The 72,089-nt window shown below is 38.9% G+C and overlaps 2 protein-coding genes across 2 annotated transcripts; both read right to left on the bottom strand.

The window, feature by feature from the left end:
* Positions 1–57,180: 57,180 nt before the first annotated feature.
* LOC142171792 (uncharacterized) lies at positions 57,181–58,485 on the bottom strand. The gene is made up of 2 exons (XM_075235496.1): positions 58,453–58,485; positions 57,181–58,368 (listed from the first exon to the last, which is right to left on the bottom strand). The coding sequence occupies exons 1-2, from the start codon at positions 58,483–58,485 to the stop codon at positions 57,181–57,183; spliced, it is 1,221 nt and encodes a 406-aa protein (XP_075091597.1).
* Positions 58,486–58,600: 115 nt separating this feature from the next.
* On the bottom strand, positions 58,601–59,296 carry LOC142171791 (uncharacterized). Its single transcript, XM_075235495.1, has one exon. The coding sequence runs from the start codon at positions 59,294–59,296 to the stop codon at positions 58,601–58,603; it is 696 nt and encodes a 231-aa protein (XP_075091596.1).
* Positions 59,297–72,089: the final 12,793 nt, after the last annotated feature.

Raw genomic sequence — 72,089 nt, 5'->3', positions numbered from 1 at the left:
TTAAAACTTGTATCTATCTTCTGAATCTCTCATTGCCCTCCACCATAGGGGTGGGTAGATATTCTTGCCTTAAGGCTCCTTATCAAGAATTTTTACACAACTTAGTACACACATGATCTGCTGAAGACCTCATATTTACTCATCATAAGCATCAGGAAAAATCGAGTTCCTCTGACTCAACTCTTCCACAACTATATCTCTTACCAACCGTCTTTTTGCATGTAGGCATCATCGTATTATGAATAAGATAGAGTTTAGGAAATTGAGTTCTTACAACTGAGCTCTACCTCACGATCTAGAGTAAGAAGGAAGAGTGACAGTCCTAAATGCCCTGTAGCCTCCTACTTATAAGTGTGGTGCAAGACACACCCATAAACAAGACTCTACTAGACACAACTTGTAGACTCCTTAAGACAGAACTGCTCTGATACCACTTTTGTCACGACCTAAACCGAAGGCCGCGACGGGCACCCGGTACCTTACTCAACCGAGTACCAACGTAACGTATTTTTCTTATTACATCTTCATGGGTAAGTGGGCCAGATAGGGCGTAATGAAATAATCAGAGTAAACATGAGGGAATACCCGACATAGAACAACCCAATCGGATATAGAAACTCATGCCTGTGACATACGCGCCTATAAGGCCAATGTGATCCATTATATACTTAAAATATAGGCCGACAAGGCCATACAAGTATCCGTATAAATGACATCTATCTACAAGCCTCTAAGAGTACATACTTATCATAATGGTTGGGACAGGGCCTCGCCATACCAAACAATATACGTCTAAATCATACTGACCAAACAAGTAACTCCGGAGCAAATGAAGCGCACCAACATCTTCCGTTGCGCTGATAGCCTACTTGGAGGACTCTCGACCTGTCTATCGGGACCTGCGGGCATGAAACGCAGTGTCCCCAAGCAAAAGGGACGTCAGTAAAAATAATATACCGAGCATGTAAGGAATGAAAATCAGTAAGTAATAGACATGAGAGAAACATGGAGTAAAAGACTTGACATGTAAGTCTGAATAACTCTGAAAATCACGAAATACTCATAGTGTCATGCATATGCGTATGAATTTCATGTCGTGCATAGGTACAAGTGTTCATAACATCATCAAGACTCTAAGGGCATCCCATCATATCATCTCGGCCACTGTGGGCAAATCATCAACGTATACCAGTTGATCAGGTGGTGGTGCGTATATAATGCCATAACTTTTTCCCATATCCCATATATATATAATATACAAATATATGCATATATAACACCATCTGGTCATGGGTCAATATACATGTATAAATGAATGTAATGCGTGAGAAGTACGTCAATAAAATCTTTCGGGATGCCATAAAACCATTATGCCTTTGAGTAATATCATGAAGTAAACTTATTCAACTTACGTATTTTTCTGAGACCCATGAACAAAAGATGTAATAATAAGACACATGCGAATTCAAGAACATAGGCACCTCTAATACTTCTATGAATAGAGTCATTTATGGAAGTTGTGCATTTGCTCGTTTCGTTTGTGTCGTATAGATCATGCCAAAAGAAAAGAAGGGAAAGCCTTAACATATGTGGACCGATTTTCTCTTGACAATTCCTCTAACACACGTCTTTTGCGAAGAACACATAATGGCGGATCGAAGTAGGGGAAAATTCGTATGATGTTCTTGAGAAAGATTATACCGGGCTCCCTTAGAATTGCAAAATCTCACGTTGCTAAGACGCTAAGAAATTTCGTTTGAATTTTGCTTCAAGAGAATCACGTAACAACCATATGAATCCATCTCCTTGAGTGATTTAGAAGGATTTTATTAAACTTTGGTGGATGTGGGGCCCACTAGGTGATGACCTAGTGACCAAACTCTCTTAAATGTGCCACCTTGCAACATTATTTATGAGTCACTAATAAAAATAGTGGGCTGCCACGTTAGCATCCCTAAGACTTATCCAAATATTGACCCCCTTTCTTTAATCAACTCATTAATCCCCCACTAGTCTAATAATTATCCACTTAATTCCTTAATTATATGGTAATCTCTCACTAAAATCAATAATTACCCAATTATCCACATAATTAAGAATTATCTCAAATTATTTATAATACTACTTACTTTTAACACACTTTATACACCTTACTATCATGGCCATGTGGTACCTTGTATGGTACTAGTCCATAAATACCAGGTATTATGGCTCGGACCGTATTTTATCCCAAATCAACAACCTTCAACGAAACTCATTTTCTTTGATTTGCTTACCCTCTCACCTTCACGAATTTACTCATCACTTGTTTGAAATAGCATAATGCTTATAATCTCAAAATAATCTCATTCCCGAACTTTCATCAATTTACTTATGGCGTACTTTTACGTACGAAAATATAGATTATAACAAGCAAATACTTAAATATGTTTCAGACAATTGAGTGAGGTGTGTGCGCAATTCCTATAGGCATGATTTCTATTAGCATGCAACACACTAAACGAAATGACATATAAGGCCTGTTGAATGCAATAGCAAATAGAGCACATGTACCCTGTAGGCGTATTTTTTACCCTTTCATGCAAGTATTAGAATACCCAAGTCCCCCTTTTATTAGTTTCCCCAATCATTTGTTATTACAAGTTATTACAGACCGACTAGAATAATACAAACCGAATATGAACAATTACATAAGGAGACAACTATAAGCCCAACGATAGGACCAATACAAAATAACCCAGCATGTTTCTGGGCCTTCGACAACTCCCTTTCATATGACCATTAGACTCAAATTGCCAGCTCATAAGACCAGTATAGTAAGTCTGAATTCAACAGCCAAACCCAACATCACATAGAACCAAACACCAAGCCCAAACGAATGACTCACACTCGAACATGATCACACAAGCAACAAACTCTATGTTGAATTAATTAAACATGACAAGAAGTCCATCTACTTAGTTCTTAAGACTCTAAAACTAATTGTCACTAAGACACATAGAAAAATTCATGTGACAAGCTGGCAGGACACACATAAGTCAAATTTATGTCTGCATTTTAAAGGTTTAGGGGGACATGATTGATCATCATAAGCTAGAAAACCACTCCAAATAGAGTTGCAGAGTAATGCATGATCCAAAATTAGCCTAAAGGACTTTAGATATAAGAGTTTTAACATGAAGATCTAGCATAATCAAAGACAGGAACAAGTGAAATAACAGTCTTCTCATGGAAGTTCTAGCATGAGAGCCTAGTGATGGTGGCATAACAAATAGGCTAGTGGGCATAGTCTACAATGGTTGACAAGCAATCACTTAATTGAACTTAACATGCTGAGCATAAGTCAAAAGTTCAGAAACATCAGCAGAACTCATAGTAGGTAAAATATGTCAATTCTAGATTAACATGATAGGTAGGCATGTGGACTTATACCAGTTAACCACATATAGAAGAAGAGGCTATATATTGGAGTCTTAGGCAATATTTGAAGAACACAGAATTAAACAAGTCAAAATAGCACACATTAAATAGCAAGAAAATGTGTCATGCTTGTTTAGAAGTTCAGGCAATACTGGAATTGAGAAATTACATGAGCATGGATCAAACCCAAGAAAGTTAACAAGTTATATATAATGACTCGATAAGAAGTAATACATTAGAACAAATTCTGGGCATGAATTAATCTGAAACAAGCAGAGAGATGAACTCATGACAAGCAACAAATATAAGCATACACAAATGCACTAGACTAAGCCGGCTTAAGACAGTCATAAGTCATGGACATACATCGAAACTTAGCTTTAGGCAGGTTCTGATGCTAGGAAACACAAGGCTAAAAGATAACTTCAAAACAAAGAAGACCAGAAATAGAGACAACATAATAGCATATTGGTTCATCAAAGCTTAAGTGACACGGATATACATAGCATGAACACAAGCACAAGAGAATGAAATTGCGAGAGTCAAAGGTACTTACCAGCTACTGATTAACAAGCAAGTAGACAAAAGAACAATTCAACAATATTTCAAATACCAGTAGCAAGACGAACAGTAGAACCCAAAATCTCAGTGCGTCAGAGTTTCCAAGGGATTCGGATGAACCCCGGACAGTGCTCGTACTGAGTGAGGTCGAATGATTGAATTCCGGTTGCCTTGGCTTTCAGTCGGCCAAGAGCTCAAGTTTCAGAATAGTATAGGATGAGTGAGAGCAAGGATACAATGATTAAGTCCTGTCTTAGGGAGTTACGGGAGGGGATTTTTATAGTAGCAAAATAAAACACACAAACAAGGAAACACAGTCGATTAAACACAAATAAGGAAATAAGAGCATGCAAATCAATTTTTAGGAGAAAAATCGGGCAAACCCTAGTTCACGACGGAGAACAAAAATAGTCAAAGATCTCAATAAATCGAACCCATTTAACCTGGTGGTGAATGTATCAAGTCAAGAACATGGAAATAATACAGAATCAGAGTCAAACGAACGCCTGTTGATGAGCTTCCATAAATAACTCAGTACCAAACTCATTATAATGTTTAAGAGATTGTAAGAATCTCTGTGTGTGCGAGAAAAGAGAGTAAACATGGAAGATTTCCATGTGATATCGGATTGGGACTGGAGTTTGAGTGAAGGCGGCTAGGGTTTTCTTAGAGAAAGGGGAGAGAATGAGAGGATTCAAGGGCGGTTTGTCTCAGAAGAATGTTGTTAGGGTTTGGGAAAGTGTAATTAAAAATCAGAGAATGGTTGTGGGCCATTGATCATTTGAGATCAACGGTCAGGATTAGAGGAGGAACGGGCCGGGTCGCTTAAACGGGTACCGATCGGGTTTGCTAAAGGGTCGTTTGGTATGGGCCTTGGGGAATTGGTCCAAGGGTTTTAGGGTATCTGGGCTGCCTATTTGGTCCGAAAATTAACTTATGAATTAGGTTGGATTTTTAAATATAGAAATTAAGGGAAATTAATTTAATAAAATAGTTAAATAAATATAAAAATATTATTTATAAAACTTAACATTTTAAAATAATAGATGAAGGTTATAAAAAAATAAAAAAAATATTTCGTCCCTGAATAAAATGAAAAATTGCAATTAATTGTAAAGTATAGGTTATTATTGCGAAGAATGCATAAATAGTTTTACAAATGCATATGTAATTATATAAAATGAAGTAAAATATTATAAGGCATAAACGTAGGTGTAAACAATAAATTTGGATGATTAAGTTATCACAAAATAATTTGAAGGAGTAATTAATAAATATTTTAAATGCAAGAAAATCAGTTTTAAAGCTTTGAAAATTATGAAAAATTATAGAAAATACTTATATGACCCTTGTAAATTAGGTAATGATGCAAAATGGTATTTTGAAAGTATATAAAATACATTATAAAATATGAGGGCAAAATTGGGTATCAACACTTACTTGTTTATTTTACTATAACTTGAACATCCCCTCCCTGTTTCCCTTTATTGGTATGACATGTATGATCTCTCTTCGTTTTCTTCATCTTGCCTAAGAGTGCTATATTATGACTCTCTCATCCCCATTTCCCTATTTTCACCTTCTTGCACATTTTCACGAGTTAAGCTGCCTTCTCATTTTATCTTTCTTTTCTTTTCTCTTTTGTTCCTACTCCTGTTCATCTTTATCATATTGTCTGTTGTTTTTATGAATTTTGATCACACAAATACTTGGCAATGTGTTACTATTTTTGCATAAAGCATACTCCACTCGTACTTATTATTAACATAGCGGCGCTTGATGAGTGTCCGCGCTTTCCTGAAACCACCATTTCAAATCGAAAAGGCTTATTTGCGGTAGACTAGTCGATCAGCGGTGCAGTCGACGGTCCCGTGCCTTTTCCTCTCGAGTTATCCACTTGAGAGTACCAGTCTAGACCTTTTTAGAAATTACACTTCGATTTTTAATGTACATGCATCATGCTAAACCTAGTACGGATTGAGACGTCATTGACGTATCAACCCACTTAAGATGAACCTTGTCAAAAGTCCAACGGGATTTCCATAATCCCAAAGGACACCTTCATATTATGTGCATTGCTTGGAGAAAACTTGCCAACATATCGATCATTATTGTGTAAATAGTCGAATCTGGAGGGGGAAAGGGCTAAACTTTATTTGTTTGCAGAGAATGAAGCACGAAATCCCCAGGTTTGGTATGGTCCAAAATATCCCGCCTTTGCTAATTGACTGGTGGAAAGACCTTGTACCCTGTGGCAGAAATCATATGAGAAGAGTATTGGGTGACCTGCCATCTTTGCTGAACATTCGACCAAACAAGGAACTAATCGAGGCTGCTACCATGTTTTGGGACGAGAAGAGAGCTATTTTTTGATTTGGAAATATAGAAATGACTCTTTTCCTGGAAGAAATAGGGGGTTTTGCCAAGTTACCATGGGATAGTCTAGGATTATTGGTGGCAGAGAATCGCGCTCCACACGGTTTTCTGAAAATATTGGGTTTTAAGAAGAATGATGAACTGGTCTGTCTGAAGAAATCATACATCCCTTTTGTATTTCTCTATGAGCGTTATGGGCATAGCAAATCATATATCTTTCATCATGAAGAGCTAGCCATTACCTCTTTGGGATAGGTGCATAGTCGGGTTTATGTTTTCATAGTCTTCTTCTTAGGTTTGTTGATCTTTCCGATGCAAGGGGCAAGAATTCGTACTCACTTAGCCATGGTCGCCAGGATATTAATGGAAGGTATCGAGGGACAGACGTATACTATCATCCCGATGATCTTAGCTGAGATGTACCATGCTCTGGATCGGTGCAAGCATGAGTCTGGACACTTTGAGGGTTGTAATCTCTTACTACAAGTATGGCTGCTGGAACACTATCGGATAAGTGAGTATCGCTAGGAGCTCCTGTGAAGGCCGCTGAATGACTACATAGACAATCATCACCCAAAGAAAATGACGTTCATTCTAGACAGGTTTGTAAAGCCCCGAAATGTTATAGGATGGGTTAGTTTCTTCAGCAATCTGACAGGTGAGCAAGTGCATTATATATTTGAATGGTTTCCTAGTAGTGAGTTCATTATCAAATCTAAAGGAAGTACTCACCTAGTACTGATACGAGGCATCTACCTTTATGCTCCTATAAGGGTAATGAGGCAAGCTGGAAGGAAACATGTCATACCTCTGGTTTCCAACATGGGAAGTATAAGGCAGACTTCAAATGGGATGTCATCCCATTCAAGTTCGAAGCACAACACATGTGGAACCAAAATATCATCGTGGAAGGAGAAACTATTGAACCAGACAGGTATCACGCCGGTCATATGTACTATTATCTGTCATGGTTAGAGGACGACATAGCTGGGGACATTAATCCAGGAGTCAATCTGAAGGATATGATCATAGATGAGGTGGCTGAAGCACAAGTGAAGTACAAGAGGCTACGCAAAAGGGTGTTCGACTCTGAAGCTAAGCATCTAGAACAACATAAAGTGAACATGGAGGCGATAAGAGAATAGAAGGAGATTGACAATAAGTCGACAAAGAGGTTAGAATACTTGGATGAAGGATTGATGGATCTAGAAGGGAAGATAAGAAAGAGACTTTTGGATTGTCAATTCATGCACGATGATGAAGGAGGGAAGCTGGCAAAGGCTTACTTACTACTGGACATGCATGATATGGGAAACATGATTGATGGAGTCAAAAGAGCCAAGCATGGAGAAGGTCCTTTAGGGACCACAAAGATAGGAGATAATATTCTTTACTTCTTTCTAGATTAGATTAGATTTCAATGTAATAAGGCTTAATGCAATTAGTGACTTTATAATTATTATTTCGATTTAGTGAAAGATTGTTTTGGCTTATTTTCGCACTAAGGAAATGAAGCAAATGCTGGCATGAATTTTCTCCAAGTTTATGTGTCGCTTAGGGTTACCTTAGGCGCAATGAGGTCCCCAAAATTAGGACGCGAATTATTGCATGACCTTATGTGATATATGTTTAAATACTGCAAACTCTCTTTCACTTCGTTTTACTGACTTGGTCACCTTTTGTTTTTCTTTTGATTATTCCCATTCCCAAAGGTTGGTTTGTGCATACTGGCATCATCAGTATACCACACTAGATCCAGAGGTCCTCCACCTCCTACTCTACCTAGCGATCCAAAAAAAAGGCAAAACAATTGGTATTCAAAAAGACAATGCTACTGTGGCCGAGAATGTTTAAACATTAGACGGGAGAAGTACGCCAGGACATAATGAGTTGGTCCTATGTTTGGAGTAGAAAATCCTGGAGTTGCAAGGTGAGCTTGAGCAGGTCCGAAATCTCGCAAACATTTCCCTTACTCTAAATGTTCCCAACATCAACCAACAAAACACAACCACAAAAAATACAAAACTAGAATCCACCACCCATAGCTCTGAATCCTCTCGCACCGCACCAATATCACAATCCCACACCTTAACCCACCACCAGTGCAAACCCCTCAACAACAACACCATCATCTAACTCAATATCCGCAAACCATCACTTATCACACTCCTCAAAATGCACCACAACCTACCCTTGATCCCCCTCAAACCTCAATCAATGATCACCTATATACCCAAGTTCTAGGAACCCATCAAGGCAACCCAATATACGTGGAAACCTTACCCTATACCCCACAACAAACCCTATACATACCTGTGCCGACCGAGAAGGACCTCCTCATTCAGAACATGGCAGAAGAACTCAAGACACTGACAGGGAGTGTCCAGAGTGTTGAAGGTAGGAAGGGTGTTGAAGGTTTAAACTACGAAGATTTGTGTATCCAGCTAGATCTAGAATCGTCGGAGGGTTACAAACCTCCAAAGTTTGAGATGTTTAATGGCATTGGTGATCCAAAGGTGCATCAGAGAACCTACTACGACAAGCTTGTAGGAGTGGGTAAGAATGAACAAATCCGCATGAAACTGTTCATGCGAAGTCTTACATGAGACGCATTATCTTGGTATATCAGTCAGAATCCGAAGAAGTGGGAAAATTGGGTGAGCATGGCATCGGATTTCATGGATAGATTAAGGTTCAATACAGAGAACGCACCAGCCATATTCTACATCCAAAACCTCAAGAAGATGGCGACAGAAACCTTCCACGAGTATGCTACTCATTGGAGATCAGAGGCAGCAAAAGTGAGGCCGTCACTTGAAGAGGAACAAATGAACAAGTTCTTTGTTAGAGCACGAGATCCGCAATATTATGAAGGTTGATGGTTATCGAGAATCACAAGTTCTCATACATCATCAAGTTAGGAGAAATGATAGAAGAAGGAATCAAGAGTGGGATGGTGACCAATTTTGAGGCACTGCAAGCCACAAACAAAGCCTTGCAATAAGGAGGTATCTCAAAGAAGAAAGAAGTGGGTGTCGTGATTAGTAGCTCAGGGCCCTAAGTCTCTCCCCTTACATACGAAACACCTCCACCCACATATCAACCCTCACCTCCAAATTACTAATACCCTGCCGCCACCTACCATGCCTATAAAACTCAACCTGCATATTACCATTCACCTCCACCTGCCCGCCAAAACTACCCAAAGCCACGCCCAAACTTTGACCGTAGAGCTCCCAGACAGTACATCCCAATCGATGAGCCCATAGCCCAACTGTATGAGATACTGAAGGCCACTGGTTACGTCACCCCTATTCCTACTATTGTTGTTGAGAACCCTTTCCAGTGGATTAACCCTAACAAAACTTGTGCCTATCACTCAGGCATGAAGGGTCATATCATTGAGGAGTGCCGCATGTTAAAGGACAAGATTCAGACACTGATCGATGCCAAGGTTATACAAGCAAAGGAAGCTGCACCAAATGTACGTAATAACCCTCTCCCGAATCTAGGGGCAAGGGAGTGGACGTGATAGAAACTGATGAGGAATGGGATCAGGAGGGATCCATTGGACTTATTCGAGAGGGGGATACTCCCAAGACATCTCTTGTCACCCTCTCACCGATTGTGGTACAAACCCAGGCACTGTTTGAGGTCAAGGTAGCTACACCCTTCACCGTGATGGTAGCTCCCACACCATGTTATAAGTCTGATGACGTCCCATGGGATTATGTTGCGGAGGCAAGAAGAAAGGGAAAGGCCAAGATGGAAGAGACAGGTGTTGCGCAAGGTATGACTAGAACTGGCAGAGTTTACACACCTGAGAATTTTGGAGGAAAAGTGATAACGACAAGGTCGGTAATCCAAACTAGAGTAAGAATTTGAAAAGTAAATGCGGAAGCAATAACAATAAGGAATTGAGCAACTAGAACTAAAGGGCAGAAAATAAAGGATATGGGAAAATTCAAGGAAAGAATTCCAAGAACTTCCAAGAACGCAAGTTCTATAGCCTTGACAAGATCAAAGCAGCAATGTCTTGATTTATTGAAGAAATCAAACGCCTTTACTTAAAAGCAAATCAAAACAATAGATTCGGATCTTGACCGCTTTACGAGTAACTTGAGACTACAATTAATAACTAGTATTAATCGCCTTCTAAGAATACCACAAAGGAATCAAAGATATCACAATAGAGAAGTAATCTTACTACCTTGAACTATGAACTAGTAAAGGTTGAAAGATAAATCTCAAAGCACAAGTAACAAAGGTTCAAAAGAACTCTCAAAGTATGATATACTTAATCAATAATGAAGTGTCTCAATGAGTGAGAAGAATTCCTTATTTATAGGAGTACTAAGGCATAAAAAGTCATTACAATTAGGTAGGGGGCTGCTAAGGGGTAACAAAGTCATTAAAATTAGGTAGGGTGGTTGCTAAGAAATAAGAAAAGTCAAAAAATTAGGTAGGGGGCGGCCAAATCCCTTTGGGGCAGATTTGGGCCTTAAAACTACTAGTTTGGGTCATTGGTTTGGACTCCAATTGGGCTCCATTTCAAACACCCCCATTTGGACCTCTTTTAAGCTCATTTTGGGCTCTTCTGGGTGCCCTTTTGCTAGATTTCAAGGGTCGAATTCGGGACTCAATCTTCCTCCTATTGGACTTCAATTTGGGCCACCAAATAATTGTAAAACTTGTATAATTTATCTCCTTTGGTCTTGAGCTCGTCCTCCACAATTAAAAGCTTCTTTATTTGCACTTGAAGTTTAATAGCCTTATTTTGCAACTCTTTAGCTTGACATATTGTTAAAGGCCATCTTTGAGATTCCAAAGCTTCATCCTTGTCCTTGAATAGAGTTGAGCTTCCTAGGATGTTATCATTCCCCTCTTTTTGAAAAAAATTCGTCCTCGAATTTCGACCTTGCAAGAAAAAAAAACACGCCCTTGTAAATGGCATCCACTAATCTGAAAAACTAGTAGGAATAAAATAAGATAGTGACCATGTGCCCATTTAACCCAATTATTCCTAATAGGTGTAAATAAAGCATATGGATATCATCATCCCAACAAAATTTATGCCTACCTAGATCAATACAATAAAAACCTCTTGTAGATGCGCCATGCAATGGAACTTGCAATTCGATCTTGTCGGTAAGGTAGTCCATAGGTATACATGACAAAAGAAATTATAAAAGATTAACCACACATCCATTTAATATAAGTATCTCTACCACATGTATCAAAGAAGATACTTTCATGATATAGCCAACTATCTATAATTACAAATCTCATGGATTCCTCTACATGAGAGAGTATTTGATCACAAGTGTTACAACAATCATGCATATCATCTTTACTAGTAACAAATAATTTTACAAGCTCATAATGAACATGACTTGAAGAATGACTCCCCATCACACAAAAAAAATCACATTCTAGCAATTTATCACATGAAAACACTCATTAGCCACTTGAATAAGAGAAGAAGAAATATTTAACTTATTCACAAGCCTCTTCTCATAAATTTCATGCCTCTTTCTACCATGTTGGAATACATAATCATCTATGTCATACACAATTTCAAAAGGAAGCAAATTAATCCTGCACTTTAACTTAGATATTACAGTTAATGACTTGATGTGCATCAAAATATCATCATCCACAAAAATTATAAAGTCACCAACATAAGAAATAAGAGTATAATTCATTAGCTCCAAAAATACCTTAGGTGTTCTAGAAAGACCAAGAATGCAAATAAACCAATTATACATACCATAATTGGACTTATTTACCAATGGAACATCATCACCTTGTATTCTTTTATGCAATGGCTCCAACTTAGCAATGCTTTTAGGAAACTCCATGTCATAACACTGTAAATAAGAATGAAAATAGTCAAAAGGTTCAATAACAAAGAATTTAACCAAGCTTTTATCTTCCACCATCCAACAAGAATAGATATCGCCAAATTCATGTTGGAATCCAATTGGATCTTTTTCCACCATCTCCTGCGCCTCACCACCCCTTTCAAAAGGTATTTCAACACGTGATTGCACAAAATCACAAGAACTAAAACAAGAAAGAGTTAATGGATTAGGAAGTAAAGAAACTTTTTTCTTGCTTACACTCTCTTTGGCTTTTATCACAAGACTAACGTTTTCCTCACCCTTAGCCTCTTTTCTCTCACTAAAGAGTTTTTCTTTGCTTTCACTCAATCCCTCTTGCTTTTCTCTCTCTACCTCACAGACTTTGTTCATCTCATTACCTTCTCTCTTTTCTTTTCTTTCAATATCACTCTTTACCTCACTTGACATCCCACTCTTTTCACTCAAGACAACCTCCCCTTTTTCCTCTCTTCGAATGTCAGCATGCACTCCCTTACTCCTCTCATTCTTTTCTCTCTCATATTTTTTCATATTCTCTTTAACAATCTTTTCATCTTCACAAATTTGTGAGGGAGTCAAAGGCCCAAGAATGAGTTTCTTCCCATTAATCTCAAAAGAGTATATATTTTTTTCAATACTATATGAAGCACTTCTATAGACATACCATGGCCATCCCAACAAGATATGAAAACTATTCATCGGAATGACATCACACCAAATCACATCCTCATACCTTCCAATAGAGAATGGCAAGAACACTCTTTTATCTACTTTTACCCCTTTTCAACATGTAGGGTTCAATATGTTCAACACAAGGCAAGTTCAATTTCTCAACCATATAAGTGCTAATTAAGTTATAGCCAAATGTTTTGTCAATTCTAAGGGCATAAATTGCAGACATCACTTTAGCTCTTGTTTGAAAAATAACTTTACCATTGTCTTCCTTCCATTCGGTATACTGTAAGTTCGACTTTTCAAGTTGTTGAGTCATAGCTTTCCTCCTTCCACTGTAACTACCTGTTTGAGACATCTTGACATAGATTAAGGAAAATATGTATCTCTTAAATTTGGCTTTTTCCCTATAATGCTCTCACCGCTCTTGCCTTTTTTCCCTCTCGAAATAACCTTTGAACAAAATACTTTGTAGATTTATAGTTAAACCCAACTCGTATGAAGTACTTAGTAGTAAAATTCAGATGTTTTGGGGAACAAATGAAAGAAGAACCAAATCCTAGAACTATTAGGCTCGGTTGAAACAAGACACGAACCAAAAGGAAATAATTATATATTTAGATTAGAAAGAGTAAAAAAAAATGAATTTTTGTCTTATCTTTAAAATCTGGGATCCCCTCTTCTTGTTTCCTTTGATAGTTTTTGGAAACAAATTAGATACAAAAGAAAGTTCCTAGAGAGCAAGCAATTTGTTTTTAAAAAAAATTGATTTTCGTTTTTTTTTTGTTTTTTTTTAACTTGTTTTTTTCCCGCTCTCAGTATTCAAGAAATCCCCAGAATTATCAAGAACGAAATCTTGATAGAACCGCTCTGATACCACTTGATAACGACAAGGTTGGAATCCAAACTAGAGTAAGAATTTGAAAAGTAAATGCGGAAGCAATAACAATAAGGAATTGAGCAATTAGAACTAAAGGGCAGAAAATAAAGGATATGGGAAAATTCAAGGAAAGAATTCCAAGAACTTCCAAGAACGCAAGTTCTATAGCCTTGCTAAGATCAAAGCAACAACGTCTTGATTTATTGAAGAAATCAAACGCCTTTACTTAAAAGCAAATCAAAATAATAGATTCGGATCTTGACCGCTTTACGAGTAACTTGAGATAACAATTAATAACTAGAATTAATCGCCTTCTAAGAATACCACCAAGGAATCAGAGATATCATAATAGAGAAGTAATCTTACTACCTTGAACTATGAACTAGTAAAGGTTGAAAGATTAATCTCAAAGCACAAGTAACAAAGGTTCAAAAGAACTCTCAAAGTATGATATACTTAATCAATAATGAAGTGTCTCAATGAATGAGAAGAACTCCTTATTTATAGGAGTACTAAGGCATAAAAAGTCATTACAATTAGGTAGGGGGATGCTAAGGGTTAACAAAGTCATCAAAATTAGGTAGGGTGGTTGCTAAGAAATAACAAAAGTCAAAAAATTAGGTAGGGGCGGCCAAATCCTTTTGGGGCAGATTTGGGCCTTAAAACTACTAGTTTGGGTCATTGGTTTGGACTCCAATTGGGCTCCATTTCAAACACCCCAATTTGGACCTCTTTTAAGCTCATTTTGGGCTCTTCTGGGTGCCCTTTTACTAGATTTCAAAGGCTGAGTTCGGGACTCAATCTTTCTCCTCTTGGACTTCAATTTGGGCCACCAAATAATTGTAAAACTTGTATAATTTATCTCCTTTGGTCTTGAGCTCGTCCTCTACAATTAAAAGCTTCTTTATTTGCACTTGAAGTCTAATGGCCTTATTTTGCAACTCTTTAGCTTGACATATTGTTAAAGGCCATCTTTGAGATTCCAAAGCTTCATCCTTGTCCTTGAATAGAGTTGAGCTTCCTAGGATGCTATCAAAAAGGCAAAGAATCTACATCTAAGCCACCTGTCATTGAAACAAGCACTGATGATATCTGGCGGAAGGTACAGGCGAGAAAATACTCTGTTGTAGATCACCTGAACAAGACTCCCCCCCAGATATCCATTTTGTCGCTATTGCAAAATTTAGATGCACACAAGAATGCCTTGATGAAAGTATTGAGCGAACCTTATGTACCCACCAATATCACTAGCATAGAGATGGCTAACATGGTCGGGCAGGTACTGGAGAGTGATAAAATTACTCTCCACGAAGATGAGTTACTACCAGAGGGATTGGGCCACAATAAGGCATTGCACATCACTGTTCAATTTAAAGACAAGTTCATTTCCAGGGTCTTGATAGATGGAGGTTCGAGCCTGAACATATGCTCGCTGACCACTCTGAAAAGATTAGGTAAAGGCCTGTATGATATACGGATGAGAAGCATGAATGTGAAAGCATTCGATGGATCTCAAAGAGCCACTATCGAAGAAATCAAACTTGATCTACAGATAGGCCCGACCTGGTTTTGATGTAGAATTCCAAGTGTTAGATATATCTACCACTTACAACCTATTTTTGGGATGACAATGGATACATGCAGCTGGGGTAGTGGCTCCTACTCTTCACTAGGTTGTGAAGTTCGAGTGGAATCATCAGAAGGTGATCATTCAAGGAGACGAAAGCAACCCTATCTACACCAACCAGACCGTTCCAGTCATCGAAAATAGGAGGAAATTAGGAGGAGAAACATACCACCACATTGAGTGGGTAAACGTAATTGAGAAGGATCGATGGTAGATCAATAAGATAGAAAGCATATTGTTATGGACGGGATATGAACCGGGCAAGGGTCTTGGCCGAAAGCTTCAGGGGATCACAGAACCCATACAACCACAGTATCATGGAACGACCTTTGGGCTCGGGTATGAATATACCGTGCAAGAATATCAGGATTGGACACCACCGCGCCGATTACTATCTGTTGGAACAACCCATACCACTGCTGCACCAGATATTCTGCCAGACTGACATGATGTGAGGATCCGGGGAAGACGAGATTTTGGCCGGTATGAGGAAGCTGTTTCTGGACGAGGAAGATATGGACTGCAGTGCAATTTTAGAGGAGGAGGAGGAGGAAGACCTTACTATTCAGACATTGGGAGAAGGAGTTGTTCTCAAGAACTGGACCGCTACACCATCCTGGGCTCGCCGAGTACCTGGTTAGCCTTGCAGAATTAGCATGACTTATTTTTACATTGTTTTTTTTAGCATTTAAGACATTTTCAGTATTTTATTTTGAAATAATTACTCGATCCATCGAGTCGTACCTGTTGACAGTTTTAAGCTTTATTAATGCATTATTGCTTTTCATATTTATTATTATCTTTCTACATTCTTTTCAGCATAATTATTACATATCATGATAAACCTATGACTGTGGCATGTAATGAGACAACGCAACATAAGGACAGTGATCAGAAGATTTGGAAGATGATATAATATCTGAGGAAATTATAAAAGAAGTAGAGAATTTTGAGAACAAACCAAAATCCAACATGGAGGAAACTGACGTAGTTAACTTGGGAGATTCTGAAACAGTCAAGGAAACTCGTATCTGCATTCATCTGTCATTATCACAAAAGGAAAAGTATATCAGGTTTCTAAAGGAATATGAGAATATTTTCGCATGGTCCTACGACGACATGACTGGGTTAAGCACATCTATAGTAGCTCACAAGCTACCCACCAACCCAATGTGTCCGCTGGTAAAGCAGAAGCTCAGAAAATTCAAGCCAGATACGAGTTTGAAGATAAAAGAGGAGGTTACCAAGAGAATCAAAGCCAGGTTCTTCGAGTTGTCGAATACCCGACCTGGTTAGACAACATTGTGCCAGTTCGAAAGAAAGATGGGAAAGTCAAAGTGTGTGTTGACTATCGAGACCTGAACAGAGCAAGTCCTAAGGATGATTTTCCGTTTCCCAACATACACATACTGATCGACAACTGCGCTAAGCATGAACTCCAATCCTTTGTTGATTGCTTCGCAGGATATCACCAGATTTGGATTGTTACACCCCATATATTTCGTACGTGAAAGTACGCCATAAATAAATTAATGAAATCTCGGAAATGAGATGTTACATCCCGCATTTTCGTACGTTGAAGTTTCATCGTAAGTTAATCAACGTAAGTTCGGGAATGAAATTTATTTTGGGATTATAAATACTACGCTATTTCAAACAAGTGATAAGTTAATTCGTGAAGGTGAGAGGGTAAGCAAATCGAAGAAAATGAATTTCGTCGAAGTTTATCATTTTGAGGTAAAATACAGTCCGAGCTAAAATACCCGATATTTATGGACTAGTACCATACAAGGTACCACATGGCCGTGATAGTAAGGTGTATAAAGTGTGTTAAAAGTGAGTAAAATTTTAATTAATTTGAGATAATTGATTAATTATTAATTTAAGTGGGTAAGTGTAAGAATTGTCTTGTCCACATGGGACCATGACAACTAAAGTAATCTATGACTAATATATATGCTACGTTGGTGTCACAATTTGGGGACAAGAAGTCTTGCTAAACATTAAAATATAAATGGACCTACCAACCAAGACTTTTAAAGAATGCATTTGAAACTCAAAGAATCATTTTTTTTAAAGACTTCTTTATCTTGGAATCTCTTTATCCTTACTTCATTAAGGAATTCACATGAGATTATCAAATATCTCATTATCTACAAAGTAACGTATGGATTTATCAAAGAAAGAATTCATGTGAATTCTTGAATTCATGTGAATTATTTACAAGGAGTAGATGGAAACGTGATTTCTTCAGCAAACATATACAAAAGTATGTCCAAGTCAAGCAACAAGTAGCCACGAAATTCATACAAGAGTAGATGATAGCAACGTGATTTGCTACAATAAAATTTCATACGACTTTTTCCCTACTCCGATCTTGTCGTCACGTGTTTTGTCACATTTAACATGTGTTAGAGGGATTGCTAAGAGAATCGACTCAGATATGTTATGGTTATCCTTTCTCTCTTTTTGGCATGATCAATGCGATACAAACGAAACAAGCAAATGCACAATTTCCATAACTAACTCTATTCATAGAAGTACTAGGGGTGTCTATATTCTTGATTCCCCATGTGAATTGTTATTATATCTTCTGTTCATGGGTCTCAAAAAAATACGTATTTGATAAAGTTTACCCAAAAGGCATATTGATTTTATGACATTCCAAGAAATCTTATTAACGTATTTCTTATGCATTTCATGCATTTATACATGTACATTGACCCATGATCAGATGGCGTTATATACGCGTATATTATATGTATATGGTATATGGGAAAAGGTTACGGCGTTATATATGCACCACCACCTGATTAGCCGGTATACGTTGATGATTTGCCCATAGTGGCCGAAATGGTATGATGGGATGCCCTCAGAGGCTTGATGATGTTCTGAACGCATATACCTATGCATGGTATGATATTTATACGCATATGCATGACATTATAAAAAATGAAATGATTTACATAGCACAGACATACATGTCGAGTCTTTTACTCCATGTTTCTCTCATGTCTATTATTTACTGATTTTCATTCCTTACATACTCGGTACATTATTTGTACTGACGTCCCTTTGCCGGGGGACGCTGCATTTCATGCCCGCAGGTCTCAATATACAGGTCGAGAGTCCTCCAAGTAGGCGATCAGCTCAACGGAAGATGTCAGTGCACTCTATTTGCTCCGGAGTTGCTTGTTTGTTCACTATGATTTAGATGTGTATTGTTTGGTATGGTGGGGCTTTGTCCCGACCTTTATAACAAATATGTACTCTTAGAGGCTTGTAGACATATGTCGTGTACGTGAAAGATTGTACGGCCTTGTCGACCTATGTTCAGTGTAATTTTGGTCTTATAGGCCATTATATCATATGTATAAGTTTGCATTCCCTCATGCTTTACTTCGGTTCATTTACCTATGATAGAATGATACGAAAGATACGTTATGTTGGTACTCGGTTGAGTAAGGTACCGGGTGCCCATCGCGGCCCATCAGTTTGGGTCATGACAAAAGTCGTATCAGAGTTTTTATGTCCTATGGAGTTTACAAGTCGTGTCTAGTAGAGTCTTATTTATGGGTGTGCTGTACACCACACCTATAAGCAGGAGGCTACAGGGCATTTAGGACTGTCACTTTTTCTTCTTACTCTAGATCGTGTGGTAGAGCTCAGTTGTAATAACTCAATTTTCTAAACTCTACCTTATTTATAATACGACGATGCCTACATCCAGAAAGATGATTGGTAAGAGATATAGCTATAGAAGTGTTGAGTTAGAGGAACTCGAGTTTGCATCATTCCTATGACGGGTAAATGTAAGGTCTTCAGCGGATCATGTGTGTACTAAGACGTGTAAGCTTCTTGATAAGGAGACATAAGGCAAGAATATCCACCCCTAGGGTGAAAGGCAACGAGAGATTCAGAAGATAGATACAAGTTTCAATAAGTAAAAAAAGCAAGGCGAAGAAGGGTATGAGGCGCCCAGTTAATGAAGGTTATTGGTATTTATAATTCAAGCAGAGAAATATAAGCCTTTTGAGTTACCTTCAACAATAACAGATGTATGTACAATTGGCCACACCAATCTCAGCTATGCCTTACGGAGGCTAACAAGTGTAGTTTAAGAAAAAGACGGGATATAAGGATCCGACTGGGGTTAGAGTAACCCAAAATGGTGGATGGATTATTTGCGTTAGTTGACATTTCCGAAGGGCATTGCAAATGTGCTAATAGATCTCCTTGTGAGACACCTAGATGCTGCATTCTAAAATAGTACGGTTATGAGTACTACAAAGATAAGCACTAGAATCCTGGAAAGGATAAATATTACCTTAGTGTGGCTCCCATCCCTAGTTGGGAAAGGATGTTAGGAAACCCAAAGAGCCAGTAGATGGAGCAAGGGGAGCTAAAAGCAAAAGAATGTCTTGTTCGAGTTTTCAGAATAAAGTGATAGACATAAATGTTAGCGGAAAATAAGAAGAGAGTTAATGAAGCATTATGAGTAAGATGTGATACATGGATGACAACGGTAGATCAAAACGATGACTGTATTACATAGTCTATAGTCAAGTGAAGGAAAGGACGAGAGGTGACAGGCTTTGAGACAACAAAAGAGTATAGGCCATAAAGTCATATCCTCATTTCGAGAAATAAGTCAGTGACTCTAACGCGACTGCCAGAGGGAAAGGTTAGACCCAGAGTAACAGAAATCAGTATGGACTAGTGAACAAGATAAACTAAATATGAATTATGGACTGATTCAGGGATTGCGTTCCGGCGATAATAGAATGGAAAACAAAAGAAGATTCATGAGAAATTCAGAGAATTGTCATTTAGGAAGACTCTTTCCTAAAACAAGCAATATGAGCAAAGTTAAGCTTAAGGGACTGTATGTGCCAGTTATGCTAAGTGTCACCCTCGAGAATAAGGAATTTTATTATCCTTGATACAGAAGGATTGCCGCAAGGCGAGTAAGGGTCATCGATGATATGCAAAGACACTAAAGATGAAGGGGTAAAATATCTATAGGCAGATCCTCGTGGCTCCAACTCCTAGTACTCCCCTAAAGGGGGGATATGGAGTGATGTGGCAATAAGTCAGAATTAAGTGGTTCTAGTAACTATGGATTAATAAAGGAAAAATGTGATAAGAATGAGAAAGGGATAAGATTGCACTTATTCAAATCCTACATATATGCTACGATTCTAGAACATTATGAAAACATGACGTCAAGGAGAGGAGGTAAGGGTTCCTGCCTGAGATGTTATTGATAGATAAGGAGCCAGTGCGGGACGTAAGTTAAGATAAAGGAAATGACCCACGAAAGATTACGCAGAATATTGATATGAGAATGAGCCAATGAGTAGTTAGTAGTTGATTCAGGAAGAGCCTAGTTATGGCTAGACAAGAGGATGTAGACAAATCAATAGATCATGCAGGATAAACATTGTGAACCCCAACACGGGAATTCAGTCTCGCAGACATGACATCGTGATCCTTGAGATATATTCATATAGGAGTTGGGGTAGTTAAAGGTAAATAAAAGAGAATGTCACTAGGAAGACAGTCAAAACTTCAGTTCATGAGTAACTCTACAAGTACAAGGGCCTGGAAATAAGTAACTACAGATAATTATAGGCAAGGAAGAACATCAAAAATTCCGTCAAATATACGATGTAATAAGCTCGCAACTTTACAAGAGTCAGAAGGTCTTCCCTAAGTACTACAACGAAAGACTAGCTGAGGAAATAAGGGAGAAGGCTTCAACCTAAGCAAAGTGACCAAAAGAGGAAATGGTCTTGTAACAACAGTATCACAACAACATTATATGCACTCCATAAGGAAGTGGCACCTAGCATGGCTAATGAGCGGGAAACGAAATCAAAAGTAGGATTCGAGATAATATGAGTTGCACGAAAACTCTGACATGTGTGGGAACTAAGATAAGTTAAGTATGCACGCAACAAGGGGGCAGGAAGACCAGGAAAAGTAATTGCTTGCATTTAAAGAAAGTTGAGAAGGAACGAAAGGAATTATTCGATCAATGATCTAGAGATAATTACATTATGAATGCACTTAAGATTTCGGAGTATTATCCATGCAGCATATATGTTTACAATCATACAGCCGTAGAAGACTCCGGTATAAGTTAAATAAAGGAATTGAGACCAGGTCAAAGATAAAGGATTGAATTGTTAAGAGATTGTATCATGGGTATTCCATAGCATCCATGAAAGGCCAAGGTAATACCATTAGCCGCAGATCAAAAAATAGCTTAAGCCATAAAGATTGATCAGAGGTACAAGAGAGATAGTACAATAGCCATATTCTATAACAACTCTACGATAAAGCTAGTTAGAAAAGTACCAGCCTTATAAGAAGTCAATATGAAGCTCTCACCAGATTGTGTATGCACCAGAGGTGCAAGTATTACAATAGAGCTTCAACTAGTGAATGTAAATCATACCTATGTGGAAGGAAAGTTATGAAAGAGATAGAAGATGTGATGTGAGATTTTAAGGTAAGGCAAAGGTGAACAACGTACGAGATACTCAAGTGCCGAAGGTTGTGAATAGTCCATACTGTAGATCAAATGCTAGAATTGCTGGGATTTAGTATCCAGGAATGGTAGTAGCGTCGCCAATGGCATATCTTCCAACATATGGTTTCTAGGTATCAAGAGGCCTAGTCAAGAGAGTAAAAAAAAGAGTTAGAGACGATGTGATGTCTCGCTTGATGTTCCAGAATAACATAAGGAAATCTATGAGCATACAAGTTGAGGAAAGGTTGCGAGCAATATAAATAGATATGTGTAAGTCGCAAGCTATAGTATGGTAAAGCGACAAGGTTTTAGGAAGACATGAGTAAGGATAAGGAAGGGCGAGTGAGAAGGTGACGAGAATGAATAAGTTCTCAAGATTAAGACCAGGAAAACAAGAGAGATGATGGTTTCTCTAAGTTATAGAAAGCTCAGTATAGCCTGAATGAACTCAAAGAAATCTAAGACTAGTAGCATTTAGAAGAGAGATGGAATGCTGCCCTGGTAGTAGAATGAGGGTGTGATTGTGATAGATAAAGGATGATGTTTGGGCCTTCGATTGAGTAATGATTTGAAGAGGATTTCATGAATTGTACGGGATTAAAATACCCATGTAGGTGAATCACATTGGGATGCTATAAAATACGGTTATTGAAGTACAATATCGCCGCTAAGTGGATTAGGAAAATCACTTCAAATACCCCTTGATGCAACATAAGCCCTAATGGAAAGGTATTACGTAAGAAGTTTCAAGTTATCAGTGGTATATTGTAGATCAATATTGAGGTGAATCAACAATGGATGGACAAAAGTCACAAAGTATGAGATGAGATTAGGCCGTCATTCTTAAGATGGATAGTAATGAGGAAGCATTAAAGGACTTAGATTTATATATATGGGAAAAGCAACGAGAGTAACTTGGAGTTTGGTAGCAGACCTCAGTAACGATAAATCGAAGTAAGAGTTATGGTATAGTATGACTTACCTAGATGCAGTAAAGTCATACGAATGGATATACGGGTCTATGAAATAAGATATAGTAATATTCGTAAGTTCAACAAAGTATCGAGCAAAGAACTTCAGTATACCTATAGATGCCCAGAGAGACATCTTATCAAGCTCTGTATATTCTTACAAAGTGAGGCCTAGAGATTGGCTAAAAACTGGAGGAAAAAGGAGAGAAGAGTTGCATAGGCGCACATACTAGGAAAAAGTCGTACAAGCTGCATGATAAAAGGTAGCAACAGTTACAAAGATTCTGACCACAAGTCATGGTGTGAGAAAGAGGCTTAAAGGAGGAATGCCCTGGCCTTAAGGATTCATTCACAGAACAGTCGCCTAGATGGCAAGAGGAGTACTAAAGTATTCGCAAGAGCTATGCGTTATGAGAATGATAAGTGCATCAGTCAACATTTGAGGATGAATGTTTCAAAGGGGGGAATGATGTTACACCCCATATTTTCGTACGTGAAAGTACGCCACAAATAAATTAATGAAATCTTGGAAATGAGATGTCACATCACGCATTTTTGCACGTTGAAGTTTCATCGTAAGTTAATCGACGTAAGTTCGGGAATGAGATTTATTTTGGGATTATAAGTACTATGCTATTTAAAACAAGTGATAAGTTAATTCGTGAAGGTGAGAGGGTAAGCGAATCGAAGAAAATGAATTTCGTCGAAGTTTGTCATTTTGAGGTAAAATACGGCCCGAGCTAAAATACCCAATATTTATGGACTAGTACCATACAAGGTACCACATGGCCGTGATAGTAAAGTGTATAAAGTGTGGTAAAAGTGAGTAGTATTTTAAGTAATTTGAGATAATTGGTTAATTATTAATTTAAGTGGGTAAGTGTAAGAATTGTCTTGTCCACGTGGGACCATGACAACTAAAGTAATATATGACTAATATGTATGCTACGTTGGTGTCACAATTTGGGGACAAGAAGTCTTGCTAAGAATTAAAATATAAATGGACCTACCAACCAAGACTTTTAAAGAATGCATTTGAAACTCAAAGAATCATTTTGGAAACTTAAGTCTTTGGACGTAAGCTTGCTAAGATAAGAACGGATGGAGCTCACCATTTTTTTTTTAAAGACTTCTTTTTCTTGGAATATCTTTACCCTTACTTCATTAAGGAATTCACATGAGATTATCAAAGATCTCATTATCTACAAAGTAACGTATGGATTTATCAAAGAAATAATTCATGTGAATTCTTGAATTCATGTGAATTCTTTACGAGTAGATGGAAACGTGATTTCTTCAGCAAACATATACAAAAGTATGTCCAACTAAAGCAACAAGAAGCCACGAAATTCATACAAGAGTAGACGATAGCAACGTGATTTGCTACAACAAAATTTCATACGAATTTTTCCCTACTTCGATCTTGCCGTCACGTATTTTGTCGCATTTAACGTGTGTTAGAGGGATTATCTAAGAGAATCGGCTCAGGTATGTTAAGGTTATCCTTTCTCTCTTTTTGGCATGATCAATACGATACAAACAAAATGAGCAAATGCACAATTTCCATAACTGACTCTATTCATAGAAGTACTAGGGGTGTCTATATTCTTGATTCCCCATGTGAATTATTATTATATCTTCGATTCATGGGTCTCAGAAAAATACGTATTTGATACAGTTTACCCGAAAGGCTTATTGATTTTATGACATTCCGAGAAATCTTATTAACTTATTTCTTGTGCATTTCATGCATTTATACATGTACATTGACCCATGACCAGATGGCATTATATACGCATATATTATATGTATATGGGATATGGGAAAAGGTTACGGCGTTATATACGCACCACCACCTGATCAGCTGGTATACATTGATGATTTGCCCACAGTGACCGAAATGATATGATGGGATGCCCTCAGAGGCTTGATGATGTTATGAACGCATATATCTATGCATGGTATGACATTTATACGCATATGCATGGCATTATAAAAAACGAAATGATTCACATAGCATAAATGTACATGTCGAGTCTTTTACTCCATGTTTCTCTCATGTCTATTATTTACTGATTTTTATTCCTTACATACTCGGTACATTATTTGTACTAACGTCCCTTTCCCGGGGGACGCTGTGTTTTATGCCCGCAAGTCTCGATAGACAGGTCGAGAGTCCTCCAAGTAGGCGATCAGCTCAGCAGAAGATGTCGGTGCACTCCATTTGCTCCGGAGTTGCTTGTTTGGTTAGTATGATTTAGATGTGTATTGTTTGGTATAGCGGGGCTTTGTCCCAACCTTTATGACAAATATATACTCTTAGAGGCTTTTAGACATATGTCGTGTACGTGAAAGATGGTACGGCCTTGTCAGCCTATATTCAGTGTAATTTTGGTCTTATAGGCCAGTATATCATATGTATAAGTTTGCATTCCCTCATGGTTTACTCCGGTTCATTTACCTATGATAGAATGATACGAAAGATACGTTACGTTGGTACTCGGTTGAGTAAGGTACCGAGTGCCCGTCGCGACCCATCAGTTTTGGTCGTGACATAGATGTATGAAGAGGACGTCAAAAAGACAATCTTTATCACACCTTGGGGGATATACTGTTATAAAATGATGACATTTGGTTTGAAGAATGATGGGGCCACCTACAGGAGGGCCATGATGACTCTTTTCCATAACATGATACACAAGGAAATAGAGGTGTACGTGGATGATGTTATCATCAAATCCAAAAGGAGTTCAAACCACAAAGCAGACCTGAAGAAGTTTTTCGACCGACTTCGAAAATACAATTTGAAGTTGAACCCCGCAAAATGTGCCTTCAGAGTCCCTGCTGGGAAGATGTCAGGTTTCATCGTCAGCCACCATGGTATTGAGCTAGACCCATAAAAAATCAAAGCTATTTAGAACTTGCCACCACCAAAGAACAAGAAGGACGTGATGAGTTTTCTAGGACACCTCGATTATATCAGCCATTTTATAGCGCAATCAACAGTGATATGTGAGCCAATCTTCAAGATGCTGAGGAAAGATGCTGCGACAAATTGGACCGAAGAATGCCAGAAAGCCTTCAACAAAATCAAGGAATATTTATCTAAACCGCCCTTGTTGGTCTCTCCCGAACCAAGAAGACCTCTATTGCTGTATCTGTACGTGATTGGACAGAGCCTTTGGCTGCATTCTGGGGCAACATGATGAAGCCGGGAGGAGAGAGCAGGCGATATACTATCCGAGTAAGAAGTTCACACCTTATGAGGCCAGGTATTCTTTGCTGGAGCACACCTACTGTGCTTTGACATGATAGCCCAGAAGTTGAGACATTATTTCTGTGCGTACACTACCTACCTCATATCAAGGATGGACCCACTGAAGTACATCTTTCATAAACCCATGCCTACAGGCAAGTTAGCAAAGTGAAAGATATTGCTAAGTGAGTTCGACATCATTTATGTGACTCAAAAGGCAGTCTAGGGGCAAGCATTGGTCGATCACTTGGCAGAGAACCCCGTAGACGGAGAATACGAACCATTGAAGATGTATTTTCCCGATGAGGAAGTGTCATTTGTAGGAGAATATATTGTCGAAACATATGATGGTTGGAGAATATTTTTTGATGGGGCAGCAAACTTCAAGGGAGTGGGCATCGGAGCTATTTTAGTATCAGAAATCGGTCAACATTATCCGGTATCCGCAAAACTCAGGTTCCCGTGCACCAATAATATGGCAGAATATGAGGCCTGTATCTTGGGACTCAGGTTGGCCATCGACATAAACGTTCAGGAGTTACTGGTAATCAGAGATTCTAGTCTATTGGTGCACCAGGTACTAGGAGAATGGGCTACCAAGAACACTAAAATATTGCCATACTTGCATTGTGTACAACAGTTGATCAAGAGGTTCACAAAGATAGAATTCAAACATGTTCCAAGGATTCAGAATGAGTTCGTAGATGCATTAGCCACCTTGTCTTCCGTGATACAACATCCAGACAAGAATTTTATCTATCCTATCCTAATAAACATTTGTAAGCAGCTAGCTTATTATGCTCATGTTGAAGAAGAATCTGATGGAAATCCATGGTTCCACGATATCAAAAAATACTTGGAGAAAGGAGAATACCCAGAGAATGCTACACACACTTAGAAGCGCACGCTTCGAAGATTGGCCAACCATTTCTTTCAGAGTGGAGGAATTTTGTATAAAAGGACTCCTGATTTGGGATTGTTGCGATGTGTCGATGCCAAGGAGGCATCTAGATTACTCGAAGAAATACATGCCGGAACTTGCGGACTTCACATGAACGGTTTCGTTTTGGCCAGGAAGATATTAAGAGCAGGGTATTTCTGGATGACCATGGAGACAGACCGCATCAAATATGTTCAAAAGTGTCACCAATGATAGATACATGTTGATATGATACGAGTGCTACCCAACGAACTTAATTTAACGATTTCACCCTGACCTTTCTCTGCTTGGGGCATGGATGTCATCGGACCAATTGAACCCGCTGCTTCAAACGAACACATGTTCATTTTGGTGTCTATAGACTACTTCACAAAATGTGTTGCAGCCGCTTCCTATAAGGCTGTGACTAAGAAGGTCGTAGTGGATTTTGTCCAGAAGCCGCAAACAAAAACATCAGGAAGATACTGAGGAAAATGGCGGACAACTACAAGCAATGGCACGAGAAGCTACCATTTTCTTTGCTCGGGAACCGCACTACAATTCGTACATCAACTGGGGAAACACCCTATCTATTGGTATACGGTACCAAAGCTGTTATTCCCATCAAAGTCGAGATACCCTCATTAAGAATCATACAAGGACGAGCTGAGCGACGCGGAATGGATACGGAGCCGGTATGAACAACTGGCTCTCATTGATGGTAAGAGAATGAACGCAGTGTTTCATGATTAACTCTACCAGAATAGAATGGCGAGGGCTTTCAACAAAAAGGTTATATTGAGGCAATTCACACTGGGGAAATTGGTGCTGAAACGGATCTTCCTGCATCAGGATGACCAAAGGGGAAATTCTCACCCAACTAGCAAGGCCCTTACATGGTTCACCGAGTACTGACAGGAGGAGCACTTATACTTGCAGAGATGGATAGAGAGATATGGCCAAAACCTATCAACTCAGACGTAGTCAAGAGATATTATGTTTAAGATTATGTTTGCACTTTCTATTTGATGTAACCTGAACTACGCTTCACCCGATTCCCGTTTAAGAGGGGATACCTAGGCAGCCCTGTGGGTTCGGTCACATCATAATTAAATCTTCCTTCCCTTTTATGGTCAGAAATTGGGGCAAGATTTCGAGTTTGTCAAATCTCATTATGTGAAATATCGCCAAGAAGAGTATTACCAGAAGTAGGCATATAGACTGGGACAGAATTTTGAGGATGGTCCTGAAAAATTTGAGTTGAGGAGGTTGCAATGTCTCAAAGCGCGTCACAATCTCCGATTCGGCATTTATTTGTTTTATGCATTATCACATATTTCGAACAACTGCATTTTTAAATAAATGATCTATCACAAATGTATGTTTTCGAAAACTTCATTTTCTATAATTGCCAGATGATACCCAGGGTGACTCGAACAAGGCAGCAAGACAAGGAGCAAAGGCGAGATTAAAAATCAAAGGCACGAAGCAACCTTTCCCCGACAACTCACGATTTTTCTTTGGATGCAGGCACAATGGATGTAACAAGCACGTTCGCAAATATATACATACAATAAGATCACTATCTTCACACGAACAGAAGTCGCCAAGCAAAAATGCATCAAGCTAAGAATCATTTTTCCTCTCACATTTAATCATTGCTCTTCCCGCATAGGGCTAAACACAACCCTCATCATTGCACAAGGCTAAGCATTGCCTTTCCTTGCATGAGACTAGGCATTGTCTCCAAGCGCGTCACAATCTCCGATTTGGAATTTATTTGTATTATGCATTATCACATATTTCGAAAACATGCATTTTAAATAAATGATCTGTCACAAATGCATGTTTTCGAAAACTTAATTTTCTATAATTGCCAGATGATACCCAGGGTGACTCGAACAAGGCAGCAAGACAAGGAGCAAAGGCGAGATGAAGAATTAAAGGCACGAAGAAACCTTTCCCTGACAACTCACGATTTTTCTTTGGATGCAGGCCCAACAACGAACGAACTAGACTGTATAGTCTTCATAAAAGTCGTAGACATGTGTCGTAGGGACTGAGAAAATCTTGAATCACCCCAATATCAGTTTCGTGCAAAAGGTTATGCTAAGAATACTAAAAGCAGTACAGGGAGAGTTTGTAAAACAGAAAATCGGGGCAGCACCTGCCATGTACTTTATGATCCCTTTTCCAGTAAATACAAGCAAAATTAGATTTTGGTGCCTGAATAAGAGTTACAGAGCTATAAAATATTTTTCCAGCAAAGCTTGAATCACTTAAAATAGAGCTCCATATAAGAAGATATGAAGAAAAAACTAATAGATATCTAGTATAAAAGCGGGTTTAGTAACTTACCACAAAAGAGAGGAGCAACTTGAGTTTCATCAAGAACTAGTTTGGCTGGTTGATTTAGTAAAAATTTCTGATGGTTATCATGTAGTATTTTATGTGATAAGAAGGAGAGAGGGTAAGGGTTTTCTTTGGCATGAAAGAATGAAATATGAGAGGAGGTCCTTAAGGATATCTCACATTGGATAAGGATGAACAAAAGGTGGCTGCCCAAACTTTTCTTCTTTGGATAAATACAAAAATGGTGGCAGTCCAAAACCTTAAATATCTAATGTATTTCATAACAATTCATCAAAATGATATTAAGTGTTATACATAGCAACACCATGGAACTTCTTTGTCAATATTAACACAACCTAAAGTATGCAATTTTCATATATTGTCAAATTCACGTTTAGGAAGTGCGAAGTAAAATCTATCCTCATTATAAAGATTCTCAATTGAGAATGCAAATATTAGTTAAAACTTTGGGGTGTTACACTCTTAATGCAAACCACCCACTATGATATTTCCTACCACAAGAGCCTATTTTCCTTAGCAGAATAACACAGAAATAGACACATAGAAACAGTCTCTATACTTCAGCATTAAATAAGTGAAGCACACATATGAATAGGTTTTGAAAATTAGACTTCTGGGTATATATGGCAAGACGAATACTTATGTTGTTATTGCTAAAAATGAGGCAACAGAAATCATACATCTCATAGACAAATAAGGCACATAGTTTGAAATTATAACAACTTTTGGGTACAGAGACTAATGTCTTAACATTGATCATAGATGAGTATGCACTTAGGTTAATGACATTACTTAAATCCCTTGACATCAATAATACAGATTCAGACAATGACACTGGCAGCTTATTGCATTCAACCAATAATAGTAGAAGGTTTCCCTTACACCAGATTCAACCTAGAATAACAAAGGAAAGAAAAGACCGAGTGTAAGTTTAAAGCAATGTTCAAAATGTGAAGTCATGAAGGATAAGCAAATGTTCATAACAAACTACCACACATACAGAGATTTCTATCAAGATTATGACTTCACATGACAAGATGAGTCTCAAACATTGAAGAATCAGGTTGTCAGTATCATTAAAGATTAAGGATAGGGGAGGCATCACACTTAACGGATTCAAATCAGCTACACAGGATTAGTTGAATAGTTAAACATGATGGTGTCATATTCATATTACATAAATAATCAACAGGGCACAACTATAGTCAGACTCGCAGGAGATAGACTGATCATGACAAATACTACTGATATTCAAAGGAGAATCCGTCCCAGTAGGACTGTTCACAAACTAACAGTTAGATATGGATGTAAAGCACTCATGAGTAGGATTCAGAGAATATTTAAGGACTAATAAATATTTATGAAAGCATTTTTGAACACTCAAGTTTCATAAGTCTTAACCTAGTAAGGCAGGGTTATTCTAGGTATTTCATATATACACTAGCTAAGGTTATCTGACAACATCCCAAATTTAGTATGAAAGAACCTAAAGGAACATGGCATGCTAAACATGAAGACTGCAATAACAGCCCCAAATATAGCATGATAGAACTCAAGAATATGGCATGATGAACAGAAAGGCCTAGGTTAGCAGAACTTAGAAGGATGATGCATGTTAAACATGATGACTATAGCAGAACCTAAATGCAGAACTCAAGAGAATGTAACATGATGAATCATGAGAACTTATAATAGAACATAAGGTGGAACAAAATTCAGAATATAGCATATGAGCATGAAGGTTACAATAGAGCAGTAAGTGGAATAAAACTCAAAATGAAACATGAAGATTATAAAAGTTGCAACATGGCATTAACAGAACTCAAAATGCAACATGATGAGCATGAAAGTATTAACAGGACATTAACAGAACTCAAAATGCAGCATAAAAATCATAACAGAACATTAGAGTAAGGTCTGAGGTCGTAGGCAGATGTGAGAAATCATCAGGTTAAACAACTTAAACACATAGGCTAATACAATACAGAAAATGAGGTCATTAAAGTCACACAACTACCTAATTAACATTAAATAAATATAATAGTTTATCATAGATCATTAATAAGTCATAGTGCACCAAAATAAGCAATTAAAGGCTGAATAAATATTATAGACTAAGCAGTTAACCAAGAAAAATAATACCGCGTTCATGATTTTAAATGAAGCAATTAAGAGAGAGAGAGAGAGAGAGAGAGAGAGAGAGAGAGGATGGAGGCATACTGACCTCCTCTTGGGCAGCAAACCAAACAAAAGGTTCTTATTTAGCCGTATAGGATCAAGAACTCACCCGACCAATGCAATACTCAGAATCAGAGAGAAACCAGAAACTAATTAGAACCCTAGCTCAATTTACTACCCAGAACTAAAAGCAAGATTTTTTCTAAGTAATTTCGTGATAGCTTCTTATGCCTATTAGCTATGTAGTTTGAAGGTATTAGGTTTTATTGTTGTGTTAGGTCTTATTGGTGAGAGAATTGAAAACCCCCATTTTATAGTGCCATTAATGGCTTAGGATTTCAGCAGATTTTGAATTCAGTAGTGGAAGATGATGACTACTAGATGATGCAAGCATAGGCGGGTGAAAAATCAAAGAGACGGAGGGGGAAATTGTTAGGGATTTACCTGAGAGAAGTGAAGCTAACCGTTGAGGTACGAGAGACCACTGGTTAGAATCCTAATACCCATAGGTCATTGCATTTGACCTCTGGGTGTCGAATATCAACATTGAAACCAGCTAGCATCTCAGTCCCTCTTTGATTTGAAAAGACGGAGGAGGAGATCTGGCGAGTTGAAATTTCACCTTTTTGGTCTGACTTCTTCAAATAGGACTATTGAGATTAAATGATGAAAATGAAAAGGGAGTGATGAGTTTCATAGTACATAGACATAACTGATGGCCATGTTGGCCATGGATTTGAAAACCACATATGATTTGAGTTTCATCTTTATGTTAGGGCTTTCGAATTTGGGGTTTTGAGTCCCAAAGGCGAAATGCACAAAGATTCAGCAAGAAACAGGGGTAATGAAGGCAGAAGGAATATTTTCTAGTCATGATTCATGACATTTGGGTGATTGACGGGTCTGAGAGTATGAGAGAGATGAGAGAAGAAAGGGAAATGGGGCGGCTGAGTGTTTGGAGTGAATGATTAGGGTGAGGGGTATTGGAGGGTTGTCTCTAGGTTTAAGAAAGAAATATGGGATCTGGGGCGTTGGATCTATTGATCAACAGCCCTGATAATTTGGGCATTAAAGAATTAAAATGTGAAAAAGTCATGGTCGTTTGATTGTTGGATTTGGACAACTAAGATCAAGTCTAGTGGAGTACTAAAAATATTAAAGAAAAAATGAGGATAAAATGCTAGCCGTTGATCTGATAGACCAATGGTCCAGATTCAGTGTGCTTTATTTGTGAGTGAGAGAGACGAGTGACGTGGCAGATTACGATTGGCTTAGGGAGAGAGACCCGGATTGCCAAGATGGAAAGAGATGGGGTGTTTGGACTGGGTACTTTCTGGATTGGGCTTGTCTTTTGGGTTGGAATTGATTTAGGAAATAGTCACTTGTATTATAATTAGGAATTGCAATTGTAGCCTTTTAGTCTTCTAACCTTTTTAAAATTAATTTAAATAATTGTTATAATTAAATAATAATTGTTATTATTTAATTATTTTAAATAAAATATAGTAAAATTATAATTACCAAACATACTACTAATTATTATAATTAATTATTTACAAAATATTTTGTCTTCTAAATTATAACACCAATTTCGAACATAATAATCTAATTAATCAGAATTTGAGAAATAATTCATGAAATTAATTATAAACCCTAGATGATGTATTTTAGAAATTTCCTCAATGATAAAAAGTAGTAATTATATTTATATTACATAATGTTAGTACTAGGTTATTAATTTCAAAGCTAATATTTAATCAATTTTGTAAAATGGGTATTTATTGATAGAAAACACTTTCAAATATTCATTGTAAATTATTAAATATAAATAAATTAATTTTAAAAGGGAGGGTCAAAATTAGCCGTCAACACTTGGACAAATTTTTAATATTTTGACTTTTTGTCTGGCTTCATACTGACAACAGATGTCGAAAATTCTCATGTGCGGAAATTTTTGCCAACCGCATGCCTGCCCCAGTCGAAACTGGTAGTTGAATAATATTTAAAAATAATACAAAAAAGAAAATCTAGATCTTCCGACTATAATAGTCGTATATGCGGACTTGCAACGATTTTCTTGTAGTGATAGACCAGACAATCTTGATTAAAAAGATAAAACTATTGCAATTACGAACATAAACAAAATAGAGACTTTAGTTATCATTTGAATTTCGAGGGGAGCCAAATCACATTTTTTTTAAAAATTTATTTCAAAGTAGTATCCTAACCAAAAAGAAAATTACTAATTAATAATGGGAAAGAGAAGAAATCATTTTATGGAGAGAGCTTTATTCTCAACCACCATCTCACCAACCTTAATGATTTGAACTGTATCCGCTAAATTACAAAGGCAAAACTATGTGACTTTTTATCTATATATCACAAACAACTTAGAAAACAAAATGAAATAGAAGTAGGAATCAAAATTGTGGTCCTTGGCTTCCTTTAGGGCTTGTCTACATTTCATTGTTTGTCAATCAAAGACAGAACTATCCAAAGCTAAAGACAAAAGGATGCTCTCAACTGATTCCATCAACCTACTAATATAGCTATTGTATTAGACCTCTCTATAATAACATTCCTATATAATAGTTATTTACTATAAAAGTCAATTTTTTCTCAGAATCGATAACAACAACAATCATATTTATAGCAGAACGCTCTTTGTAAAATTACTCTATAACAGCCATATAGAATCTTTAAGATTACTACTAATAATTCTAAAAATATACACATAATCTTTTCCATTAAACAAAGTTTTTGTCTTGCATAATATATAAGATTTGAAGATTTGCACATGTTATCTTTTTCACTGGACAAATTTCAAAAAATATTTAGATAGAAAATTTAACTGTTAAGTTTTGAGATTGTCTTCGAGGGAAAGCTATTGGATATATTTTTGTTGAAAATTTTGACACGAACCTTCGCCAATTCAAGCATTATATTAGTAAGAGAATGAAATCAATGAAACAAACTACAATTACAAAGTTCTTCCATCAATCTTGAAAGAATTTATTTTTCTAGGTAACTTTGAAATGTCTGCCTTAGAATTTAAATATGTATAGGTTTAGTTATGAATTTATTAATAATGTATTAGCTTTATTCAATATTTAACTAGTGAAATATGCATATTTTTTTTAGATTTTAAATTTGAATAGTTTTCTTATCTTTTATATGTAACATTAGAAAAGAAAAAATAATTGATTTTTAGATAATTTTATCTATAACGGTCAAAAAATATTTAAATGTCAAAGACACATACTATAGTTATTTATGTCATTCAAAGAGAAGAAGAATCGAGGATACTTAATTTAGAATTTTCCAAACTTTAATTTCAGTAATCGTAGTTCCCTTCAAGAAATCCATCCCTTCCATTCACCTCTTAAAAAATACTCCCTCCGTTTCAATTTATGTGAACCTATTTCCTTTTTAGTTCGGACCAAAAAGAATGACCTCTTTCCTTATTTGGAAACAATTTATTTTTATGCAATGATTTATAGCCACACAAAATATATATGCATCATTCTACACCACAAGTTCAAAAGTCTTCTCTCTTTTCTTAAAATTCGTGCTCAGTTAAATGGGTTCACATAAATTGAAACGGGGGGAGTAGAAAAGAAATAGAGACAGAGGGAGAATGAGGAGAAAGTAAATTGTGTTATGAAAATAATTATATTGTGAATGTTCATTTATTACTCCGCTATAGATAATTTTCCTGAAGAAGATTATCCATTTAGTACTCTGTTGAAGTTTATCTACAAGCAGCTGATGCAGGCAGGTTGCAAGTAGCTCATGCAGACAGCTTACAAGTAGCTAAAGAAAAGCCTTGCAGCTGCTTCCTGAAAAGCTTCGCAGCTGCTTCCTGAAAATCCTCGCAGCTGCTTCCTTTCTTCTATAAATAGAGGAGTTTTCAGTTCATTATGTACATGAATTTGAAGTTGAATAATATATCAGTTTCTCTCTATACTTGTCTTCAGTTTATCTACTTTATAGTATTTATTTTATAACACGTTATCAGCACGAGACTCTACCATTTTGAGCACTTTCTTCGAATTTAATTTCTATTTCAGTGTTCGTCTCCGATGTAAGGCGACACTCTTATGTCCGTGGTTAGATCTTGTTCATAACGAGCATCATAAGACAGATTATATCCTTGAGGTGGTGAGTTTTTCTTCTTGGCAGTAGTGATATAGATATCACTTACATCTGCTAAACCTCGCCCTCGAAAGGTAAACTTAATTTGAGAGTCAATCTGAAAATTGAGAATTTGAAAGTTCTACAACTTTGATGTTATTCAAAAATTTAGTTCAGGAACTCCCCATCTTTAAAATAAAAAAAAAAGTTTATGCAACACGATTTTAAAACAATACCTCGATGCACAAAGCCCCTATACTTTAGGCAGGAATGCAGTTAGGCACTAATTGCAATATGTTTATATAATTATTTTACATATAAGTAATTCTAGATCAATTTCTCAAAAAGTATTAATTAGTAACCTAATAAAAATTTAACTTGTTATAATTTGTAAGCTAAACCTCAATGATAGTGTAAATCCTTTATACTATTCGAGTATATAATTGTTAGAAGTCCCACTTCAGTTATGGATGTAGTAATTGGTCTTTTTATATAATTTTCGCTAATTCTCACCTTTTAAATTAATTTTTTGGATTGAGTTAGCTAGGTTCGATGTTCATTTCTTTATCATAGTATACAGTCAAACCCATCTAAATTCTTATTATACCCAATATTAAACCCACATGTGATATTGTCCACGCTCCAGATGCTCAGTCTCTAAACTGTGCGAAGAGGTAGCAGAAGTCCCATAAACTATGAATAGAATAATTAGTTTCTTTATATGGTCTTGAACAATCCTATCTTTTGGGATTAAGTCAAGTCTGACGTCCACTCCTTTATAATTAACTTTTTTTCCTTTTCTAAAATTTAACTCGTTATCGAAAACAACAACTACTCCCTCTGTTCATTTTTACTTTTTCAGTATACTAAAAATACACGTTCATCTTTACTTGTTCATTTTAGCAAATCAAGAGAAAGACAAAAAAAAATTCTTGTTTTGCCCTTATCATTAATTACTCATTTCCAAAATTAATTCCCAAGACTCTTTGAAATGCTGTCATTATGAGGGGTTATAAGGTAAAATATATACTACAATTATCATTTTTTAAGAGGTGTAAAAGTTCAAAGTGGACAAATAAAAATGAACAGAGAGAGTACATAGGAGGAAAAGTAGGGGTGTATAAAGAAAATCGATAAACCGCATCAAACCAATAATCCGAGTCAAACTGAAAAACAAAATCCAATGTGGTTTGGTTTGATTTTGGTTTGGTATTGGAAAATAAAACCCGACCATAATTGGTTTGGTTTGGTTTTAACTAAAAAAAGTCAAACCGAAATCAAACCAACCCCGATAGTACATTTATATAATTTTTAAAAATATTTTATACATATAAATATTTATTGTAATGTAATTTATAAATATTTTTTAATCTTTTTCACAGTTTTTTCTTTTAATGTATTATTTCAAGTTTAGACTTAACATTCTTGAATGATAAATAAATTTTAAAACTCATAAATGTAGTAACTCAAACAAAGTTCAAATCAATACTAATGCTAACAAAAGAAATCCAATTCAATACTAGGAATGACGATAGTGTTGGATAATTATTTTAGTTTTACATTGGTTTATAATAAAAATGCATAACTTAGTTTATCTTTTTCTTTAGTACTTAGTTATGTAATTAATATTAGTACTTATTACCTATGCTTATTTTAGAATGACCTATATAGTATTTTTAGATTATGTTAATTTTCATTATCGCTTATTAATTAGCAATATTTGTTTTAGATAACGACTAGATCGGGAATCCAAACTAGAGTAAGAATTTGAAAAGTAAATACGGAAGCAATAACAATAAGGAATTGAACAACTAGAACTAAAGGGCAGAAAATAAAGGATATGAGAAACTTCAAGGAAAGAATTCCAAGAACTTCCAAGAACGCAAGTTATATAGCCTTGACAAGATCAAAGCAACAACGTCTTGATTTATTGAAGAAATCAAACGCCTTTAATTAAAATCAAATCAAAATAATAGATTCGGATCTTGACCGCTTTACGAGTAACTTGAGACAACAATTAATAACTAGTATTAATCGCCTTCTAAGAATACCACAAAGGAATCAAAGATATCACAATAGATAAGTAATCTTACTACCTTGAACTATGAACTAGTACAGGTTGAAAGATAAATCTTAAAGCACAAGTAACAAAGGTTCAAAAGAACTCTCAAAGTATGATATACTTAATCAATAATGAAGTCCTCAATGAATGAGAAGAACTCCTTATTTATAGGAGTACTAAGGCATAAAATGTCATTACAATTAGGTAGGGTGGTTGCTAAGGAGTAACAAAAGTCATCAAATTAGGTAGGGGCTGCTAAGGGGTAACAAAGTCATCAAAATTAGGTAGGGTGGTTGCTAAGAAATAAGAAAAGTCACAAAATTAGGTAGGGGCGGCCAAATTCCTTTGGGGTAGATTTGGACCTTAAAACTACTAGTTTGGGCCATTCGTTTGGACTGGCTATTTGTTTGGACTCCAATTGGGCTCCATTTCAAACACCCTCATTTGGACCTCTTTTAAGCTCATCTTGGGCTCTTCTGGGTGCCCTTTTGCTAGATTTCAAGGGCCGAGTTCGGGATCCAATCTTCCTCCTCTTGGACTTCAATTTGGGCCACTAAATAATTGTAAAACTTGTATAATTTATCTCCTTTGGTCTTGAGCTCGTCCTCCACAATTAAAAGTTTCTTTATTTGCACTTGAAGTCTAATGACCTTGTTTTGCAACTCTTTAGCTTGACATCTTGTTAAAGGCCATCTTTGAGATTCCAAAGCTTCATCCTTGTCCTTGAATAGAGTTGAGCTTCCTAGGATGCTATCATTCCCCTCTTCTTGAAGAAAATTCGTCCTCGAATTTCGACCTTGCAAGAAAAAGAAAACACACGTACTAGTAAATGGCATCCACTAATCTGAAAAAATAGTAGGAATAAAACAAGATAGTGACCATGTGTCCATTTAACCCAATTAATCCTAATAGGTATAAATACTCCCTTATAAAGCATATGGACATCATCATCCCAACAAAATTTATGCATACCTAGATCAATACAATAAAAACCTCTTTTAGATGCGCCATGCAATGGAACTTGCAATTCGATCTTGTCGGTAAGGTAGTCCATAGGTATACATGATAAAGAAATTATAAAAGATTGACCACACATCCATTTAATATAAGTTTCTCTACCACATGTATCAAAGAAGATACTTTCATGATATAGCCAATTATCTACAATTACAAATCTCATGGATTCCTCTACATGAAAGAATATTTGATCACAAGTGTTACAATAATCATGCATATCATCTTTATTAGTAACAAATACTTTTACAAGCTCACAATGAACATGACTTGAAGAATGACTCCCCATCACACAACAAAAATCACATTCTAACAATTTATCACATGAAAACTCATTAGCCACTTGAATAAGAGAAGAAAAAATATTTAACTCATTCACAAGCCTCTTCTCATAAATTTCATGCCTCTTTCCACCAAGTTGGAATACATAGTCATCTATGTCATACACAATTTCAAAAGGAAGCAAATTACTCTTGCACATTAACTTAGATATTACAGTTAATGACTTGATGTGCATCAAAATATCATCATCCATAAAAATTATAAAGTCACCAACATAAGAAATAAGAGTATAATTCATTACCTCCAAAAATACCTTAGGTGTTCTAGAAAGGCCAAGAATGCAAATAAACCAACAAGAATGCAAATAAACCAATTATACATACCATACTTGGGCTTATTTACCAATAAAACATCATCACCTTGTATTCTTTTATGCAATGGCTCCAACTTAGCAATGCTTTTAGGCAACTCCATGTCATAACCTTTTAAATAAGAATCAAAATAGTCAAAAGGTTCAATAACAAATAATTTAACCAAGCTTTTATCTTCCACCATCCAACAAGAATAGATATCGCCAAATTTATATTGGAATCCAATTGGATCTTTTACCACCATTTCCTGCGCCTCACCACCCCTTTCAAAAGGTATTTCAACATGTGGTTGCACAAAATCACAAGAACTAAAACAAGAAAGAGTTAATGGGTTAGGAAGTAAAGAAACTTTTTTCTTGCTTACACTCTCTTTGGCTTTTATCACAAAACTAACATTTTCCTCACCCTTAGCCTCTTTTCTCTCACTAAAGAGTTTTTCTTTGCTTTCACTCAATCCCTCTTATTTTTTTCTCTACCTCACAAACTTTGTTTATCTCATTACCTTTTTTTTTTTTTTTAATATCACTCTTTACCTCACTTGACATCCCACTCTTTTCACTCAAGACAACCTCTCCTTTTTCCTCTCTTGGAATGTCAACATGTACCCCCTTACTCCTCTCATTTTTTTCTTTCTCATATTTTTCCATATTCTCTTTAACAATCTTTTCATCTTCACAAATTTGTGAGGGAGTCAAAGGCCCAAGAATGAGTTTCTTCCCATTAATCTCAAAAGAGTATCTATTTTTTTTTAATACTGTATGAAGCACTTCTATAGACATACCATGGCCTGCCCAACAAGATATGAAAACTATTCATCGGAATGACATCACACCAAATCACATCCTCATACCTTCCAATAGAGAATGACAAGAACACTCTTTTATCTACCTTTACTCCTTTCAATATGTTCAACACAAGGCAAGTTCAATTTCTCAACCATATAAGTGCTAATTATATTATAACCAAATGTTTTATCAATTCTAAGGGCATAAATTGCAGACATCACATTAGCTCTTATTTGAAAAATAACTTTACCATTGTCTTCCTTCCATTCGGTATACTGTAAGTTCGACTTTTTAAGTTGTTGAGTGAAGCTTTCCTCCTTCCACTGTAACTACTTGTTTGAGACATCTTGACATAGATTAAAGGAAATATGTATCTCTCAAATTTGGCTTTTCCCCTATAATTGTTCTCACACACACTTTGCCTTTTTTTCTCTCTCGAAATAACCTTTGAACAAAATACTTTGTAGATTTATAGTTAAACCCAACTCATATAAAGTTCTTAGTAGTAAAATATAGATTTTTGGGGAACAAATGAAAGAAGAACCAAATCTTAGAACTATTAGGCTCGGTTGAAACAAGACATGAACAAAAAGGAAATGATTATATATTTAGATTAGAAAGACTAAGAAGAATTGAATTTTTGTCTTATCTTTGAAATCTGGGATTCCCTCTTCTTGCTTCCTTTGATAGTTTTCGGAAACAAATTAAATACAAAAGAAAGTTCCTGGAGAGCAAGAAATTAATTTTTTAAACTGATTTTCATTTTTTTTTAACTTGTTTCTTTTTTTGCTATTAGTATTCAAGAAATCTCTAGAATTATTAAAAGCGAAACCTTGATAGAACCGCTCTGATACCACTTGATAACGACTAGATCGGGAATCCAAACTAGAGTAAGAATTTAAAAAGTAAATGCGGAAGCAATAACAATAAGGAATTGAACAACTAAAACTAAAGGGCAGAAAATAAAGGATATGGAAAAATTCAAGGAAAGAATTCCAAGAACGCAAGTTATATAGCCTTGACAAGATCAAAGCAACAACGTCTTGATTTATTGAAGAAATCAAACGCCTTTACTTAAAAGCAAATCAAAATAATAGATTCGGATCTTGACCGCTTTACGAGTAACTTGAGACAACAATTAATAACTAGTATTAATCGCCTTCTAAGAATACCACAAAGGAATCAAAGATATCACAATAGAGAAGTAATCTTACTACCTTAAACTATGAACTAGTAAAGGTTGAAAGATAAATCTCAAAGCACAAGTAACAAAGGTTCAAAAGAACTCTCACAGTATGATATACTTAATCAATAATGAAATCCTCAATGAATGAAAAGAACTCCTTATTTATAGGAGTACTAAGGCATAAAAAGTCATTACAATTAGGTAGGGTGGTTGCTAAGGAGTAACTAAAGTCATCAAATTAGGTAGGGGCTGCTAAGGGGTAACAAAGTCATCAAAATTAGGTAGGGTGGTTGCTAAGAAATAAGAAAAGTCACAAAATTAGGTAGGGGCGGCCAAATCCCTTTGGGGTACATTTGGGCCTTAAAACTACTAGTTTAGGCCATTAGTTTAGTCCAAGAGGAGGAAGATTGGGTCCCGAACTCGGCCCTTGAAATCTAGCAAAAGGGCACCTAGAAGAGCCCAAAATGAGCTTAAAAGATGTTCAAATGGGGTGTTTGAAATGGAGCCCAATTGGAGTCCAAACCAATGGCGTGGCCTTAAAACTACTAGTTTGGGCCATTAGTTTGGACTCCAATTGGGCTCCATTTCAAACACCCCCATTTGGACCTCTTTTAAACTCATTTTGGGCTCTTCTAGGTGCCCTTTTGCTAGATTTTAAGGGCCGAGTTCGGGACCCAATCTTCCTCCTCTTGGACTTCAATTTGGGCCACCAAATAATTGTAAAACTTGTATAATTTATCTCCTTTGGTCTTAAGCTCATCCTCCACAATTAAAAGTTTTTTTATTTGCACTTGAAGTCTAATGACCTTATTTTGCAACTCTTTAGCTTGACATCTTGTTAAAGGCCATCTTTGAGATTCCAAAACTTCATCCTTGTCCTTGAATAGAGTTGAGCTTCCTAGGATGCTATCAGTTTTATGTAATTTTATTATTTTATCTTTGTTATTGAATATTTTAGTATAATTCTATGACTTATCTCATATTATTGTGTTAGTTTCTTGAAAAATACATTATATAGTTGTATTTTACTAGGACTTAAGAAATATTTGGAGCACAAGTTACATATTTTATGCTATGAAGTTTTACCGAAAAAAAATCTGAAAACCCGAAAAACCCGAGAAAATCCGAGATTGAAAAACCCGACTTTGTTGGTTTGGTTTGGTTTATAAATTTAAAAATCCGACACCATTGATTTGGTTTGATAATTGAAAATTCCGAACCAACCCGCCCTATGTACACTCCAAAGGGAAAGTATGATCTTGAAGCTTTGAGTTTCTCTAGGAAAGGGATATGACCTGGTAAAAACTTACTCGGTAATTATACTAAATCTTACTAATACGCAATAATTAAGTAATAAATTGAGGTGAAAGTGTGTTTTAATTAATTATTATTTAATGATAATTATACATACGTGTTATATATTTATTGAATCAGTGTAAACACTAAGTACGAATAAGTATTTCCCGACATGACCATGTGCCATTGCCAAGCATGCGCCATTTATATTCTGTCTTTCTTACCACCCCTACTTAATATTTAATTAATTAAAACTACCCCTCCCCTCAGAGGCGGATGTAGCGTACTAGCTACGGGTTCAATTGAACCTATAATTTTCGACGCTGAATAAAAATTTATATGTAAAAATTCATTAAAATTATAAAAATAGTAGATATGAACCTATAACTTTAAAAATATAATGAATTCAATAATAAAAATCTTAAAATTGAACCGATAGAATTTAAATCTTGGATCCGGCTCTGCTCACCTCTTAATTAATTGATTAAATGTGGATACATTATTTCTGTTTTGACTAAAGGATCTCTTTTATTTGCTATGTTTATCCTAAGGGTTTAAATGTTTCTTAGCTAGTTCCATAAAAATAATTCATTGGTACTGACTAGTTACTTAATATCATGCAACAAATAGTATCGACAACCAAGCCACCATTAGGAAATAGACTTTTTGCATCCATCGCCGAAAGATAATTTTATTGGGACCAATCTTCAGTATATCAATTCATCCTCTTTTTGGTAAACTTTTAAGAGGTTGGAAGCATTCCTTATTAGCTATATATATTTAGTATAGTGCTAGAGAATATACTTCTTCTTGTTTTGACACTACCATTTTCCAGCTTGTTTGCTCTTAAAATTGGATAACAATTAAACTTATAATGTGATTCTAAGGACACATAATTTCACGTAATACCAATTAATAAATATAAAGATTAATAACAGAAATAAACTATAAAGTAAAGCAAACCAGTGTTAGAATGGAACTCAGCCCTCAAGTTTGGATACCCTCGAACTGGTTGATGTAAGAACAATCAAAATATAACAAGCTGATGAACAATACTATAAACGAGAAAGAGAATTATATTTCTTTGATATCTCTCGACAATGTGTCCTACAAATGATTAGAACCCCCCTTTAAATAGTAGAGGAATTCTACTTATGGTATAATTCTAATTACAGAAGGAAATCCCATGATTAGCTAATTAACCGTTCCTGATTTGATCTGTTCCGAGATTTATGCCATGATCCTCGACCAGTCACGGATATCTCGCCTTTCTGTTATTGTGCTATCTTCGATCTTGCTCGATGTCTGTCTCATTTGGCTTCGATCGCTACTAGCCTCGATCTCGACAGGTACCTCGATTCTGAACTCGGCACCTTATCCTCATTATTTAGTTTGTTCCGTTACGGGGCCATCCTTCGATACAACCTCCCGGTCTCGGTCAAGTAGTAAAATCGGGTGGGCCCGATTTTAACCGTATACAGATAGTCCCCTCATTTTTTAGAGTGAAATGACAAGAAACGAATTGAGCCTTTGATTTTCTACCTCGACCTGTCGTGACGTCATTCTCGTGACATAAGCGACGGGAGTGACCGAAATGTCCCGTCGGTATAGTTTTCCAAGTCATTAATGAGTGTCAGTTGGTGGTCGGTCACTAGTACCTTTAAATCGTCGATGTGAATCCAATAAATAGACCCTTCCTCATTGATTCAAACTTTACTTTCACTTCCTTCTAATCTCCAAAGCTTTTACATCTCTTTAGTTCTTCCCTTTCACAAATCTTCAAGTGTTGCTGTTAATCCTTTCTCAGACGACAAGTCCTATTATCTTCCTCTCCTTTAAACTTACACAAAAATGGCAAAAACATCGAAAACGGTCCACAAAAAGAAGTTGCTTCATCTTCTCAACCGGCCGGCGGAACCCCGTCTTGAGGAATGCATTCCTAGGGGGTACGCGTTAAACTCCGATTTCAAGATCGATAAAGCCTCGTCGATTCATGGTCGATGCGAGCCAATGTCGAGGTATATATGCTCGATAATTGAGGGATTCCTTAAGCAGGTAAAGAAAGAATGCAATTGGGAGGGCAAAGAGATGGTGATCCCGACCCCCGAAGAAGACACCACCACCCATGTGGAAGGTTTTCTGAGTATTTACACTTACCCTTTCACACTGGGCCCCCTCGACCCCGTCATTGTTGATTTTTGCCGTCAATATCAAATAACCCTAGGCCAAATCCATCCTTCCTTTTGGCGAATTGTTATTCTGTTCCGATTCTTCGTGAGCAAAATCAAGGGGCTCCTTTTCACCCTCAATCACCTTATCAGATTGTATAGCCCCTGCCTCTATCGAGGCGAGTTAATAAAACTCCAACGTCGGGCTACCAAAGTGTTGTTCTGGAGCATAGATGAGGACAATGATTGAGGCTGGATGGGCCGGTTCATTCGAGTGAGGACTTCCGACCTAATCCCAGTCGAGAAGATGCCATTTCCTGAAAAATGGAACATGAATCGTAAGTACCGTCTCACTGTTAGCTTCCATGTATTATTTGTTCCTTTGTCTTTTCTCATCGATGTCTTTTTCCATGATGTAGCGGTCACTTGGATTCCCCATGCGATTCCCGACCTCAAGAGTTGGGTTCGGAACCTGGCCTCGACCTCTACATACGCCGAGCGCTCATGACGCGATTTATCAAAGGGCCGATGGGAGGCCAAGAATCATGGTAAGCCCACTTTTTGTGTATTTGATGATTTGATTAAGATGCTCTTCTTCTACTTATTCAATTTTCTTTTGTACAGGCCTGGGCAAGGATGCAGTCATGAGGCCTCCGTCTGGTGAGGAGGGGACTTCGACCCCGGTTCTAAAGCCGGCGAAGGATAAGAAGAGGAAAAGGACCTCAACCTCCGAGGATCCAAAGCCTAAGAAGAATCCGATTCGTAAGCCAAAGAAAGACATTGTTGCCCTGCCTGCGGAAGTGATTCAATGGCTAAGGGAGGAAGAAGAAAAAGATGAAGACGATTGGTCGGAACTGGGGGCCCGAGTGAAGAAAACCATCGAGTCCCCAAAGGCCGTTGAGTCGGTGGTTGTTAAGGAGATTCCGCCTCGAGCCGAGGGGGTCTTGGAAAAGGACTCGGGCAAAGTCCCCGAGTCGTCGAAGATCAAAGATGCCTCCCGCTGAGTTGAGCGAAAGGCGGGTATGTCTGAAGGGGGGGTGGCTCCGAGGCCCTTCGCAGCGAGGAGAACACCCCAAGTGGCTCACTTGGGGCAATAGATATTGGAGACTCGCCGATTCTCCATGCGTTTTCCGATGAGGCAATTCGGGAGGCCCAAGTTACGAGGACTCCCGAAGTAGACGGGGCCCATGGAGGGGAGGACCCCTTCCGTGGTTACTTTATTGGGGTCGAGGATGCTACCGACCTGAGTGAAGCATCGAGTCTCTTCGATGAGGCTCACCAAGCCTTGAATGGGGTGAGTCTCAACTCCCTTTGTCGATATCATACTTAGTTTATTTCTTCTCTTCCTGTCTAATTTCCTTTCTTTTTTCCATATAGGCTTTGGCGCTCCATCAGCAGGCATTTTCAAAGTCCCGAGCAGAGTTGAGCCGATGTGAGGCCGACCTCCGAGGGCTCACGGAGGAGAGAAATGCCCTTAAACTTCTCAATGGGCAAAAAGAAGAGGAGATCAAGGACCTCCGAGCCGAGTTGGCCAAGGCTCACCAAGATCAAACTGACCTGATCGAGCAGGTAATGAAAATCTTAAAAGTTCATGGGCTCGATTCGGGTAGGGTGGATAACATTTCAATCTCACAGTTGCATCAGAAGGTTGAGAGGATCGAGCAGTTCCGCGAGGAGGTCAACATGATGAAGGCGAAGACCTTGAGGTGGAAAGAAAGTATGGACCGCTTTGCTGTTGAAAAAAAAGGCTACTAGAGCCCAATTGTCATCGGTCGAAAGTCAGCTTTGAGGCATGAAGGAGAAGAGCTCAGCTCAGGTAAAGAAAATAGAGGAGCTCGAGGCTCGGTTGGCTTCCGAACTTGCAAAGGCCAAATTTCTTTTGATTTTTTGTGCGGAACCCTTATCGGCCCTTGTAAATATTTTCGTATAGATAAAAGATCTTTTTTTTATCTCTTTGACTTGTCTTTATTCTATTTCCTGCCTCGTGAAAATTTTATTTCATTCATGCCTTCATGCCTTATGGAGATTTTGCTCACAAGTTTGGGACTTTAGGCAACTAGACCGAAGTCGGACCAGTGTAGTCTTTAAAATCGAGTGAGTACTTGCTTGAACTCGAAGTAGAGTTACCATTAGGTTTTAGTTGAGTAAGGACAATTTCTCAAACTCGAAAAATAAAATTGCCCTTAGGCTCTTGAATTAGGCTGATATGGTCTCAAAAGAATGGCTTTTCCCCTTTTTCGGCTTAAAAATTAATCATAAAAATTTGTCATGCATTAGCACGAGATAAATTTGTACCCATTAGGTTTTTCCAGGATTGGTGTTATCGAAATCCTTTGCTTTGTTATGCCTTAGCACAAAATTGTTCGGGAGTTCGAACAATTCGCTACCCCTTAGGGTTTTTCGAGGGTCGATATTATCAAGACCCTTAGTAATTCAGCCGAGGATTGCCTTTTTTAACCGGCTTATGAGAATATTTGAAGGCCTATTTTATAACGGAATTCAGACGTCTTCGAACCGTGTTATTTTGGCTGTAGCCTTAGTTTGGGATTTGCCCCTTAAGCTTGTTTCCCAGCTATACTTCGAACTCGTTCAAAGTGTCAGTCCCCGAGTGGGGTGGCTGTGGCCTATAAAATCGAGGATTGCCTTTTTAGGGTCTTACAATTTCGAGGTTTAGTAATTCGATCATGTCAATTTTTTGGACGGCAGTCCCCGAGTATAGGGTAAATTGTTTGAACTTCAGTTGTGATCGGCCCTTAAGCCAGTTTTCACAATAGATCATTAGTATAAAATTGTAAAGTATAAATTTCTCTAAGGCATGGAACATCTGGTAAGGAAAAATACTTCTTTTAATAGATTATACATGCATATATGTTTTGCCATTAGGGCTCAAGTAATCTACATGGACACGATACATTTGACCGTTTGGTCCTTTTCCTATCGAGACCCTATCGACACAAAGTATTTTTCTTGTAACTATCCGAGGGTGATGCCCCCCAGTATTCGAGGTTGATTGTAAAGGAGCCTCGGATACTGTTGAATTTAGCACGAACAATGGTTGCTTCGTTAAAAACCTCGCCGGAAAAACCCATATGGGACAAAAACCGGTCTAAGGGAAAATGAGTGCAACGCTTGCTTTCAGACCTAAGGACTTTGTGTTTGAAGAATCCTTTGGTGTCTTCGATTAAACACATGCAAATGGTTAGTATAAAATATAAACGAAAATGGAGAAGGTCGTACCTTAGTAGTGATATCGTTTGAGGAATGATATGTTCCAATTGTTTGATAATTGTTCGTCGTTCATCGTGCCAAGTTTGTAGGATCCCTTTACGATGATATCAAGGACCTGATACGGTCCCTCTTAGTTCGGGCCAAGTTTTCCTTCATTTGGGTCTTGAGTATTGAGGGTGACCTTCCTCAGAATCAAGTTCCCGATTTGAAAGTGTCGAAGATTGGCTCTTCGATTGTAGTACCTTTCGATCCGCTGTTTATGCGCTGCCATTCGAATGAGGGCGGCTTCCCATTTTTCATCTAGCAATTCGAGGCTTGTATTCATAGCCTCGTGATTTGACTCTTCCGTTTTTCATCTATCGAAACCTGATGCTAGTTGCTAGATTCCCCGACTTCAACCGGAATCAGAGCTTCGATGCCATATACTAAAGATAACGGTGTTACCCCCGTACTGGATTTTGACGTTGCTTGATACGCCCAAAGGACTTCAGGCAATATTTCTCTCCATTTTCCCTTAGCGTCATTCAATATTTTCTTTAGATTTTGAATGATGGTCTTGTTTGTCGATTCGGCCTATCCGTTCCCACTAGGATGATATGTCGTCGACATGATCCTTTTTATTTTGTGATCTTCGAGAAACGTTGTCACTTTGGTATCGACGAATTGCTTTCCATTGTCGCATACGATCTCAGCAAGCATCCCAAATCGGCATATAATGTGGTCCCAAATGAAGTCTATGACATCTTTCTCTCTAATTTTCTCGAAAGCCTGTGCTTCAACCCACTTAGAGAAATAGTCAGTCATAAACAAAATAAATTTAGCTTTACCTGGGGCTGATGGTAGAGGGCCAACGATATCCATTCCCCATTTCATGAATGGTCATGGGAATAAGACTGAGTGGAGTTGCTCTCTGGGTTGGTGAATCATCGGCGCATACCTTTGACATTTGTCGCACTTTCGAACAAACTCTTTTGTATCCTTTTCTATATCGGCCCAATAGTATCCTGCTCTGATGACTTTGTGAACCAATGATTCGGCACCGGAATGATTTTCTGCATGTGCCCTCGTGGATTTTTTGTAGGACGTAGTCGATATCTCCTGGTCCCAAACATATTGCTAGTGATCCATCGAACATCCTTCTATATAGTGTTCCATCTTCGGCCATTGTGAATCGTGCGGCTTTTGTACGTAGAGTCCTTGATTCCTTAGAGTCCGATGAAATCTTCACATTCTTTAGGTACTCGATATATTTGTTCCTCCAATCCCAGGTTAGACTTGTGGAGTTGATTTCAGCGTGGCCTTCTTCGATTACTGACCTTGAAAGTTGCACGACAGTCCCCGACCTAATCTCGTTGTCTTCAACTGATGACCCCAAATTTGCAAGGGCATCGCCCTCGCTGTTTTGTTCTCGAGGCACATGCTGTAGGATCCATTCTTTAAACCGATGTAGACTCACCTATATTTTATCCAAGTACCTATGAATTTGATCTTCTCGAACCTTGAAGGTTCTGTTGACTTGGTTTACCACAAATAGGGAGTCACATTTGGCCTCGATGACCTCTGATCCCAAACCTTTAGTTAGCTCGAGACCTGCAATCATGGCCTCAGACTTAGCCTCATTGTTAGTTAACTTGGAAGTTTTGATAGCTTTTCTAATTGTATTACCCGTGGGCGGCTTCAAAACGATGCCTAGCTCGGACCCTTTCACGTTCGAAGCATCATCTGTGAAGAGGGTCCACACCCCCGATGATGTACCCGACTTTAATAATAGTTCCTTTTCGACCTCGGGTACGAGGGCTGACGTAAAGTCGGCCTCAAAGTCTGCTAAAATTTTAGACTTGATAGTCGTTCGGGGTCGATACTCGATATCGTACCCACTGATCTCGACGGTCCATTTGGCCAATTGGCCCGAAAGTTCGGGCTTATGCAAAATATTGCGAAGGGGATAAGTAGTCACCACACAGATCGGGTGACATTGAAAATATGGTTTTAATTTCCTAGAGGCGCTTATTAGGGTAAGCGCTTATTTTTCTAAGTGTGGGTACTGGGTCTCGTCCTCACCTAAAGTTTGACTAACATAGTAAACAAGAAATTGCGTACCTTGCTCTTCTCGAACTAGGACCCCACTTACCGCGATTTCCGAGACTGCTAAGTACAAGTAGAGTTGCTCGTCCATTTTCAGAGTATGAAGCAGTGGCGGGCTCGAGAGGTACCGCTTTAATTCTTCCAATGCTTGTTGGCATTCCGGGGTCCATGCAAAATGGTTCTTCTTTTTGAGCAGTGAGAAGAACCTGTGACTTCTATCTAAAGACCTCGAGATGAATCGGGCTAAGGCGGTTATACGCCCTGTTAATCTTTGTACGACCTTAACATTGTCCACGAATGTGATGTCTTCGATTGCCTTGATCTTATCGGGGTTGATTTCGATCCCCCAATTTGATACCATAAAGCCGAGGAACTTGCCCGAGCCGACCCCGAATGCACATTTCTCCGGGTTGAGTTTCATGTAGTATTTCCTTAGTATATCGAAGGTCTCCTACAAATGTGTCAAATGGTCCTCTGGTCGTAGGGACTTAACTAACATATCGTCAATATAAATCTCCATTGATTTACCTATTTGTTCTTCGAACATTCGATTTACTAAGCATTGATAAGTGGCACCGGCATTTTTTAGTCCAAATGGCATTATATTATAACAATAGGTGCCGCACTTAGTGATGAACGATATCTTTTCCTGATCCTACGGGTTCATTTGTATTTGATTGTACCCGGAGTAGGCATCGAGAAAACTAAGGATCTCGTGGCCGGCCGTGGTATCGATCATGCGATCAATATTTGGCATAGGAAAAGAGTCTTTAGGACATGCTTTGTTTAAATCTTTATAGTCTACGCACATTCTAAGTTTATTTTCCTTTTTAGGGACTACGATGTCACGACCCAAAACTAACCCCTGTCGTGATGGCGCCTATCGTGGAACTAGGCAAGCCGACTCATTTCCAAAACAAACCAATATTTTCATTTTAAAGATAATTTCAAGGTTATTTAACATAAAACCTCCATTTAAAGAGTTCAAATCAAAGAAAAACAGAAGTGCGGAAAAGAAAAGCCCGACATCGAAGTGTCAATAGTCATGAGCATATACTACAATTTGTCTAACAATATCAAGGCTAACTCAACCCGGAGAATAGATAAATACAACTAGAGGAAGATCAGAGGGAAAAGAGCAGGGGCTGCGATCGCCAAATAGCTACCTTGCTATCTCCAAGAAAATCTGCAACCATAACACTCAATAACCGCTACTATGTCCAGCTACATCTGAATCTGCACACAAGGTGCAGGGAGTAACGTGAGTACGCCAACTCAGTAAGTAACAATAATAAATAAAGACTGAGCAGTAGTGACGAGCAATAAAGCATATAACGTTCGTATCAGGAAATCTCAGTAAAATACCACATGCTTTTTAAAAATCAAGATTTGAATCAAATTAGATAGTTTAAACCCAGTTCCAGTAAAAATCATTTAAAGACATTTTTCCAACAGTTTTTCAAACAAAGGCTCAATGCAAAGGTGAGCAAAAATGATGAAATCATAAACAGCCCCTCAGGCAAAACATCACTCATATATTGCCCCTCGGGCAAACCTCACAATCACTCTTACCACTCGGGCATACCTCACAATCACTCATGCCTCCCAGTCACTCAGCACTCGGCACTCGCACTCAGTAGGTACCTGCGCTCACTGGGGATGTGTACAGACTCCGGAGGGGCTCCTTCAGCCCAAGCGCTATAATTTGCACGGACAACTCACGTGCGATAATAATAAAGTATGTTGCAGGCGGGCAGCCCCGATCCATACTCATCCTCACCAATCAGGCCCTCAGCCTCACTTAGTCATAAATATGCTGCAGGCGGGCAGCCCCGATCCACACTCATCCTCACAAATCAAGCCCTTGGCCTCACTCAGTCATAAGTATCTCAAGCCTCTCGGGCATTTCAGTAAAGCAGGGCATTCGGCCCAAAATATTTATATGCATCAAAATAGAGTCATAAAACTGAGTTATGCGGTAAACAAGTATAAACATGACTGAGTATAGATTTTCAATCGAAAACAATGAGAGGATGGTAAGAAACAGTCCCTAAGGGTCCAAACAGCATTGGCGCAAGGCCCAAACATGGCATCCAGCCCAATTTACAAAAATGCTTTCTAAAACATATAAGTATCATATGGTTTCAACAAAGTATGCAACTTTACAGTTGCTATGAGACGGACCAAGTCACAAATCTCCAACAGTGCACGCCCACACGCCCGTCACCTAGCATGTGCGTCATTAAAAATAGTAAAATGATACAAAATTCGGAGTTTCATACCCTCAGGACTAGATTTACAATCGTTACTTTCCTCAAACCGGTCAAATCTCTACCCCGCAATGATCTTGCCTCTGGACTCGGCCTCCAAATGCTCCGAATCTATTCACAATCAGTACAATACCATCAATACGCGCTAATGGAATAAATTCCACAAGCAAAACTACAAAATTAGACCAAAACCCAAAATTGGCTCAAACCCGCCCCCCGGGCCCACGTCTCGAAATCCAAAATTTTTTACAAAACTAGAAAGCTCATTCACTCATGAGTCTAACCATACCAAATTCATCAAAATCCGACATCGTTTGGTCCTTCAAATCCTTAAATTACTCTCCAAAACTTCTAAGCCCTAACCCCTCATTTTCACAAATTGCCATGATTAAAACAACGGGAAATCACCATATATACAAGTATTAGGGCTCAAGTAACTTACCTCAACGAAATCCCCTTGATTACCTCTTCAAACCTCTCCCAAAACCTCCAAAAACCGAGTTGAAATTTTGAAGAATGACCAAAATTTGCGAAGGGTTCTATTTATGGTTTCTGCCTAGGTTTTTTCGCACCTTTAACCATTTTCTCGCACTCGCGCGACCGCACCTACGGTCCAAGAAGCCGCATCTGCGCAACTCACTTAATCACCCAGATTCCGCACCTGCGGACCCCTTCCTCGCACCTGTGGACTCGCATCTGCGGTCCCAGGTGCGCATCTACGAAACCAGTCCAAACTTCTCATCTCCATATCTGCGCTCAAAGCCTCGCACCTGCGGGCTCGCAGATGCGGTCAATTCTTCACACCTGCGTTCCCAGCCTTGACCCAGCGTCTCCCGCACCTGCACACTCCCCACGCACACCAGCGGCCTCGCACCTGCGACCCTTTCTTCCGCATGTGCGGAAATAGCTGAAGCAGCAGCTCCAGCTGCAATTTCCAACTTCAACAAATCCGTTAACCACCCGGAATCACCCCGAGGCCCTCGGGACCTCAACCAAAAGTACCAACAAGTCATATATCAACATACAAACTTAGTCGAACCTTCGAATCACTCAAAACAACATCAAATCATCAAATTACCGTCAGATTCAAGCCTAAGAACTTCAAAATTTCCAAATTCGGCAACCGATGCCAAAACCAACCAAACCACGTTTGAATGACCTCAAATTTTGCACACCTCCAACTTCCGAAATTCCATTCTGACCCCGATATCAAATTTTCCACTGCCGACTGAAATCGTCAAATTTCCAATTTCGCCAATTCAAGCCTAATTCTACCACGGACCTCCAAATCACATTCTGGACGCACTCCTAAGTCCAAAATAACCTAACAGAGCTAACAGAACCATCAAAATTCAAATCCGAGATCGTTTACATATAAGTCAACATCTAGTTGACTTTTCCAACTTAAGTTTCTACTTTAGAGACTAAGTGTCTCAATTCACTTTGAGTTCCTTTCAGACCCGAACCAACTAACCCGATATAACATAATATAGCTGAATAACACCAAAAAAAAGTAGAAATGGGGAAAACGGGGCGATAACTCTGGAAACGACCGGTCGGGTCGTTACATCCTCCCCCTCTTAAACATTCGTTCATCCTCGAACGGGTCTAGAAACATACTTGGAGTATCGAATAGGCGTGGATATCTGCTCCGCATCTCCTGCATGGTCTCCCAAGTGGCCTCCTCCACAGGCTGACCTCTCCATTGCACCTTCACTGAAGTTATATCCTTTGACTTCAACCTTCGAACCTGCCGATCCAAAGTAGCCACCGGCTTCACATCATAAGTCATATCACCCTCCAACTGAACCGTGCTGAAATCCAAAACATGGGACGGATCTCCATTATACTTCCAGAGCATGGAAACATGAAACACTGGATGCACACTAGACAAGCTGGTTGGCAAGGCAAGCTTATAAGCCATATCCCCTATTCTCTGAAGCACCTCAAAAGGCTCAATGAACCGGGGGCTCAACTTGCCCCTCTTCCCAAACCTCATAACACCCTTCATGGGTGATACCTTCAGCAAGACCTTCTCCCCAAGCATAAAAGACACATCACGAACCTTCCTATCCGTGTGGCTCTTCTGCCTAGACTGTGCCGTGCGAAGCCGCTCCTGAATCAATTTCACCTTATCTAATGCGTCTTAAACCAAGTCTGTACCTAAGACCTAGCCTCACCCGGCTCAAACCATCCAATCAAAGATCTACATCTCCTCCCATACAAAGCCTTGTACGGAGCCATCTGAATGCTCGACTGATAACTATTGTTATATGCAAACTCCGCGAGTGGCAGAAACTGGTCCTATGAACCCCCAAAGTCAATGACACAAGCACACAACATATCCTCCAATATCTGAATAGTACGCTCGGACTGCCCGTCCGTCTGAGGGTGAAAAGTTGTGCTTAACTCAACCTGAGTACCCAACTCTCGCTGCACGGCCCTCCAAAACTGCGATGTGAACTGAGTACCCCTATCTGAAATGATGGAAACTGGGACGCCATGCAGGCGAACGATCTCTCGAATGTAAATTTTAGCCAACCGCTCTGAAGAGTAAGTAGTACCAACTGGAATGAAGTGCGCGAACTTGGTTAGCCGATCCACAATAACCCAAATAGCGTCAAACTTCCTCGAAGTCCGTGGAAGCCCAACTAAAAAGTCCATAGTTATCCGCTCCCACTTCCACTCTGGGATCTCTAATCTCTGAAGCAAGCCGCCCGGTCTCTGATGCTCATACTTAACTTGCTGACAGTTGAGACACCGAGCCACAAACCCAACTATATCCTTCTTCATCTGCCTCCACCAATAGTGCTGCCTCAAATCCTGGTACATTTTTGCGGCACCCGGATGGATGGAATACCGCGAGCTGTGGGCCTCCTCAAGAATCAACTCTCGAAGCCCATCTACATTAGGCACCTATATTTGGCCCTGCATTCTCAGCACGCCGTCATCACCAATAGTCACATCCCTAGCATCACCTCTCTGAACCATGTCCTGAAGAACGAGCAAGTGGGGGTCATCATACTAACGCTCCCTGATACGGTCATAAAGAGAAGACCTGGAGACCACACAAGCCAATACCCGGCTACGCTCCGAAATATCTAATCTGACAAGCTGGCCTGCTACGGTCTGAACATCCAATGCCAAAGGTCTCTCTGTTGCTGGAAGATATGCTAAACTTCCCAAACTCTCTGCCCGGCGACTCAAAGCATCGGCCACCACATTGGCCTTCCCCGGATGGTACAAAATAGTGATATCATAGTCCTTAAGAAGCTCCAACCATCTCCGTTGACACAAATTAAGATCCTTCTGCTTTAACAGATACTACAGACTCCGGTGATCAGTATAGATCTCACAATGAACCCCATACAAATAATGACGCCAAATCTTCAAGGCGTGAACAATGGTTGCTAACTCAAGATCATGGACAAGATAGTTCTTCTCATGGGTCTTCAACTGGCGCGAGGCATAGGCAATCGCCCTACCCTCCTGCATCAAAACACAACCAATGCCTATCTTCGAGGCATCACAATACACAGTGTAAGAACCTGAAGCTGATGGCAGAACTAAAACTGGAGATGTGGTCAAAGCAGTCTTGAGCTTCTGAAAGCTCTCCTTACATTCATCCGACCACCTGAATGGAGCACCCTTTTGGGTCAATTTGGTCAAGGGCGATGCAATAGATGAAAATCCCTCTACAAAGCGACGATAATAACCCGCCAAACCAAGAAAGATCCTAATCTCTGTGGTTGAGGACGGTCTAGGCCAACTCTGCACCGCCTTTATCTTCTTCAGATCCACCTGAATACCCTCGCTGGACACCACGTGCCCCAAGAATGCTACTGAACTGAGCCAAAACTCACATTTGAAGAACTTTGCATAAAGCTTCTCCTCCCTCAATCTCTGTAATGCAATCTTCAAATGCTGAGCGTGCTCCTCCTGGCTACGAGAGTACACCAGGATGTCATCAATGAATACCACAACGAATTAGTCCAAATAGGGCTGAAATACACTGTTCATCAAATGCATGAATGCTGTTGCAGCATTGGTCAGCCCAAAGGACATCACCAAGAACTCATAATGGCCATATCGGGTTCTGAAAGCTGTTTTGAGAATATTTGAATCCCGAATCTTCAGCTGGTGATAACCGGACCTCAAATCAATCTTGGAGAACACCCTCGCTCCCTGAAGATGGTCGAATAAATCATCAATGCGAGGCAAAGGATACTTATTCTTGACTGTGACCTTGTTCAACTGCCTGTAATCAATACACATTCTCATGGAACCATCCTTCTTCTTCACAAATAGAACCGGTGCACCCCAAGGTGACACACTAGGCCGAATGAACCCCTTATCAAGGAGTTCCTGAAGTTGTTCTTTCAATTCCTTCAACTCCGTCGGTTCCATACGATACGGTGGAATAAAAATGGGCTGAGTGTCTGGTACCAAATTAATACCAAAGTCAATATCCCTATCGGCAGAGGCGGATCCAGAAATTTAATTTTATGGGTTCAAGATTTAGACTCTAGGATATACCTCAAGGTACTATACAATAATAACCGAATGAAATACGAACAATGATATTTAATATATATGTAACAAGTACCGAACCATCTAACGTAATATATGTTCAATAAATATCACCATTACAATTGTACCCGACGGGTTGTCATGTTTTGAAAACGACCAATAATCGCATCATTAGGTACACTTTCAAATACTTCATCTTCTATATAACAAACTAAATAGTCATTCAAAAATTCATCACCAATTCTGCTACGCAAGTCATTTTTGATGTACTTCATTGAAGAAAAAGCTCTTTCTACTATTGCAGTAGCGACAGACAATATCATACTTAACTTCACAAGCAAAAACACAAGTCTCCAAGTCTTGTACAAATCTGTTTCAACTAATGTTTCTGAAAGATCTCCAAGTCCTTTCAAGTTAGACAAATCATTGTCTTCTTTCACAAAGAGAATATAGTTGTCAAGCTCGTAACTGAGATCTTCAAGCTTTGAACCACTAAACTCATGAGGATAAAGTGTAGCAAGTTTCATAATTCTGTCTTTATCATAATTTGCAAAAGAATTATCCGGACTCAAACTAGCCATACCAAGAAGTAGATTACTATTCACCGCATCAAAACGACTGTTAAGCTCCGAAAGTTGCAAATCAATAACAGTATTAAAAACTTCGACACGCAAATGATGAGAATATGTAACACTTGAACTCCTACGCTTTGACTTTCCAAGATGATAGTTCTTATCCATTTTAGGGATCACAATATCATGCTTGGAACAAAATGAAGAGGCGTCATCTATCAATGATTCCCATTTAGATTCTCTCATCACTTGCAATTGCCTCTTGGCGAAACCAACAAGCTTCATAGCATTTACAATATCCTGATCTTTTCTTTGCAAAGCTATATTCAAATCATTTGTGATTGCTAATAATTTTAACATCAAATGTATCATATGCACAAACTCAAAAGATCTTATGTCATTCACTAGACTTTTTGCCACTGATCTCTCAAGATAATTTACATCCTCACTTGCAAGAAACTCAAGCACATTAATGATTGATGAGAATAATGCAATAAAGTTACTCACTGTCTTAAAATTAGAACCCCAACGGGTATCACCTGGCCTTTGGAGTCCAAGTTCTTGATTTAGTCCACTTCCTGTATGAACTTCACCAAGCACTTGTAGCTCCTCTAGTTTTTTTTCCTGATCCTCTCGTAGCATATTCCTACGCTTAAAAGAACTTCCAACAATATTCAAGACATTAGCAACAATATCAAAAAATTGATCTACATCATAATGTTTTTTTTGCAACTACAAGAGTCAATTGCAATTGATGGGCAAAGCAATGTATACAATATGCCGAAGGATTATCTTTCAGAATTAAAATTTTAAGACCATTGATTTCTCCTTGCATGTTACTAGCTCCATCATAACCTTGTCCCCGTATTTGAGATGGACTCAATGAGTGCTCTAAAAGCAAATCATAGATTGCTTTTTGTAATGACGATGAAGTTGTTTTTTTAACATGAACAATACTAAGAAATCACTCAATAGGTTTTCCCTCTTTGTTGACATACCACAGAACAAGAGCCATTTGTTCCTTATGAGAGACGTCCTTAGATTCATCAACCAAAATTCCAAAATAATCTCCATTTAAATCTTCAACTATTGCTTTAATTATTTCTTTCGCACAAGCATTAACGATCTCTTTTTGGATATTTGGAGCAATCATCATGTTATTTTGTGGAGCACTTTGTAGCGCAACTTTTTTCACTTCATCATCCCTATATGCATACCATTGTAAGAGTTCTACAAAGTTTCCTCGTTTAATAGAAGTTTCACCTTCATCGTGGCCCCGGAAAGACATTCCTTGTTTTAAAAGAAATTTTGCCACATCAATCGAAGCATTCAACCGAACTCGATAATCACTTTTAATTTTTTCAGATTGCTTGTCAAAAGAGGTTAGAATTGATTGCTCTTGATTAATTAAATCTCTAATCATCATAAAACATCTATTGTGAAGACTATTCACCTCTCCAATATGTGTGTTAAGCCTTTCTGTAGCTTTATTCCAAGCTCTAAAACCATTCTTTGTGAAAGAATCCCCAACTTTTCCATGTCCTCCATGCTCATTTTTAAACAAGTAACAACATAAGCAAAATATTGCATCAACTTTAACACTATATTCTAACCATCCAGAGTATGAAGTGTTAAACCATTCAAGATTAAATTGACGCATAAATCCACCAAAATCTCTTTTTGGAAAACTACAATTACGAGGTTGACAAGGTCCTTGTTGAATATAATATCTTCTCACTCAGTCACGTAAATTCGGAGGATACTCTGAAATTTGCTTTCTTTCTGCGGGATCAGGTTCAAGATTCAAATTCAACATTTTCTCTTTGTTTGATACCGCCGAAGGATTGATATTGTCATGAATAATTGGACATGGAGAAGAACTCGGCGTAGGAGGACTAGAACCAGAACCAGAACTTTGAGGAGTTGGAATAGCCTTGAAAATTTTCGTGATCATATCCACACTCACTAAAAAGATCCTAAAAATCACAACAACAACAAAATTACACTTCAAGGTGTAATTGAAACTTAATCCAACCAAATTAATATTTCAACAACTTAAGTACTTATGAAGTTGGAGTTAATATGATACAATATCCCTAGGCCTAAAAGTAAGATTAGTTTAGGAAAGGATTGACTAGTAATTAAGTTGATATAAAAAGTTAAATTTAAATTCATTAATTTACTTAAAGTTTAATTATTATTTGAATTATTATATATTAAACTTCCCAATGTAAGGTTCACACTTCACACCCTTTCTGTAGTACATAGAGCAGTATTTTCTTAGGAGACAAGTCGAATCAAGACAAAACCCATCAATACAAAGCAATCTTATCATCTCTCTATTCCTTATTTCTCTAACTATTTTCTATAAAAATAAGCTGAAGCCTGAACTGCTTTGTGAAAAGAAAAAAAACAAAATCAAAAGTCAAAACACATCCTTTTGGGTGAAGTTTTGTTCTGATAGTGCGTTTCTTATATGGAACCAAAATGCAAGAACCAAGAACAGCAGTGGCAAATCTTGTAACTTATAATTAATAAATATTATTGCATTATTATTGACAAAGAGCAATAGAGGCATACCAGCAAAACTAAAGAAGAGGATTGATTGCAGACTTGCAGTTTATGTCCAAGAAGAACTGAAGAAGAGCCTTTGGTTTGATTCTTTTGAAACCCTAGCTTTAAAAATTTGGGAATCGTTAACCTTCTGAAAAATGACAGGTTTTGATCTCTTAAAGTTTTGTGAAGACCAACTTTTTTATAATTATTAAAAAGCCCCACAAGTTAATGAAGTACACATTAAAGAATAAAATTAATTAGGTGGTCCTCATCTTTTAAAGATAAGAAACGGACCTCTTTAAATGGGAAGGGGCAAAAAAAACCCATAAGTAACAAAGAAGTCAAACAGTAACTTAAATAAAATTGCAATAAAAGTTGTGTACACAGAGATTCGAACTCAAGTCTTCTCGCAATAAGTGGAACTTCGCCCATCAGTTTTACCACTGAACCCATAGCCTCATTTAGTCTATGGGTTCAAACACTAATATATGATCATATTTTAGTAATTTTGCACAGTATATTCTCGGATTTTGTCGAAAGTTATGGGTTCAATTGAACCCGTATCCATAACACTAGATCCGCCCATGCCTGTCAGGCGGCATGTCCGGTAGGTCTACAGGAAACACATCCAGAAAATCACGTACCACCGGAACAAAATCAATGACAGGAGTATCTGTACTAACATCCCTCACAAAAGCCAAATAAGATAGGCAACCCTTCTCAACCATGCGTTGGGGCTTCAAATATGAAATCACCCTACTTGGTACATGACAGAACCGCTCCCCTCAACCCTCGGAATTCCCGGCATAGCCAACATCACCGTCTTAGCGTGATAATCTAGAATAGCATGACATGGAGATAATCAATACATACCCAATATCACGTCAAAGTCAACCATACTGAGCAACAATAGATCTACTCGGGTCTCCAGACCCCCAATAGTCACCACACATGACCGATATATGCGGTCCACAATAATAGTATTGCCCACAGGAGTAGATACATGTATAGATGAAACTAAGGACTCACGGGCCATATCCAGAAAATGGGCGAAATACGAGGAAACATATGAATACGTGGAACCAGGGTCAAATAATACTAAGTCATCTCTGTGGCAAACTAAGACAATACCTGTAATCACAACATCTGAAGCAATAACATCTGGTCTGGCAGGGAGAGCATAGAAATAGGCCTGACCACCCCCTGATCTGCCTCCCCCTCTAGGGCGACCCCTAGCTGACTAACCTCCACTCCGAGCTGACTGGGCGGGTGGTGAGGTAACTGGTGTTGTAGTCGGAGGCTGACTCCTCTGCTGAGATAGACCTCTGTGATGACGAGGACACTGCCTCCACATATGCCCCAGCTCCCCACGCTCAAAACAACTCCCTGGGGTTGGCGACGGAAATTGAAGGGAACCCCTAGCACCAGGATGACTAGTAGAAGAACCTAGCATGGAAGAGCCCTGAATAGGTGGAGCACGGGTCGAACTCTGAACTGGAAGGGCACTAAGTGATAAATGGCCCTGATGAGAACTGTGAGAACCATGGCCAGATGATGCACCCCGATGAAATGGCCGAACTGACTGAACCTGTCTGAAATGACGACCTTTACCGTGTTGGAACTGACCCCCAAAAGGAGCACCACTGAATCCACCCTGACCACGAGGCCTCTTGGCTGCCCTCTCAACCCTCTCCTAACCGCGAACCATCTTAATCTGCCGAGCAATGTCGACAACCTCATCAAAGTTAGCACCTGAAACCCGCTCCCTGGTCATGAGAAACGGTAGCTGATAAGTGAGGCCATCAATAAACCTCATGATCCTCTTTCTGTCCGTGGGAACCAACCAGATAGATGACGGGCCAACTCGGTGTACCGCATCTCATACTGCGTCACAGACATATCACCCTGGCGGAGCTGCTCAAACTGTCTACGCAGCTCCTCTCTGCGGGATCGAGGCACGAACTTCTCCAAAAAGACCACGGAGAACAGCTGCCAAGTAAGGGGTGCTGCGCTAACAGGCCTGCACCTCTCGTAAGTCTCCCGCCATCTGAGTACAGTCCCAGAAAACTGAAAGGTAGTGAATGAGACCCCACAAGTCTCCAAAATACCAGCAGTACGGAGTATTCTCTGACATCTGTCCAAAAAGTCTTGAGCATTCTCTCTCTCTATGCCACTGAAAGGTGGTGGCTGAAGTCTCCCAAACCTTTCCAACCTACATTGATCATCCTCAGGCATGGCAGGAACCACATAATCTTGAGCAACAACAACTGGCTGGGCTGGTGGTGCCTCCGGTGTCTGAAGTCCCTGAATAACCTGCTAGGGTGTTCGAGCGACGTGAGTCTGAGTGCCTCCCCTGGCCTGAGAAGTGGTTGCGGCCGTCGAAATAGAGACCGCCTGAGCAAGGCCAGTACACGCTGTCAGAAACTCAGAATCTAAGCTAGGGCCTCCTGAAGGCCTGGAATCACAATAGGCACATGTGGTGCCTGCGCTAGTGCATCAACAACTGGAACTTGGTCCTGATTTGTGACAACCGATGGATCTGTAGGTACTACCCCAACTGTTGTACGGGCTGCACCTCTGCCCCTACCACGGCCTCTACCGCGGCCTCAGCCTCTCGCGGCCCTGGCTGGTGGTACTGGTGGCTGGCCCTCCTGACCGGTAGTACGAGTCATCACCATCTGTGAGAGAATGAAACAACATATGTTTAGTTACTAGAATCAACATATTCGCATGACAAGAATTCAAGAATGTGGAGTTTCCTAAAGGTTTTGCAGCCTCTCGAAGATAAGTACAGACGTCTCTGTACCGATTCGCAAGACTCTACTAAACCCGCTCATGACTCATGAGACCTATGTAACCTAGGCTTTGATACCAATCTATCACAACTCAAAACTAACCCCTGTCGTGATGGCGCCTATCGTGGAACTAGGCAAACCGACTCATTTCCAAAACAAATCGATATTTTCATTTTAAAGATAATTTCAAGGTTATTTAACATAAAACCTCCATTTAAAGAGTTCAAATCAATGAAAAATAGAAGTGCGGAAAAGAAAAGCCCGACATCGGGGTGTCACTAGTCATGAGCATATACTACAATCTGTCTAACAATATCAAGGCTAACTCAGCCCGAAGAATAGCTAAATACAACTAGAGGAAGATCAGAGAGAGAAGAGCAGGGATTGCGATCACCAAACAGCTACCTTGCTATCTCCAATAAAATTTGCAACCAGAACACTCAATAACCGCTACCGTGTCCAGCTACACCTGAATCTGCACACAAGGTGCATGGAGTAACGTGACTACGCCAACTCAGTAAGTAACAACAATAAATAAAGACTGAGCAGTAGTGACGAGCAATAAAGCATATAACGTTCATATAAGGAAATCTTAGTAAAATACCACATGCTTTTTAAAAATCAGGATTTGAATCAAATTATCCAGTTTAAACCCAGTTCCAGTAAAAATCATTTAAAGACATTTTTCCAACAGTTTTTCAAACAAAGGCTCAATGCAAAGGTGAGCAAAAATGATGAAATCATAAACAGCTCCTCGGGAAAAACATCACTCATATATAGCCCCTCGGGCAAACCTCATAATCACTCTTGCTACTCGGGCATACCTCATAATCACTCATGCATCCCAGTCACTCGGCACTCACACTCAGTAGGTACCTGCGCTCACTGGGGGTGTGTACAGACTCCGGAGGGGCTCCTTCAACCCAAGTACTATAATCTGCACGGACAACTCACGTGCGATAATAATAAAGTATGATGCAGGCGGGCAGCCCCGATCCACACTCATCCTCACCAATCAGGCCCTCGGCCACACTTAGTAATAAGTATGCTGCAGGCGGGCAGCCCTGATCCACACTCATCCTCACAAATCAGGCCCTCGGCCTTACTTAGTCATAAGTATCTCAAGCCTCTCGGGCATTTCAGTAAAACAGGGCATTCGTCACAAAACATTTATATGCATCAAAATAGAGTCATAAACAAGTATAAACATGATTGAGTATAGATTTTCAATCGAAAACAATGAGAGGATGGTAAACAAGTATAAACATGATTGAGTATAGATTTTCAATCGAAAACAATGAGAGGATGGTAAGAAACAGTCCCTAAGGGTCCAAACAGCATTGGCGCAAGGCCCAAACATGGCATTCAGCCCAATTTACAGAAATTCTTTCGAAAACATATAAGTATCATATGGTTTCAACAAAGTATGCAACTTTACAGTTGCTACGGGACGGACCAAGTCACAAATCCCCAACAGTGCACGCCCACACACCCATCACCTAGCATGTGCGTCACTAAAAATAGTAGAATGATACAAAATCCGGAGTTTCATACCCTCAGGACTAGATTTACAATCGTTACTTACCTCAAACCGGTCAAATCTCTACCCCGCAATGATCTTGCCTCTGGACTCGGCCTCCAAATGCTCCGAATATATTCACAATCAGTACAATACCATCAATACGCGCTAATGGAATGAATTCCACAAGCAAAACTACAAAATTAGACCAAAACCCGAAATTGGCTCAAACTCGCCCCCCGGGCTCACGTCTCGAAATCCAAATTTTTTTACAAAACTAGAAAGCTCATTCACTCAGGAGTCTAACCATGCCAAATTCATCAAAATCTGACATAGTTTGGTCCTTGAAATCCTTAAATTACTCTCCAAAAATTCCAAGCCCTAACCCCTCATTTTCACAAATTACCATGATTAAAACAACGAAAAATCACCATATATACAAGTATTAGGGCTCAAGTAACTTACCTCAACGAAATCCCTTTGATTCCCTATTCAAACCTCTCCCAAAAGCTCCAAACACAGAGTTGAAATTGTGAAGAATGATCAAAATTCGCGAAAGGTTCTATTTATGGTTTCTACCTAGGTTTTTTCGCACCTGCGGCCATTTTCTCATACCCGCGCAACCGCACCTGCGGTCCAAGAAGACGCACCTATGCAACTCACTTAATCACCCAGATTCCGCACCTGCGGACTCGCATCTGCGGTCCCAGGTGCGTATCTGCGAAACCAGTCCAAACTTCTCATCTCCACATCTGCGCTCAAAGCCTCGCACCTGCGGGCTCGTAGATGCGGCCAATTCTTTGCACCTGTGTTCCCAGCCTTGGCCCAGCGTCTTCCTCACCTGCGCACTCCCTACGCGCACCAGCGGCCTCGCACCTGCGACCCTTTCTTCCGCAGGTGCGGAAATAGCAGAAGCAGTAGCTCCAGCTGCAATTTCCAACTTCAACAAATCCGTTAACCACCCGGAATCACCCTGAGGCCCTCGGGACCTCAACCAAAAATACCAACAAGTCATATATCAATATACCAACTTAGTCGAACCTTCGAATCACTCGAAACAACATCAAATCATCAAATTACCGTCGGATTCAAGCCTAAGAACTTCTAAATTTCCAAATTCGGCAACCGATGCCGAAACCAACTAAACCACGTATGAATGACCTCAAATTTTGCGCACACGTCAAAAATGACACTACGAACCTACCCCGATATCAAATTTTCCACTGCCGACTGAAATCGTCAAATTTCCAATTTCGCCAATTCAAGCCTAATTCTACCACGGACCTCCAAATCACATTCCAGACACACTCTTAAGTCCAAAATCACCTAACGTAGCTAACAGAACCATCTGAATTCAAATCCGAGATCGTTTATACATAGGTCAACATCCACTTGACTTTTTCAACTTAAGTTTCTACTTAAGAGACTAAGTGTCTCAATTCACTCCGAGTTCCTTCCGGACCCGAACCAACTAACCCGATATAATATAATATAGCTGAATAATACCAAAAAAAGTAGAAATGGGGAAAACGGGGCTATAACTCTCGAAACAACCGGTCGGGTCGTTACATACGACTACGTTTGCTAACCATTCGGGATATTTTACTTCCCAGATGGATCCTATTTTGAGAATTTTGGCTACCTCGTCGTTGATGAATGCATGTTTTACCTCGGATGGGGCCTTCTCTTTTGTTTTACCGGGCAAAACTTTGGGTCCAAGCTCAGTCGATGTGTAGTGATCTCCGGCGGGATTCCTGTCATATCTAGGTGGGACCAAGCAAAACAATCCATATTATTGATAAGAAATTTAATGAGTTTTTCCCCGAGCTCGGGGGTTAACCCCGTACCCAGGTATACCTTTCGATCGGGTAGATGCTCGATCAGTATGACTTGCTCCAGCTCTTCGACTGTCGATTTGGTGGCGTCGAAATCCTCGGGGATTATGAAAGATCGAGGGGTCCAGTAGTCATCATCCTCATCCGTTCCCTGCTTCTTTGACTGGGTCGAGGCTGGTGGTTGTTGTTGCTATTTAGCTTCCTATTTTCCTTTGGACTCCGATTCCTTTGTTGACGAAAGCGATGATACCGGTATTACTTCGTCGACCGCGAACATATCTTTGGCAGCATAAGGTTCCCCATACACCATTTTTACTCTATCTGGTGTTGGGAACTTCAGCGTTTGGTGAAGGGTTGAGGGGACCGCCCTCATGTTGTAAATCCAGGGTCTTCCGAGTAGTGCGTTGTATCTCATATCGCCCTTGATCACATGGAACTTTGTTTCTTGAATAGTTTCGGCTACATTTATTGGTAGGATGATTTCACCTTTAGTTGTTTCACTCGCCATGTTGAAGCCATTAAGAATCTGAGCTGCGGGTACAATCTGATCTTGTAGGCCGAGCTGCTCCATGACCCTCGATCGAATAATATTGGCCGAGCTTTCTGGATCAATTAAAACATGTTTAACCTGAATTTTATTCATAAGGATAGAGATTAACAAAGCATCATTGTGGGGTTGTGAGATCCCTTCTACTTCCTCATTATTGAATGATAAAGTGCCTTCTGGTACATAGTCTCGAGTTCGTTTCTCCCTGGTGATCGATACTTTAGTGCGTTTGAACACGGGCCCTTGTGGAATATCGACCCCACCAACGATCATGTGAATCATGTGTTGTGGTTCTTCCTGCTCGTTTTCTTGTTTGTATCCCTGTCTCTGAAGTGGTTCTTAGCTTGGTCGCTCAAGAATTCTCGAAGGTGGCCCTCGTTGAATAGACGGGCCACCTCCTCCCTTAGTTGTCTGCAATCTTCGATTTTATGACCATGTGTACCATGGTATTTGCATATTTGATTGGTGTTTCTTTGGGATGGATCAGTTTGTAGGGGTCTGGGCCATCTAGTATCATTGATTATCCCAATGGCTGACACAATACCTGATGAGTCGATGCTGAAGTTGTATTCTGATAATCGTGGTGCTTCTATGGGATCGACGTGTTTATCGAAGCCACTTTCGCTCATGAGCCGTCGAGAGCTCTGTCCTCGATCGTTCCTTCGATCATTTCGGATGGGATTGCATCCTGGGTCGTTGTTCCTACGATCTGCATTGTATGGTTGGTATCGATCTCTGTTCGACCGGGGTTCTCTGTCGATATCCCTTTGAGTTCTGCCGATGGGCCTGTTTGGATAAACGGAACCGGAAGGTGTCCCTAATTGATCATCCTCGACCCTGATCTTTGACTGGTACTGATTATGTACATCGGCCCAGGTTACCGTTGGATATTCAATTAAATTCTGCTTTTGCTGTCGTGATGCCACCGAACTTTGTTCGTTCAAACCTTGAGTAAATGCTTGAATAGCCCAATCGTCTGTGACCATTGGTAGTTCCATGCGTTTCATCTCGAACCGAGATATGAATTCCCTCAATATTTCGTTGTCCTTTTGCTTTGCTTCACCTTGAAGAGGTCTGACTTCCTAGTCGCAACCTTTATTGCTTCGGCATGTGCCTTTATGAAGGAGTCTGCAAGTATGGCGAAGGAATCGATGGAATTAGGCGGCAAATTGTGGTACCATATCATTGCTCCTTTCGACAAGGTTTCTCCAAATTTCTTCAGTAGAACAGATTTAATCTCATCGTCTTCCAAGTCATTCCCTTTTATTGCGCATGTATAAGAAGTGACATGCTCATTAGGGTCGGTGGTCCCATTGTACTTAGGAATTTCTGGCATTCGGAATTTCTTCAGAATGGGTTTCAGAGCCGCACTTGGAAGGAAAGGCTTTTGTACGAATTTCTTTGAATCCATACCCTTTAGAATCGGTAGTTCCCCCAGTATTTGGTAAACCCGGGAGTTGTATGTCTCTACTTTCTTGCCATTTGCCTCGATTTTATTTTCTCCCGATTTAATCCGTTTAGCGAGCTCCTCGAGAATTTTCATAATGGTGGGGTCAGTCCTCGATTCGTTAGCGTTCGACCTTTCCGGTACAAGCTCGGCCCTGTGGACGACTTCTGGTTTGATCCTATGCGGTGTTCGATGTTGATTTTGTAGTTATGCTAGAGCGGTTTGTTGAGCCTGTAACATTTCGAGTGTAGTATCTTACCTCTAGGATAAAGACCTAGTAAGCTTCCCTTCTTAATCTTCCAAAACCTGAGCAAGAATTGAAGAAAACTTTTGGAAGAACACCTTCTCACTCTAGTGCACTCTCTCTCACTCTAAAATATCATATTATGCCTCACAAATGGCACAAAGAGTGTATTTAACGAAATAGGATCGGGTTTTAAAAACCCAATAATGTAGCTCCAGAACAAGGTATGCGATCGCATAACCGATATGCGGACCGCATATCGGTCGCATATTTGGTTACAAAATAGCCAAAAGAAATGCGTGTGTATGCGGTCACTATTCGGTCCGCATAACTGTTATGCGGTTGCATAATTCACCGCATAATAGTTATGCGGCCGCATAGTCGACCGCATAGTTGCTTCCAACTGACTCAATCAACTGCCTTACTCTGCGGCCATTATGCGATCCGCAGAGTGGTTCTGCGGTCGCATAATGGACCGTAGAAATGCACTTTTCTGCCGAAAAGTTTCCTTTACTTTCCGGTGTATTGTTCAACCCAAAAAGTTCGAGTCGCGGCGAGCTACAATCCTCAAACACGTAAGCCTATTCCGGCACCATGAAACATTATTTCCTTTGCAAACTTTACCGGGCTTTACACTTAAGTTTTCCAGGGTGTTACAGATGCTATGAAATATGATTATGGATATATGGTATCGCCCCCAGGTGGATCAGGAAAATCACTTCAAATGTTCCTCGATGGCTATGAGCCCTAGTGATTACGTAAGAGGTTTCAAGTTATCAGTGGTAGATTATAGATCAATATTGAGGTGAATCAACAATGGATGGATAAAAGTTATAAAGTATTTGATGATATTTGGCCATCATTCCTAAGATGAACAGTAATGAGGAAGCGCTAAAGGACTTAGACTAATACATATATAACAAGCAACGAAAGAGTAACCTGGAGTTTGGTAACAGACCTCAGTAACGATAGATTCAAGTAAGAGTTATGGTACAGTATGACCTACTTAGATGCAGTAAAGTTATACAGATGGATAACCGGCTCTATGAAATAAGATATAGCAATATCTGTAAATTCAACAAAGTACCGAGCAAAGAACTTCAGTGTACTTATAGATGCCCAGAAGGACGTCTTGTCAAGCTCTATATGTGTTCACAAAGTAAGGCCTAGAGATTGGCTAAAAGCTGGAGGAAAAATGAGAGAAGAGTCGCATAGGCACATTTATATGGTCAGAATCATACAGGCTGCATGATAAAAGGTAACAATAGTTACAAGATTGAAAGGATTCCGACCACAAGTTGTGGTGTGAGAAAGAGGCCTAAAGGGGGGAATGCCCTGGCCCTTGGATTTTTTCACCGAACAGTTGCCTAAATGGCAAGAAGAGTACTAAAGCATTCACAAGAACTATAGGTTATGATAATGATAAGTGCATCAGTCAACATTCGAGGACGAATGTTCCAAAGGGGGGGATAATGTTACATCCCGTATTTTTGTACGTTAAAGTTTCATCGTAAGTTAATCAACTTAAGTTCGGAAATGAGATGTTTCTCACATTTTCATACGTTAAAATTTCGTCGTAAGTTAATCGATGTAAGTTCGGGAATGAGATCATTTTGAGATAAAATACGGCCAAGCTACAATACCCCATATTTATGGACTAGTGCCATACAAGGTACCACATGACCATAATAGTAAGGTGTACAAAGTTTGTTAAAAGTGAGTAGTATTTTAAGTAATTTGAGATAATTCTAATTATGTTAGTAATTGGTCAATTATTGGGTAACTGGATATTACCTAGTTAACTAAGAAATTATGGGATAAGATTAACCCCTCCCCCCTAAAACATGGCAGCACCCCAAACCTTATGACTCTTAAGTCATTATAGATTAGGTGGCAAGATTAAGTCATTATGGATTATGTGGTTAAACCACCACATAAAGTGGGGCCCACAACCATATATAAGACATATCAATACTTAAGAGACATTCTAAGTAACGTGAAGATCTTCCAATTTCAACTTACTTATAAAGCCTCTCTAACTTAGTAACATGAGAATTTTAGCATCTTCAACAAATTCATTTGGTAAGGGAGTTATACAGAAAGGAAAAGCCAAGAACGAAGGTGAGGGAATTTGGAAATTCATACGAGACTCCATATTATAATAGCAACGGAATTTTGCGATTCTAAGGGAGTACGGTGCAATCTTTCTCAAGAATATCATACGGATTTTTCCCTACTCCAGGTATGTTAAGGCTATCCCTTCTTTCTTTTTGGCATGATCAATATGATACAAATAAAATGAGCAAAATGCACAACTTCCATAAATGACTCTATTCATAGAAATACTAGAGGTTCCTATGTTATTGATTCCCCATATGTCTTATTATTCTATCGTCTGTTCATGGGTCTAATAAAATACGTAAGTTGATAAGGTTTATTTCATGATATTAATCAAAGGCATAGTGATATTATGACATTTTGAGAAATCTTATTAACATAATTCTTATGCATTTCATACATAAACATGCAGATTGACTCATGACCAAATGGCGTTATATACGTATATATATATATATATATATATATATATATATATATGTATATGGGATATGGGAAAGGTTACGGCGTTATATACACACCACCACCTGATCAGCTGGTATACGTTAATGATTTACCCACAGTGGCAGAGATGATATGATGGGATGCCCTCAGAGGCTGGATGATATTATGAACGCATATACCTATGCATGATATGACATTTATACGCATATGCATGACATTATAAGTATTAATAATTCACAGAGTTGTTCAGACTTACATGTTTCTCTCATGTCTATTATTTACTGATTTTCGTTCCTTACATACTCGGTACATTATTTGTACTGACATCCCTTTTTCCTGGGGGCGCTGCGTTTCATGCCCGCAGGTCCCGATAAACAGGTCGAGAGTCCTCCAAGTAGGCTATCAGCTCAGCGAAAGGTGTTGGTGCGCTCCATTTGCTCCGGAGTTGCTATTTGGTCAGTATGATTAGGACATGTGTTGATTGGTATGGTGGGACTTTGTCCTGACCTTTATGATATTTATGTACTCTTAGAGGCTTGTAGACAGATGTCATGTATACGGATACGTGTATGGCCTTGTCGGCCTATGTTTTAAGTATATAATGGATCATATTGGCCTTATAGGCCCATATGTCTTATGTATAAGTTGGTATTTCATGTTGTATTATACTTATGTAATGACAGCCTCTCCGGCTCAGTTATCTATGATAGTATGATACGAAAAGATATGTTATTTTGGTACTCGATTGAGTAAGGTATCGGGTGCCCGTCGCGGCCCATCGGTTTGGGTCGTGACAACCCGGTATTTATGGACTAGTGCCATACAAGGTACCACATACCATGGTAGTAAGGTATATAAAGTATGTTAAAAGTGAGTAGTATTTTAAGTAATTTGAGATAATTCTTAATTATGTTCGGAATTGGTTAATTATGGATTTGTAAGTTGGAG

This window comes from Nicotiana tabacum, chromosome 17, assembly GCF_000715075.1.
Source record: "Nicotiana tabacum cultivar K326 chromosome 17, ASM71507v2, whole genome shotgun sequence".
NCBI lineage: Eukaryota > Viridiplantae > Streptophyta > Magnoliopsida > Solanales > Solanaceae > Nicotiana > Nicotiana tabacum.
Note: the sequence above shows the minus strand (reverse complement) of the source record. Positions and strands in the feature narration are given on the sequence as shown.

Coding starts and splice junctions, on each gene's coding strand:
- LOC142171791 (XM_075235495.1), bottom strand. CDS start 59,296: ATGCGTCAATTTAATCTTGAATGGTTTAACACTTCATACTCTGGATGG.
- LOC142171792 (XM_075235496.1), bottom strand. CDS start 58,485: ATGGAGCTAGTAACATGCAAGGAGAAATCAATG. Junction 58,369..58,452: donor CATGCAAGGAGAAATCAATG/GTCTTAAAATTT, acceptor TGACTCTTGTAG/TTGCAAAAAAAACATTATGA.